The sequence below is a fragment of the Telopea speciosissima genome, chromosome 9 (assembly GCF_018873765.1).
Source record: "Telopea speciosissima isolate NSW1024214 ecotype Mountain lineage chromosome 9, Tspe_v1, whole genome shotgun sequence".
Lineage (NCBI taxonomy): Eukaryota > Viridiplantae > Streptophyta > Magnoliopsida > Proteales > Proteaceae > Telopea > Telopea speciosissima.
This window is the reverse complement of record NC_057924.1, coordinates 33,686,485-33,758,573: the sequence shown is the minus strand read 5'-3', so window position 1 is coordinate 33,758,573 and position 72,089 is coordinate 33,686,485. Positions and strand designations below refer to the sequence as shown.

At 40.1% G+C, this 72,089-nt stretch overlaps 1 protein-coding gene across 1 annotated transcript; it reads right to left on the bottom strand.

The window, feature by feature from the left end:
- Window positions 1-16,639: 16,639 nt before the first annotated feature.
- LOC122640178 (protein STICHEL-like 3) lies at window positions 16,640-71,349 on the bottom strand. Its single transcript, XM_043833333.1, has 7 exons — window positions 68,755-71,349; window positions 67,788-68,007; window positions 60,069-60,623; window positions 56,401-57,055; window positions 35,585-35,648; window positions 18,667-18,755; window positions 16,640-16,956 (listed from the first exon to the last, which is right to left on the bottom strand). The coding sequence occupies exons 1-7, from the start codon at window positions 70,819-70,821 to the stop codon at window positions 16,911-16,913; spliced, it is 3,696 nt and encodes a 1,231-aa protein (XP_043689268.1). The 5' UTR covers window positions 70,822-71,349; the 3' UTR covers window positions 16,640-16,910.
- Window positions 71,350-72,089: the final 740 nt, after the last annotated feature.

The window sequence follows — 72,089 nt, the reverse complement described above, 5'->3', positions numbered from 1 at the left end:
TGACATGTTTTAATGGTTCAGAAAACTTAGGTTTTGACCTCGAGCTCGAGGTGCATGTCAGATACCGGCCAGATTGTAGAGCAAGCGGGACTAGTGCAAAGTGAGTGGAATTACACCATGGGTGTAGGTGTAACATGACTAATGGGTCATGACAACAACAATAACAATATTTACTGTCTTTAATTACTTTAATTGCTTTATATTCTTGTTTAAATTCTGAATTCTATTTGATGGACATTGGGAATGGATGATAATGCTTATATGTGGAATTGCTAGATTAGATGCCGAAGCCGGCTTGGCATTGAGACTTGTGGTAGCCTGTAGAATGGGATACGGTTGACACCACCCAACTCATACTATGCCATATAGAATGCATTGGGCTAGAGTATCATCACCCCTACTATGAACCCTTGCCAATAGGGGTTAAGGTGTTAGATGTCTGGGGGAGAACCTATATGAAAGAGAAAAAGAAAAAGAATTATGTTACACCAAAAAGGTGATTACTTGGCTGAATGCCAGAGAAAGAAAATTGTTATACTAGAATGGTGAAGGATGATTTCACAGACTAATCCCAGAGGGCTGGTCGGGCTGACCTTGGTGATTGTTGCGGGAGCTGACTGGTCCTCTCTGACAACTCAATGGATGTATCGCAAGAAGGGATTAAAAGCCCGTACCAGGGATACATATATTGGGGACTGTAGTAACACAGAACCTGCCTTAGCTGTGATGTTAGGTGGCTAAATAATAAAATGAATCGCATTGCACGTAGGACTCATTTGGTTGTGCTTGCATGTGCATGCATGGTTATATTTCATTCATGGGCTCTGTGGAGCTCACACTCTTGTATATGTCTTTTTGTTAGATGATATTGCAGGTAGATGTTATGATAGCGAGTGGGGAGGCTCATTTCGAGTAGGAGAGCCATGTTGATTATGACAGTGTGGGTTTGGACCCGGTCAGAGGTCATTCCTCTGGTGCGGGTGTTTACGGTGATTGTTGAAGATGGCCCTTGATGGGCGGGCAGCTGACTTTCTTCTAACCTTGGGATTCTTTTGATGTAGATAGAAATCTACTAACTAATCCCCTTTTGTATAGCTTTATTCGGGGCCTATGTTGTCTTGCCCCTTTTGTTTATTCTGTAAAGCTTTTGGGTTGGAAGTGTTGGGACTGTCGATGTATGTTGTGAGAGAACAAGTACAAGAACAATGTTGTGAATATTTTATCTTGATGGTTATTGTACATATTAGTTTCGGTAGCACTCTGTGTTTCTATCTTTATCCATTGTTATGAGTGTGTGTGTTTGTGAATGGTATTAATAGCTTCTGGATCCTTTGGGTTTAGCGGATTACTACCATGCAATTCGGGTCACTTACTTAATCCTCTCAGGGGGTGGTTTGGGGTGTGACATTAATTATTGTGGGAGAATTTCTTGTTCTTTATTTAGGTTTGCGTTGAACGTATTGGCAGTCTTTATGGCCCTTGTTATTGATTTATTGATAGGAATTTATGTGCTTTGAAGTAGTTGAATTACACTGATTTCTTGAATGAGCATAATAGTTTTTATTTTCTTTCACTCAGGACGAAGCAAAAGTGCAAGTTGGGGAGTGTAATCGGGCCATAATTATTCATGAAAGTGTTACTTAATTTATGATTTTTACTGAATATTCATGATTAAATTGATTTCACTTTGCTATTTCTTATGATTGCAGGAGTCCAAAGGTAATTCGAATATTTGGAGCATAGATTTGGCATCAATGGCAACACAGAGGATGATATAAGTTGGGTTAAGAGGTTATGGAGGAAGAAAACATAAAAATAAATAAATAAAAGTTTGAGGGCTAAAAGGGGATTTAGAGAGGGGAATAAGGTTTTTAATAGAAGAGGGGTGAGCCAAGTGCTGCCCACGTATCTCTCCCATCTCTCCTAAAGTATCTCTCTCTTCCATCTCCCTATGGCTCTCGAGTGCAAGGAATGTTCACGTACTGAGCGTACGAGAACAACTCACAACCATTCAGTTGGAAGAAAAGAGGGGTGAGCCATATGCTGCCCACGTATCTCTCCCATCTCTCAAACCCCTCCACGTTTTCTCTCTCCCATCTCCCCTAAAATTCTCTTTTTCTCTTCCTAAAAATCACTACGTTTCTTCTCTCTTCCCTAAAAAATCCTCTTTCCAAAAATCTCCCCAAAAACTTCTCTCTCTCACGGTCCTCTCTCCCAAATCGGTCACGAATCCCATCTCTCCAAAAACTCTCTCCATGATTCCCCTTTAAAAATCCCTCTCCTCCGTATCTCATTCTCTCATTTTTTTTTATTTTTTTTTATTTTGGAATCGGCAAGGGAATGAGAGAGTCATCACGCAACAGTAGCCTCACTTTTTTATCCAGCGTTTCAGCAAGGAAAGCCCACCGTTTCAACAGCCATTACCGTTTCAGCTCTCCACCTGTGTTTCATCACCATGAAGAGTAGTTGCTGCCCCCTATCAATTAACCCCATGAGTGGCAAAGTATCTTCTGTCTTTAGGTGTAGATGAAGCATTGAACTTTGTTAATTAAATTCCAATATTTAGTACAATTGATTGCTTGATGTGTATGCAAAATTATGTGAATGATTTTAATTTATTAATTTAGTTTAGAGGATTTGTTTTTGTGATTCATATTTTCTATTCAAGCAATGGTTTTTATTGTGATTGTGGTTGTACCGATGATAGCCTATATGTAACTGAACTAAGCGTGCGAATCATATGCAAAAGATGATAGTGATCGGCAACATAGGCTATAACTAAGATGAATTGCAATTATTATCATGTAGTATCATTAGGCTTGTAGTTGTAATGAACAGAAGTGTGTACTTGTAATTAATTAATAAAGATCAATGTGGATTCGAAACCTGAAGATAGTTTTCTCTCATCATTGTCTTCTTTTTCATCAAATTTTATTTGGTCATTAGTTCATAGTTTATTTTTACTTGCATTCTAGATAATTGTTTTCAAAATCACTTTACATCATCTTAAGTAACTTAGTCTTCTAGTTTCTAGTGGATTCGATCCCTTCTTACCACTATTCTAGCAGTAATTTAAGATTTAATTTTGATACGATAACGACAGGATCAAACACACCCTTCCATCCTTTATGGATGGGTTTTCAGGGTACAACCAAATCAAAATGGCACCAGAGGACATGCAAAAGACATCCTTTATAACTCAATGGGAAACATACTGTTACAAATTAATGTCACCTGGGCTCAAGAATGCCAGGGAAGCTTATCAACAGGCGGCAACCAACATTTTACATGACTTAATGCACAAAGAGGTCAAGATTTATGTCGACGATATGATCGTCAAGTCAAAATAACGTAAGGGACATGTTGAAGCCTTAAGAAAATTCTTCGAAAGTATTAAGACATACAAACTAAGGCTAAATCCCTAGAAGTGTGTATTTAGAACCACAACTGAAAGACTCTTAGGGTTCATAGTCAACCACAGAGGCATTGAGGTTGACCCCACCAAGATTGAGGCAAGGCAATCATGGATATGCCACCACCAAAAACCAAAAAAGAAATCAGAGGTTTCCTGGGTAGAATCCAATACATCAATCGGGTTCATTTCTCGGTTAACCGTGGTGTGCAAACCAATTTTCAAGTTACTCAAGAAGAATGGAATGAGCAATGTGAGGATCTGTTCTGAACGCACGCAGGGGTACCAAGTTGTTCCCCCCTTCTCGAGGTTTGATCGCTCTGCGGAATGGTCATTGGGCCATATGCGCACCTCGATGGGAAGAGAGGGACTTATGTCAATTATTGGGGGATGGGGATCATACAATCATATGGAGTCGCCACCTAGGATTAGGGCTTAGGTCCTAATTGGTGTAGCCTTGTGAAGGGCTACATGATTCCATTTGGTCTGGTAAGAGATTCGGGGTAAATAGTCAGGTTACGAGAGTGAGAAGGTGTTAGGCACCCACCTTGCCCAGGTAAACCGGTCTTTCCACTAGATGTTTGTTTTCGAATATTCTCCCTTTATGAATGTCCTATACCAATGTGCATGGCTAAATGATGATGCACAAATTGTTTGAATAAATTCAAACTACATTATACAAACTACTATATACACTACGCGTGAATAATTAGGAGTTTACATTGCACTGAAATCAAAGATCAACAACAGAAATGTATATCTATATACTAAACCAATGAGTTATGAAAAATCCAAGGCGCAAGATGTTCCCCGGCTCAAGTGAAGACAAATCACTGACTTTTTCCTTTGTCAGACAGAGTAACGGCTTATAAAAATTAAATTGGAATTACTTCGACAAAGTACAAACATTGCGAGCATTTAGGAGTTGGACACTCGATCCTCGGACAAAAATGACTATGCCATAAGGAAATTTCAAGAATTGAACGAAAAAGGGTCAAAAAGTCAGATTCAGGTAACCCAAACTTCGAACAAGAAGCAAAGCTTGGAAACCCAAAGTTGGGAATGGGGAAAGCCCCGAAGCAAGGGAAACAAAACTTTTGGAGGGTAAAAAGTTGAAAAAAATGGGAATTGGGAGCACCCTTCCAAGAAACTTGGAATGCTTCAAATGAAGGGGAAAGACCCCTATTCATAGGGGTTTTTGTCTCTCCGCAGCGCTGCCAAATTTTTTATGATTAATGCGGCGTTGCGCTGGTCTACGGCATTGCAAGTGGTGCTGAGTTGGTCTACGGTGCTGCGCTGGTCTGCGGCGTTGTGCACGTGGTGCTTCAAGCTTGCGCAGTGCTGAGGCTTATGCGGCACTGTACGCGCTGTGTTGCGTTGACTTGCGATGCTGCACACTTAGTGCTGCACTAGCCTGCAGTGCGGCACCGGAGCATGATGTCACGGACTCCGTGGTGCCGTGGAGGTGCCCCACAGCGGCTTGGGTGTGAGTGCCGCTCAAGCTGAGCATACTTTTCTATTTTTTGTGAAGTTAGGGAAGTTTCCATAGGGACATCGCCAGTCACTTATGTCCAGTTATCGTCATTGCCAGGGCTGGTGACAAAATTCAGTGTCTATAGTTTGCCCCTCTTTAGCTGAGGCCTATGTCAATAGGCGAAGGACGAAGACAAAAGACTGCTTAATTTTGTCACCAGGAGCATATACTATCGTCACTTTGCTCATAGGTGGCGGAGTTGAACAATAAAATCACTCTTCGGTAAATCGTTCGGTAAATCTTCATTAAAAACTGATAATAGAGCTATGCTTGGTAAAAACCAAAAGTAAAACCATATTCGGTAAAAGCCTATCATTTAATCATTATCAGTTAGGTGAGGATGAGACGTCATCACTTGATCGGAATTTTAATAGGTCGACGGGTGATCGAGCTTTATGCGAGTATAGTAGAGATCAGATGACAACGGGTGATCGAGCTATATGCGGGTATAGCAGAGATCCGATGACAATGGGTGATCAAGCTATATGTGTATAGCAGAGATCAAATGACAACAGGGTGATCAGGCTATATGCAAACATAGCAGAGATCAGAAAGACAACAAATTTGATCATTTAAGGATGAGACGACATCACTCGACCAGATTTTTGAAAATGTAAGGATGAGACGGCATCGCTCGACCAAATTTCTAAAAATATGAGCATTAGACGGCCTCGCTCAACCAAATTTTTTAAAATGTGAGGATGAGATGGCATCGCTCGACCGAATTTCAAAGATGTGAGCATTGCCTGTCATCGTTGTCCTATCTGACTTTGGCCGATCGGGCTGGTCAATCCGGATCATCCAAAGAATCGGGGACAACATAAAGCCTTAGTCCGAAGCTCATTTCTTCATTTTCTATTTTTTGTTTGGGCAGAGTGGACCTTCCAAAAATGACCAGAGAGGCTTGTGAGGCACTCCCCCTACCATCCTAAGTTCTTTCCTCAAGATTCCTTACATCCACAACAAAACCTAGGTAAGCTATGGTGAAATTTCTCTGTTTTCTGTGATTTCCAGATTTGTCTCTATCCTTTTTGTAAAACCCTAACTTTTCTTCCATTTGTTTGGTTTTGTAGATATGTCTACAAGTTAGACCCTTGGCGGTTGGAAAAAGGCATTGGCTAGTAAACGCCAACGGCGTGAATCGTCACCATCCCAATCTCCACCACCATCACCATCATCCGAAGATGGTTCTTCGTCTCAGAGTTCTCCATCTGAAGAACAAGAATTTGACGAGATGTGGTTTTTCAATTACCAACATTCATAGACTGGAGGGAATTTTGTGAGAAAAAGATTGTGAATGGAAGGGTAGTGAAGGTGGAGGATTTTTGGAGATATAGAGTCTATGAGAGGTTCAATGCCCTTGGTTGGGCATCGATGTTGACCCCAAGACTTCCATGTTACCCGAATTTGGTTCAGCACTTTTACTGCAATCTTATGCAGGCGAGTGGCACTAATTGTCAAGGCTATGAACTCAGGAGTAGGGTGAAAGGGGTTGATATGGTGTTCACCCTGGCTGATTTGGCTTCCATTTTACATATAGCCAATAAATGGATAAAGGCTCTATTGCAAGCCGAGGGTAGACACTTCAGATTTTTTTCCCATGGAGACTAGTAAGTTGGTGTTCCAGGCTCTTACTGGCTCAAACAGTATTCCAGACTCTAAGGGGAGTTACAAACCCTCAACTAGGATGTTGAGTAGATGTGTTCAGTATAATATATACCCTAAGGGGGGTAATCCGGCATAGCGTTTCTATGTTGTGGGCCTACATTACTTACTGCTTGTATAAGGCAAGTGAGAGGGGACCAGAGATTTGCTTGCCCTACCTGCTTATGGAGGTTATGATGTACCATGCGCAACACCCAGCCGATGGCAATCTTCCCTATGGGAGGTGCCTTTCTCGAGTGTTTGAGCACTTTGGGATTGACTGTACTGGAGAGATTGAAGGAGGTGAAGGCAAGGTACCCATTAGTAAGACTTCAGTCAAGAAGATCGGGATGTCGGATCTTCCTGGGAGTGATGGGGAAGAAGCGAAAGAGATTCGGCAGAGTGACCCGACAGAGATTGGGGCACAGCTAGGAGGTCTTCCTACTGGAGGTCATGCAGAGGCCTCATCTTCACGGGTACCACCACCTCCATCTGGGGCTTTTGGTTGGGATGACATGATGAAACAATTTAGCAATATGCATACCCAGCTCACTGAGGTGTCATATGGTGCAGCAGGGCTTCACTTCTTTGGATGGGAGAGTTGGCGCCATTGAGCAGAGGTTGAACTTTTGGGATGCCCATTTTCAAGTTAACTCACATTGGCCTCAGTCTTCACAGGGAGGACCCAGCTCAGGAGTAGTCCTTAGTTTTCGATGTTCCCTAGGGTTTAAGAATCACTTTCTATTTTGTATAAGTTATGTTTTATTTCTCTTCTTTGTTAACAGTTGTAATTTTCTTTCTATGTTGTATTCGGAAGTAGTACTTCCAGTCTCTATCTAGATGTAATGGCTTATGCCTATTTGAATTATGAATATGTCAACTTTGGTACCCAACTAGTCTTCTATTGTGTTTATTTTAAAGCTTTGTCCTATGTTTGTTTAATTATTTATTTTCTTTGGCTCTATTCTATTATTGTCCTATTTTCGCTGTTTGTGAGTATACAAAGAGCTTCTCGCTCTGATACCAAGCTCTGTCACGCCCCGAAACCAATCCCTAGGAGGATTGGGCAAGTAACCTGGATGTCTGGCAACATCCACTAAATCTCCAGGATCTAAAAGCAGTTTATATAACTCACAAACATACACCCACTAGATAAGATGGATAAGAACATACAGAGTGCAGCGGAAGCTAAAAGGTTATCCATATGGATTCAAATATTTACATAATAGTTGTTTTGTTTCCACACCTCATCTTGTTGTGAACTGTATTTACATTCCAAACTAAAGCTTTACATATATATAAAATTGTCTGATTTAGCAAAAGAGTCCAAGAAAGCTTTACAAAAAGAAAGGGGGGGTTAGTAGAACCTATCTACTCAAAGAATTTCTACAAGTCAAAAAGATAAACTGTCCATCACTTAGGGCTCATCCTGAAGAGACACCCTGGTCACCCACGAAAGAGGGATAACCTCCCTTGGAGTCCACACCAAGATGGTCACGATCACCATCAGTCTCCGCCTCAAGATAACTCTCCCAGTCATAAATGCATCCATGCACTATCATCTAAAAAGAAAGATTTCCACGAGTGTGAGCTCCACTGAGCCCATGAATGAAAAATAAACCATGCATGCAGATGCAACACAAACATGATCCTATATGCATGAGGTTCAATTTTATTAATTAATCCACCTAACAATAAAACTAAGTCCAGGTAAGATGGTACTACTAAAATCCTCAATACATGTATCCCTGGTGCCGAATTCTAACCCCTTCTCGCGATACACCCTTTGAATTATCGAAAAAAACTAGTCGGTTCCAGCATGCCTTCCTTGGTCAACCTGATCGGCCCTCTATGATTAACCTGTGATACCATCCCCCTTCCGAAAGATGGGTCTTAGATCGAAAATTCCCCAGACATTAATTCTCTCACATGCATCCAACATCTTAACCCCTGTTGGCGAGGGTTCGTAGTACGGGTAGTGAGAATCCAAGCCACATTCATTTCTACATAACAACGTATGAGTCGGGTGTTGCCATCTGCATCCCATAACTATGGGCCACCACCAGCCTCATTTTTAAGCAGGCTACGACATCTGATCTAGCAATTCATATGCAAGCATGCCAACAACAATATCATATCTCAACAATCTCCATTTAAATCCCATAATAATAACAAAAATAAGAAATGTGAAATTATGTAATTAACCACCACATCATAGCACAGCAGCAGTGTTACACCTACATGTATGACATATTCCCACTCACCTTAACTAATCCTTGTTTGTTCTTTTAATTGTCGAGTCCCAGTTGGACTTTGATACGTTTCATCACAAACGGGGTTATAACCTATGTTAATTGGATCATTAGTATATGTTAAATAGGGTTTGGATAAGTTTAGAGTCCTAGGGTTCCCTTAGTGTTAGGTTTGAACTAAGTCCAGACCCAAAACAGGGCAGAGAGTAACACTCGTCGATTGCTCTGAACCATCCAGATCGACCAGAGAGGATTGGCCAGAGATGGTAATTATAATAAAAGTGGGGGATTTTTGGGGGTTTTCATGTGCTTCTACTCCAATGGTCTTAGAGAATAGGCATGGGGGTCTTTAATTAATAAATTCTTAATTTGGCTCTAAGGTCCAACTCTGGTCCTTAGGACTGGTTCTTCCGGATGGGCCAGAGTAGATCATCCAAACATAGGAATAATAGCAATGATGCAAGAATCAAGGGGATCCTATTTGGTTTACTCCCAATGGCCCATAGGGACATTGCTTAAGGTCATATGGTACTTGGATAAAATTCTGGTTTCAAAAATCAACACTGGATGATTGCACTGGACCTTCCAGAGTGGATCATCCAGTGCCTGTACAACACAAAAATTTGTATGATCTAAGGGGTTTCTGCAGGAATCTTCCCAACTGATTCTATGGATGGAATCAGAGATTCATCCTACCCTATTGGTTCCTCCAATTAAAGTCTAAATGGTGTAATTTCATAATTTAGAATTAGGAAGAAGGCATGCATGTTGGGTTCAATTCAAGCTTCATAAGAACAGCCATGCATGGCAGTAATTTAATTTCCAGCATGCATCAAATGTCAAACCAGATGAAGGATGGTATGGTTTAGGTTAAGAACAGTATGAGATTTAGTTCTTAGTGTTGGGATTAGCTTGCATGCAAAGGAAATTCATTCCCAACCACACAATTCATAGAACAGTTCACATGTAGAAATAATAGATGATTATCTTATGGCTGTAACTGGAGGTTTATAACAAATTCTAGGTCTAGGAAGATTAGAAGAAGAAATTAAAAGAGAATTTTGAGCATGCATGTGAGGGGATTAAGTTCCTAGTTAATCCCATTCATTGAAATTCGAATGGAGGCATGATGGATCATGAATTTATGGTTTGGTTTTTGTAAAGATCAAAATCAGAATACAAAGAAAGCCTAGGAAATGAGGGAAATCAATGTAGATAGGAAATTACCTAAGGACTTGGGGGCAGGCAATCCAAGCTCTTCTTCCTCTTCTTCTCTTCTTTTCTTTCTCCTCTCCTTCTAACGTTTTGAACAGTACCTATTTCTGAGTCTAAGTTAGTTCATATAGTATAGGTGTCCTAGGGTCTATTTGGCTAAGGACAGCCCATGGAAAAACTCATTCTTTCTTCAATTTTCGTGTACACTGGATGGTATGAGGGTCCTGCTTGGGTCTCATTGTCAGGGGACATTTCTACTAAGCATTGGGGACAAGGTGAGGAGATCCCTAATGCAAGACACTGGGCACCACACTCCCAGAGTAAAAAACACACAATACAACAACTTTGGACGATTGGACTGGCCCTTCTAGATCGTCTAGAGTGGATTGACCAGAGTGCCTTTTTTGCTGTTTTTGTATTATAACTTGCTAAAGGCCAAGGCCTTCGTATGGGCACTCACCCCACATGTTTATTAAGTCAACCCAAGTATGTATTTGAGTAGCCCCTCGAGAATATCAAGAGGGTTCTTACCTTGCGCTATACATCTGGCGATCTACGGAGTAGTTGCATGGTGGTGGTATACGCCTCCTCACTGGTATTTAGGATGTCATCAGTGGGGATACATCACTAAACTCAACCACTGGGTTGATGCTCCATAAGGTATTTGTGTTTCTGACCTTGGACACCAGACCTATAAGCAAGTATCCAATCGAAAACATGAGACGGCATTGCTCGGTCGATTTTTGAAGACATGAGGATGAGACGGCATCGCTCAATCAAATTTTTTAAAATGTGAGGATAAGACGGCATCGCTCGACCGAATTTCTGAAAATGTGAGCATGAGACGACATCGCTTGACCAATTTTTTGGAAAACGTGAGGATGAGACGACATCATTCGACTGAATTTCGAAGATGTGAGAATGGGACGGCATCACTCAACCGATATTTTGGAAAACGTGAGGATGAGACGACATCACTTGACTGAATTTTGAAGATGTGAGCATGGGATGGCATCGCTCGATCAAATTTTTTAAAATGTGAGGATGATGTTAATTTTTTTTTTCGACGTTACACGCTTGTGCGGGGCTGCCATGGCAACGCTGCAGGCTTGCGCGGGGCTACCACGTGACGCTGTGGTCCTGCGCAGCATTGCCACATGGTTTTGCGGTCTTGCGCAGCGCTGCCAAGCCTAGGTTGTCATTCTGCGATGCTGCAGGGAAGTGAATTTCTGTAAAAGAGGGGTCATCCCCCTCATTTCGTACTTCCCTCTCTCTGATTTTTTTCACTTTTCCTTTCGCTTGCTCTGTTCTCTCTCTTGCTCTTTTCCCACTCTCTCTCTTTTGCCATGTCGTTGAAGAAATGGGCTCATGACAGGGAGTCCACGATGGAAACCCGGGGCGACATGTGGGCAAAGTGGTACATAGGTGCCATCTTGAAGGATAGTGCTCGCTACAAGTGTTCAACCGTAAGGGGGCAAGGGCTCAAGGATGTAAGTGGTCTTTTGCCCTTTCAAATTCTGTTACCACGAGATGATCTCGGTTGATGCTGACTTTTGCCTTTTGTTACATAGGATCTTTATTGCTCTTATTATAAGAAGTATTATCGCACAGATGACGTGTGGACATGGTACCTGCAGCTTCATCCTACGATGAGGGAGAGAGTGGACCGAATAGGACTCGATCGTACGGCCCAGCTAGTCACTCTGAAGCTTGATATGCCGGTGGTGCAGGGTCTCGCAGATCGCTGGTGGCCAGGGACGCATACTTTTCACCTACCTGCAGGGGAGGTAACCATCACTCCCCTAGACTTCCATATGATTATTAGGATGCACTTTACCAAGAAGCCCGTTTTTCTGACTCCGACGGAGCGTATGAGGCCACTAGGGGAGATCAGCAAGCTTCTTGGCTTCTAGGTGAAAGAGCGTATCACACTTCTGTCTGCCTTGAGGAAGCAATGGGATGGTCGAGAGATAAATGATGACTCTTCTTATGAGTTGTTGGATTAGGCAGCCAGGAGCTTCCTCCTTTACTTGATCGCTTGTGTCGTCTTCGGCGATGCTCGAGGACGTACAGACACTTCTTTTGTTTGTTTCTTTACAGATTTTGTCGATTTAAGGACCTTTGACTGGGATGGATCGGCTTACACCCATTTCTTGGAGATGTTGGACTGGTTACCTCTGGGGACACCTGGTCTTACTAGCTGCGCCTACGCGCTCTGGGTATATCTTGACTCCTTCATTTTTTTTTCTTTTCTTTTGTATTACTTCCTCATACTACCTTTCCTGACAAGTGTGGTGTTACAAGGTGCTAGGGATTCACGCCCCCACTCTGCCGGATGTGGGGGTTCTCTACGTCCCAAGGGTGATATACTGGGGGTCAGGGAAGTTTGTTGCTATTGATGACGATCAAGTGCACCTTTAGCTCAACGAATTGACCATCCAGAAGGTAACACCATCCCCTTCTTGCTTTCATTGCTTATGTGTTATAATGACTGATATCTTTTAGTACCATTTTGGAGCCATTAACGTTTAAGCGAGGTATGGCTACGAGTACTTTGTAACCTTCACTGATGATTACTCTCGATATGGATACATATACCTAATGCACCACAAATCGGAAACCTATGAAAAGTTCAAAGAATTCCGAGCTGAGGTTGAAAAGAAATTGGGTAAGTATGTCAAGTGCCTCAGATCAGATCGAGGAGGGGAGTACTTATCAGATGAGTTCAAGGATTATCTGAAAGACGCTGGGATTATATCTCAGTTGACGGCCCCAGAAACACCTCAACAGAATTGTGTTTCAGAGAGACGAAATCGAATCCTATTGGATATGGTCCAGTCTATGTTGAGTTATTCAGAATTAACTTTATCGTTTTGGAGTTCCGCCTTGTAGACTGCAATCTATACATTGAACAGAGTGCCAACAAAATTTGTACCCAAAACACTCTTTGAGTTGTGATATGGGCACAAGCCCAGTCTACAACATATTAGGGTATAGGGCCGTATTACACATGTACATAAGCAGCAAATAAGTTGGAATCTCATACCGATAGATGATATTTTCTTGGATACCCCAAAACTATTATTGGATATTGTTTTTATGACCCTGTTGGACAGAATGTTATATAGTAAGTAAACACACGACATTCCTAGAGGATGATATGATTTCTTGAAATTTGATCCAGTAGTCATTAAAGAAGTAATTAATAACCAAAAATCTTCTGCACCTGTAGTACCTTTAGTCGACATACCCATTGAGCAATAACAACCTCATAAGCCTCGACGTAGTGGGAGGTCTATCAGGCCTCCAACTCGTTTGAATCTTCTTACTAAAGAAGATCAAAAAGTGGAAGAGTTTCACATGGTGTCTGATGCTTCAGACACAGATCCTTATACTTACTCTAAGGCTCTAAAGGATGTTGATTCTGTAAAATGGTTGGAAGCAATGCACTCTGAAATGGACTCCATGAACTCCAATCACGTCTGGACTCTTGAGGATCCACTTCAAGGTGTAATGCCCATTGGATGCAAATGGATCTTCAAGAGGAAGAGAGGTGTGGATGGGAAAGTGGAACATTTCAAAGCAAGACAGGTGGCGAAGGGATACACTTAGAAAGAAGGTATTGATTACGGTGAAACCTTCTCACCAGTGGCGATGATTAAATCCATCAGGATTATATTATCAATCGTTGCATACTATGATTATGAGATATGGCAGATGGATGTACAAACCACTTTCCTTAATGGACATTTAGATGAGGTCATATACATGGATCATCCAGAAGGTTTTTCTTCCCTAGGAAAAGAAAACAATGTATGCAGATTGTTGAGGTCCATTTATGGACTAAAACAGGCTTTCAGGAGCTGGAACATCCATTTTGATCACACTGTCAAAGAGTTTGGGTTTGAACAAAACATCGATGAGCCATGCATTTACAAGAAAATCAATGGGAATGGCGTGTGTTTCTTTGTTCTCTATGTGGATGATATATTACTCATTGAAAATGTTGTGGGACTACTTTCATCTGTAAAGAGGTGGCTATCCAAGACATTCTCAATGAAAGATCTAGGTGAAGCCAATTACATTCCAAGAGAGGAAATGTTCCTCTCAGGCATGGAATCAGTCTTTCTAAGTCACAGTGTCCTCAATCTATTGAGGATATTGAGCCTATGAAGAAAATCCCTTATGTTTCTGCTACAGGGAGTCTCATGTATGTCATGTTGTGCACCAGGCCTGACATTTGTCATACGGTAAGGATTGTGAGTCGTTATCAATTCAATCCAGGACAAGAGCATTGGACTATTGTCAAAGAGATCCTCAAGTATCTAAGGAGGACCAAGGATTTCTTCCTAGCTTATGGTTGTGATCAGCTATCAGTTGTGGGTTATACAGACTCAGATTTTCAGACCGACAAAGATGATAGAAAGTTTACATCAGGGACTTTATGATGGGTGGTGGAGCCATAATTTGGAGGAGTGCCAAACAGAAGTCAACAGCGGACTCCACAACTGAAGTTGAATACCTGGCAGCTAGTGAGGCAACCAAAGAAGGTGTTTGGCTCAAGAAATTCTTGACAAACCTAGGGGTGGTTCCTGAGCTAGTCGAGTGTCCCATTGCATTGTTATGTGATAATAGGGGAGCTATAGCACAAGCAAAGGAACTTAGAGCTAATCAGAGAAACAAACACGTGGAGCTGAAGTATCACTTGATTCATGAGATCATACAACATGGTGATATAGCCATTGCTAAGGTTAACTCTGCAGATAATATTTATGATCCCTTGACAAAGGGTTTGTCACCTATTGTATTTGAGAAACATGTTTAGAACATTGGCATTAGGTTTATGGGAGATTGGTTTTGATATACAAACTTGATTATTTAAATTTGGGTAAATTACATGTCACCCCCTAGTTTTCAAACAAAACTAAAATCACCCTCTGGTTTTTGAAAATACTCATCCGTCCCTCTACAGTAACAGTGTTAGTCTACTGTTAGTTATTGGTGTGAAAGGACTGTTTTACCCTTGTACTAAAACAGTAGAACTAAATTTACAATACTAGACTTCAAAATCTATGTTTGGATGTCAAAGGTAGCTTAGGGATTTAAATTAAAGTATTTAATTTATTTTGATTGACATGATCATATATTGAGCTCAGTTTGTCCATAGGTTTGCTTACCTAAAATTGTTCACCACTAGGGACGAGATTGGACACCCTGTCTTATATGGTGGTCGTACTGTGTGTTCTTAGGAATGTTGATTTCAAGGCGCAAGTGTGAGTATACATACATTGTGTAGATTGAATTGGATCACTCAAGAATTTCACATATGGTGACACTGTCAGTTTAAAGTGAAATATGAAATTCTCTTAAGTAGTTCACGATTAGCCCCTGGACCTGAGGGATCCTTATCGATGCAGTCATGCACTCTGTGTTTTGGTGTACCAAAGGTTGATGTCTCTATGACTATATATCGGTGCTTTAGATTCATGGTGTTTGGTTGTAGTTGAAAGAGATGCCCAACAAGCAATCCACTGCCCATTCTTTTGGGAGTATATCGAAGAGAGATAGTCTATGACTGATTGGATGCAAACCCGAAACCAGTGGCATTTTCTTGTGGTTTGAAAATATTTTAGTTATGTATGTACAACTGTTATCTATTTTCTCGAGCCTTTTGAAAATGTTTTTCTCTGTCCAATCAAGGTTATGGAATCGCTGACATAGTATTTAGGTTCTTTGGGGAATTGATAGTATTTTACACATGCCCTATATGTACAACGCTTGGATCATGAATTCTTTTTGTGATGGATCCTCATATGAGATTGATGATGGAGGATATTGTTGGAAAAGAAATTCAACTATAAATCAAATTATGGTTCGCACTAGGAAAACCCATGGGTAATTTGGTAATCATCCCATCATTTAGTATTAAGGTTATGCATTATATAAAGATATGGTGTGAAAACCTTGTCATACACTCTCATAATTTAGTTGAGGTTTTCCATCTTCTCCAGTTTTCTCCTCTACTAATTTGTGATTAGGGTTTTGGCAAAAACCCAATTGATTGTGGAGGAACTTACATTCAAGGGAACACAAAGTTATATGTGTGTGTGGGACTCATTGTGAAAGGGCTAAGATCGCGTGCAGGCTTTGCGCTTGTGAAGCGTAACATAACGATCAAAACCCTAAATTTTGGTTTAAGTTTTGAATGGTTTATCCCATCGATTGCAACGATTCCAATTCGCTTCCGCCGAATCGTACCCGCGATTCTAACATTAAGTGCAAGATCTAAACAAGGCATCCAAATGGAAATAATAATTTACAGGTTATGTGAGTTATTTTTAAGTCTTAAAACGCAATAAGTGCTAGTAATGTAATCACTTCCAAGAGGCACATATCTTTACCCCTGAAATTGGGTATTGACTAGACCTTCCATTGCAAAGAGAACACGATTCACATCTCTAAAAGCTCATAAACCATTTACGGGCGAGTATATATATAGTTCACACATGCACGAATCAAAAGCTTTAGTTTAGTTATCCTATTGTTAGTCGAGACCTTTCCTTTAATTCTTTTCTTTTGGATTGGTAAGATGATGTAACAATTTTATTAAGAAGGAATACAAATAAAATCACTACTGCCGATGCAGGCATAGGTGCATAGCAAAGCCTATAGTACAATCATCTTTGTAATAGAGTTACATAATCAATGATGTGGTAACAATGGAAACAGCCCAACATAAAACTCTGGCTTAAAGAATCCTGCCTTGGCCAACTCATCAGCAGTGATTGGCTGATCTTGGAAACCATTTTGATGAGTTGTTCATTGAAGATGATAATAGATCAGCCTTCCCTAATTAAATGAGAACCTCCAGGGGCCTCTGCTGCCCATAAAAAACAACCCTATCACAACAGCAGAGACTCCCTTAATCAATAATCCCTGCTATTCTCTTACTATCATAACAACATCATAGTGAAGTCTTGACTATCTAACAACTCATAATGATAGGAGAGAGCATCTAATAGTAAATATAACTGTTACTAAGTTTTCCATCTCTTCTAAATAAACAAGGAATCCCCTTTGATGGTATATATATTCAGTGAAAAAATCGAAGTCAATATATATTAAAAGAAAAAAGGGCGTACTCAGGGCATGAGGCTCCCGCCACTGCGGGGTCTGGCGAGGGTCATAATGTACGCAGCCTTACCCCTGCTTTCACAGAGAGACTGTTTCCAGACTCGAACTCATGACCACTTGGTCACAATGGAGCAACCTTACCATTGCACCAAGGCCTGCCCTCGATCTGATTTGTGATTCCGCCACATTTTTATGATTTTTATTCTAAGAGTAAGCATTAAGAAATTCTTCTCCAAAATTTTTTTGTGCTCACTAAAATAAACTGAAACAAATATCATTAATGTTTCACCTATCACAGCACGCAATTAGACAATCTGTAAGTCCAGAATAAATAGCCACAAGGGAAATTCCAATTGATCTTAAGGTGATAGATCAAGGGCCAATAGAATGAGTGGAAAATTCTTCATATTGGTTTCCCTGATCAAATATTTCTAAATTCAGTTGTAGTTTTTGCATTATAAAATTACTTAACCACTGCATTTTTCTTTCACAGAGATCAAATGCACACCACTTTATTTCTTTCTCTTTTTTCTGTTTTCTTCCTTCCCTCTGACTGATAAGCCTTCCAACTGTTAAGTCTTTGAAAGGTTTTATTTCAAAATTTGGCTGAAGAAACAATTATCATCATTCACAAGAAGGAGTCCTACTACACGTTAGTTAAAATGCCTTGCAGTAACCAAAGTGCCACAAAAGTGAAAATACCAACAAAGAGACCAGTTTGAATCACTTGCAGAAATTTATTAATGAAAATGGAGAACCTTGCGAAGCAACCAATAAAATAATGTCAGTTTTCTCTGAGAGGTAGATAATAAAAACATAGATACCATACTGATAATCACTTTATGCGGAATGTACTTGTGTGCCATAATATTCCCAGAAAATTAAAGGAATGAGAAAAATGTTATGCTTATGTTTATGCAAGTCTTGAGGAGTTTAGAATGCATTCAATGTATTTTTTTTCCTGTTTGATAAACAACCAGAATGAAATTTGCATGACAAACATTATAGTGATTCCAGACGGATGGAAATTTTCGATATTAGCTTTTATCACATAATAGCCTGTCAAAAGTTCTTAAACATATATATAGTTGAAGTAAGGGTTTTGTCCCCCAGCCACCCCCTCCCCCTCTCTTTCCTCCTTTTTCCTTCCCAGGAGAAGATCCAAGAGTTAGGGTTATTTTGTAATCCTGCCTTTTTGTTAGTGTATAGATATAATAATTCAAAGCAAGTCCAATGAAAAATCGAAGTACAAAAAGAATATACATAGCCATAATCAGAACTTATTTGCAAAGGCTACATCATGATTTCATCTTTCCTGCTACGTTTTCCAATCGTTATAAAAATTAACTTTATTAAAAATGACCGGACTGCTACAATTGACTCTCTAAGAGGAAGGAACATGAAAAAAATACAATACAATGCATGAAAGCCTTTACAGCTATCACAGAATTCTCCTGTAAATTTGAAAAAGTTACCTTGGAGATCTACTAGAGAGACATCTTCCACAAGAAACAAGCTTCAACAGAGAACGTGATTTCCTTGTCTTCAGTTTCAAACGTGAAAGCTGCAGAGAAACAATGCAGATCTGATCATAGTAGGAGACAACTATAACTTATTATGCTGCTTCTCAGAAACGCAATGCTAGGATTCATAGCACCCCAAAGAATAGAGCAAAACATTGCAGGGAAAGAACATAACAAATAGACAAGAATTATGTGGTTCATCAACAGAGGTATATCTGAAGGAGATGACAATTATCGAAAGCTTTCCATCATTCGAAGATTAAAAGCGCAAAAAGTGACTCAAGAAAGCTGCAGCCAAGGACTCATAGACGGCATGTACTGGAAATGATAGAAGGCTTGTCTCAAGGCAAGGCTCAAGGACAAGGGCATGAGGACTAATTGCAAAGACTTACGGAGTCATGAGCTCTCAAAGTTCAAAGCATTTTTCTAACAACTTACAAAGATTTTTTTGTTTCCCATTTTAATTGTTTTAACGGGCAAAGTATATCTTGTCGGCCCTATTAGATAAGATTATCTGGTCAGCCCAAAAATTTGGCACTTGCCATGTTGGATGGGGCCCAAATTTGTGGACCAATAGACCCCTAGATCCCCTTCTCACATGTCTAAGTATCAGCCGAAACATAATTTACGTATTGGGGAAATAGAACTTTAAGAATCCAGGACTATGGGAGAGTGCACAATAGTGGTTGGAGTACCTTTGACATGCATGCCGATACATGGGGGAGTATGTTGTTGAATTTGAGTCTGAACTATGACAAGTGGGCCTTACCAAATCATCCACTCTGTCCAACAGTCGGACTTGCCACATTGTTTTAGGTAATTGGAACACCTTACATTATTCTTTGACATTGGAAAACACTAATCCATAACAAAGCCCCAATTCTAGACAAGCAGGCATGCTTCCACCCTAGTAAACTCCGACTAGACAAGTTGAGTACCACCAAAAAAAAGAAAAAAAATCTCTGAATATGGAGTCACACAAAAGGTAGGACAACTATGGATTTCAAATGGCAAAATGTTGGTTTTCTCCTCCTCAGCTCTTAGGGCATGATATGATCAAGAATTAAAACATTTACATGAAAGATATCTAGTAGGGACAGAACTCAATGTTAAAAGTGTTATATATTTTTTTTCTTGTTGAGTAACAAGATTGTATTGTTTCAGAAGCAGCCCAAATTACATGAATAAAAGAACAAATCCCTCACTCTATCTGCAATACTAGTTCCCCCTTTTCCTGGTGCTGTGCAATGATTATTTCTTAAACAGACTTAAACATTGCTTGTTAAACATACAAGAGAAATCCTCTTCTAGGTAGATTTCTTAGATTTTAAGTATAAATGTTAATATAATCATGATGATAATGAAGATAAAAGAAAATATTTACTTTTCATTGTCATTATATTTTATTAAAGCAATGAACACAATAGCACCAATGATTTTTTTAATAATGTTGTCATTATATATTATTAAAGCAATGAAAACAACAACACCAATGATTTTTTTAATAATACCCACACCGGTTCCTACACAGCCCTGTTAAGAACCTTCTCTACATACAAATTTAAATTCCAGAACCTGTCATGTGGCAGATCAGATGGAACCCAAATTTTGTGACAGATAGATCCTGAAAGTCCAGAGCCATGGGAGAGTGCACTGTTGTTGTCAGAGTACCGTAGGCGTGCATGGACATACATAGGATGCATGCCAATATATGGGAGGGATTTGATTGAATTAGGCTCTGAAATTTGACACATGGCTAATCAATACCATGACCACTCTATCCAACAGTCAGAACTCAGTATAACCTCATCATCTGTCCATGTAATGCCCCACATTTCTGCTTCTACATTTTAATACTGAATTGGGTTATTTGTGAATATTATAATGCTTGATGTTTTGTTTTATTACAATTTTTATATATTATTTAAACGAATTATGGAAAATTAATGCTACTATAATGTATGGTATTTTACTATATTATTTTTAATATAAGTTATAAGAATTATAAGAGTTTTGCATTATATAATACACTATGGTATATGTAAATGTATATGTGTAATTGATGTAATATATGGTTTGTAGTTATTTATTCACTAAGTAAATAGTGAAGCATGAGGTGGCAAGGTAAGTAGTAAACAAGTTTAATTAGTATTAGCTATGATTAATTAGGCTAAGTGTTGTTGTTTAGAGTTAGTAGACTTTATAACATGACAGCATTAGATTGGAATACATGCTTCATGCGGTGAAGCCACCATATGCATCCCTTGGCTTGAGGTAGCATTGGAAGGAGGAGGTGGCTATGGAACTTCAGCCACCTAAGAGTTGAGGTGTCTTGGCTGGGAGCTGAGTTATAAGCATGGTTTGACCATGATAAATCATGGTTAGTTAGCTTAATTAGTACAAAGCAATTTGATTAGTGATTCGAGTAATGAGTTGATGTAGTTAATTAATGGTGTGTTAGTGATTTTGTTAAGCTATTAGCATATGACATATATTATGTTAACGGAAATACTAAGGAAAATTCAGCAACAGCAGAACCAATTCTGGTCTTGGAGGAAAAAAAAAAAAAAAAAAAAAAAAAAAAAAAAAAACAAGGAGGAGAAGAAGAGAAGAGAGAAGTGAAGATTTTTTTTTTTATTTAACCCGAACCTTATCTGGGACCCGGGCCAGCCCCTGAGCTTTTATTAAAAATCAAAATGAATAAAGAATACAAGGGGGGGACATGCCACCTTACCCCAACCCGAAAAGCCAATCTCTTAGCTCCTCTCAATCCAACTAAACTCATACACAGGAAAGTATACACATTTGCACTACTTTCTAAGGGTCGACAGACCTACCCTGTCGTCCTTAAGAATCCCTTTCAGAGACCCCAACGGCAAGTTAGCAGGCTGGAAAATGGATGAAGATCCAAAGTCACATGCCAAATTAGCTAACCAATCAGTAGCCCTATTACTCTCCTGGAACGCGAAAGACACCAAAGCCCTTGACGAGGCAATAAGAACCAGAACCTCCTGAAACCAATACCACCCCTTCCACAGGTTACACCTTCTTTTGTTAACCATCCTGACAATGGAGGCAAAGTCAGAGTTAATCACCACGTCAGCTAAGCCCAGCTCCTGGCACAAGGACAACCCATCCCTAAGAGCTCTCAGTTCAGCAATGGAGTTAGTGCAGGGCCCATAGCAGTTAGAAAATGCTGCCAACACCACTCCATTCGGGTCTCTGATGATCCCTCCTCCCCCCCCCCCAAGCCCAGGGTTACCTCGACAAGCCCCGTCCACATTAAGTTTAACAGAGGTAAAGGGGGGACACCAGTGGACACGGAGGGGACGTTTTAGCTTGGGTATCGGAGCCAAGAAACCAAAACACTGCAGAATCAAACAATCTCTGGCAGATCCCCGTTTACCAATCTTAGAAGGTAACGGAAGGTCCTTCACCCAGGTTTTAATGCCCTGGATGATGAAGCTAGCAGAACACCTTTTTTCCCTGTGTCTTCTCTTGTTTCTTTCCTTCCAAAGCTCCCAAACAATCAGAGCTGGAAGAAATCCTGTGATAAAAGCACTGTGACAGTGGCTGCCTGCCAAACCCTGCCACAGAGAGATACGATTCTTGACATCCAGATAGAGAGGAGCTTCAATGTCAAAAATACTGGAGAAGTAACCCCAGACTTTGGAAGCCGTCTGGCCTTAAACTAGACAGTGATCCATCGTTTCGCTTCTGGGGCTGCCACAACAAACACATTTAGACGCCAAGGGGATGCCCACCGCCATTAAAGAGTCATCAGTTGGGATCTTTCCATTCATGAGCTGCCATGAAAAAAAACCAACTTTCATTGGGAGAGTAGAGTTCCAGAGCCACTTGGCGTAGGGAACAATAGGTGATACACTCCTCACCTCGTTCCAGGCAGCTTTAGTAGTGAAGCAACCATCACTTGCAGGGGTCCAAACCAACACATCTTCCCTATCACTAAAGGCAAAGTTACTTGAAGTAATGCTGTTTCCGATCGTAGCAGAATCAATGAAAGAGCCATCCTCTTCAACCGCATCCTTAAGGCGAAACTCCAAGTTAATCAAGAGGCTATTGTCCACCGCATCCAATAAAGGGCCAGCCCCAGACCAGTTGTCCAGCCAGAAAAGAATATTACCAATGCCAGGCAACCAACGAGAGTTGTCCAGCAATAGGCTCTTAAACACCAAGGCATTCCGCCAAGACTTAGAGCCAACACCAGGCGAACCAGCTAAAACCACGTGAAGATTCTTGAAGAACTTAGCTCTAAAGAAGCTACTCCAAAGAGATTGTTCAGATAGAACCCTCCAAATCCCCTTAAGCATGAGTGCAAGGCCAACATCCTCCAGAAGCCTAACCCCCAGACCTCCTTCTTCCAGCAGCCTACAGACCTTTCGCCAACAAACCCAGTGCTTACGGTTGCCCCACTCAGAGCTTCCCCGAAGGAAATCAGCAAAAATACTATAAATTCTCCGAGTAACTTGCTTGGGCGGATCCAAGGAGGCAAGAACATGGATCGGGATGGATGAGAGGACATGTTTTAATAGAGTGGCCCGTCCCCCCACAAATAAGAGTCTTCCCTTCCAACCCGCAACCTTGTTTCTTATTTTCTCAATCAGATCATCAAAGAAACAGATTTTCAGTCTTCCAGAGTAAAGCAAAGCTCCCAAATAAGTGATTGGAAGGGCCTTCCTTGGGAACCCTGTGATTTCCCCAACCATCCTGGCTCTAGCAGGCGACACCTTTTCACCTAGCACAAAGCAACTCTTCTGTCTATTGACAAGCTGTCCAGAAAAGCCTTCATACCTGCGAAGAAAACCCATGATTTGCTTGAGCAAGCTTTTGAAGCCCCTTGAGAAAATAATAGTATCATCTGCAAAGAGACAGTAAGAGATCCTGGGACATCCTCTCGATAGCTTGAAATAAGAAGCATGCCCAGCAACAAACAACTCCTTAATACCCCTGTTAAGGACCTCCTCTGCCCGTATAAACGAAGCAGGCAATAAGGGATCCCCCTGCCTCACTCCCCTAGATGACTTGAAGAAGCCTGACTGGCTGCCCCCCAGAACAATAGAAAACCAGCAGTTCTCAACCGTCTTCCTAATCAGGCTAATCCAGGAGTTACTGAAGCCAAATTGAGAGAGGGCCATCCATAGGAACTTCCATTCCAATTGGTCATAGGCCTTAGCCATATCCAACTTAAGGATAACATTGCCACCCCTAGTCTTCCTGTTCAGGTCTTGAGTCACCTCTTGAACAATAGAAATATTATCATCGATGCACCGGCCCTGGACAAAAGCACCTTGTTCCTCTGCCACTAGGTGAGGAAGAACCCCTGCCAACCTTGTCGTTATGATCTTAGCAATGATCTTATACGAGAAATTACAAAGACTGATAGGCCTCAAGTCAGCCATAACCTCAGGGTTGTCCTTTTTAGGGATTAGCACTAAGTTGGCAGAGGTGAAGCTCCTCAGAAGGACACCACCTTCGAAGAAATCCTCAACCACTGCCAGAACATCATCGTAAACCACATCCTAGCAGGAAGTAAAAAAATATCCGAAGAAGCCATCTGGGCCCGGCGCACTGTCACAAGACAAAGAGAAGACAGCCCCTTTTACCTCCTCCATAGACGGTGTCAAGAGAAGAAAAGCATTATCCTCTTCCATTACCAACCATGGGAGCACGGAAAGGAGCTCCTCATCCACCAAGCAACCCTGAGAAGTAAAGATGCCTGAGAAATGGCGCACAGCCTCAGCTCGCACCCCATCCAGTTCATCAATCCAATCACCATTTTCCCCTATAATCTTCTGAACACCAGCCTGGCTTCTCCTGATCTTGACCATGGAATGAAAAAATTTAGTATTTCGATCCCCTTCTTTCAGCCAAGTGACCCCAGACTTTTGCTTCCAGAAGATTTCCTCTTGCAGTAACACCTCCTGTAGGGCTTTCTTAGACTCCTCAAGATTGTCTTTGGAGATGTCATCAGCCCGCTGGTCAAACTCCACTTCCGCTCTGCTAACCGTATCCTCTGCGTCCCTGACCTTCTGATGAATGTTGCCAAAGACTGTTTTATTCCAATTGCGAAGAGCACTGCGAAGCCCCTTAAGCTTCATGAACAAAACAAAGAGAGGCGTGCCAGCCACCTGCTTGTCCCAATGACCCTTCACAAAGTCTAGAAAATCAGGTTGTCGTAGCCACATTTGCTGGAATTTGAAAGCTGAAAAGGTGTGATGGGTAGCAACCAAAAAGGTGAAACCAATAGGCGCATGATCTGAGCATGTTCTGTTAAAATGGTTGACCAAGTACCTAGGAAAGGCACCCACCCAAGCAGTATTTACCAAGAACCGATCCAGCCTGGTCATCACTCTGCCCACACCTGACTGGTTGTTCGACTAAGTAAAAATGTTGGCAGCATATCCTGTATCAATAAGGCCAGCCCTGCTCAAAAAGCTCCCAAACTCCTCCAAGGACAGAGAACAGACTGGTCTACCACCCGTTTTTTCCAACGGGGAAACCACAGCGTTGAAATCTCCCCCCACCGACCAAGGCAAAGTGACAGAATGAGAGAACGCCTCGAGTCTCTCCCACATTTCTCTCCTCTCCACCACCGTGCAAAGGCCATGGACAAAGGTCATGAGGAAAGGCCCAGCAGCAGCACCCTGGCATTCTAGACTAACGAACTGACAGTGCCCCTCCACAACTCGAACTTGCCACGACACCTTCCAAAAAATCCATAACCTGTCCGAAATATGCATCATGTCCATGCCAATCCTGCGCATGATCAACCGCGCCTAGAAACCTACGCTTTAGGTTCAGCCACCGCAACAATATCTACTTTATGTAAGCTTACAAGTGTTCTCAGTCGCCTGCTGGTAGGCTTGTTCTCAATCCCCCTGGCATTCCAAAAGATACAGCTCATTAATTAAGGTTCAAGGAGCCAACCATCGATCGCATAGATCTTGTGACACCCCGCTGGGACCCCTCCATAGCCTGTTGACTATGCTTCGCCTTTAATATTTTCTTCCTCCTGTACACCTGGCTTGCGCTGAGGAAAGCAGTCCGAGGGGGCAACCTTTTCCTAAACCATCAACCAATTGTTGCTGCTGCCCTGTGCTCAGTTTCCAACCTCTCAAAGGTTCTACGGATCCTTCCACCGAGAGTGGCATTGAATGCTGTTGAACCTGTGAGTTGATTTGGATAGAGATTGTGATGATTTGTGGTTGTTCGGATTGTGGAATCATTGAAGAGTGAAGTGAAGTTTCTGGAGTTTTCTTTAATTGGAACAAAGAAGAGATCAAAACAGAGTTTAGAGTTGATTCAAGATTTGGAGTTTGTATTCACAAAGGGTGAGTCATTTCAATTGGTTTTATTCGAGTTTACATGAGGATTTGTTAAAAATCTGTAAGAGCAAGTCTTGGGGGTGATTTAATATGGATTTGAGAGGTTAGAAACCCACTTGAATGCTTGAAGGAGCAGGGTTCAAAACTCCATTAAAAACACCCATTCTAGCTGAGTTACTCTTGTCTGGCAGACTGACCTTAGCCCAGACGGTGTATTTCCCTCAATTCAACTCCAAATGGGTTGATTCTTATTGGGTTAGACAATAGACTCATAATTCTACACAGTAGAAATAGCAATCTTCTAATTTGGCTCAGAAAGTGGTCAAAATAGCAGTTCAAAATGGATGAGTGTCATGAACCCGAGAGCACAATTTGGTACTAATTCTGACCCGTCCATTAAAACTGACATAACTCGGTCATTTGGACTCCGGACTCCAAATGACCTGATTCTTTTTTCTATGGTTAAAAGACTCAAAAATGTACATTTTTCATTAAGACACCTTCAACCTAAGTCGTCTGGAAAATATTCGAAAATGTCCTTGAACGGGAAGGTTCTGCAGGTCAACCAAGAAATGACTAGCAGATTTCAGTAGGTTCTGGGACTCATCGACCGGAAATATGGAGATCGGATAGGTAGCATCGACCGGTGGACCCCTAAGTCTGTTTTGAGGTCCTTTGAAGTTTGGGACCAATTTGGCTTGGTTCATATATATATATATTTTATAGCATTGAATAAGTTTTGAATGATGTGTAGGAGTACTTAAATACACTAGGTGACTCATTGAACATAGTGAAGTACAAATCAAGAAAGAGAAAGCAAATGTGAGGAAATCATATATGTAATGTTTAATTTATATTTGTACTGTAGAATGAATATATGTTCAAGTACGTGAAAAATCATATACTGTAATGTAATATGATTTTATGATTGAATTGCTTACATGTTTATGTATGTAAGGGAATCATTAGATTCTATTATATATGTTTCAGTATTGTTAATTTGATTTACATACATGATTGTTGTGAGAACATGGTTATGTGCTTTGAAACGTATAAAAGAAGATGTTATTAAGAGATATGACTTTGACATGGATGAAATGATGCTAAGTACATGATAAGATGCTATAATAATGCAAGTTGTATGAACTTATGTACAATAAATGTGAATCTTGCAAGTATGAATTATATGTACGAGTTATGTGAAAGAGAATACGAGATATGTGTACGAGTGTACAAGACATGTGAAAAAGTATGTGTTATACCCATGCCCAAAATACACCCTAATTTTATGGGCTAATTTGAAATTTCTTTGTTAGGTGTTGCGGCACTGACAACTGTCGGCACTGGTGGCCTTGGGCTGTAGCAGTCAAGGTTAGCTTTATTGATCTAAAGGATGAGAAATACACTTTGACGAGCAATGAGACCACCCAAAGGTAAGCTTCTAACTTTAAATGTAGCGTACACATATTCCCTTTTAAGTCCTATGGGTGTTAGCCAAGGCCTGGAGATGTTAGGCTTTGCAGCAAGCCCTTTTCAGCAAGGGCGGTTGATAGGGCGGTTGCACTTGCTGAAGCAACCAGCTCTGCAACCACCTATGTTGTAAGGCTGATGTTGAGGTGGAACTTGTGGGGCCATGTGCCCCGAGGCTTGGACAGTATATCTGTGTCCCGAGCGATGTGGACCTCATCCATAACCTTTCATACCCCGTAGATGCCGGTTAGTGGGCCCGCTTTGCTCATTTCAGCCATTTAATGGATTTTGGAGCCTTAGAGCTGTCAGTCAAATGGGCCCTAAGGGCCATTTTAATTATAAATGGGGCATGAGCTCTTTAGCTCATTTCTCATACTCCTCAAGCCAAAACGTGGGAAGGAGGAAAGAAGAGAAAGAAGACGGAAGAGGAAAGAACTCAAAAGGGGCTCACCTAGCCCTGGTTCTTGCTCCCTCCATTGGTGGTGAGTGATCTTCTCATCTCTCCCTCTCCATTTATCTAATTTTAGTTTTAGGGTTTTGGATTTTGAGGTTGGGAAAAGCTTTGGGTTCCACTTGGGACCCAATGCTCTTGCGTTGGGACTTGATTGTAGTCCCTTGGGGTGCCATTGCACGGCCTTGCACCTCCCTTTGAAGTGCCATTCGACCAAACCATGAAAACCTAGGGTTTTACACCCAAAGCCCAAGTTTGAGGTGGATGAAAGAGATTAGACCATAGATTCCCTGATTCTTTGTGCCATTCGGGTTAATAGGACCCTAATGAACCTTAGAGACCTTCCCTACAAGCCCTTGGAGCCATTAATGGCCTTGAGAATCATTTTGGCTGAACTTTGGGAGGAAAACCTGTGATTTGGATGCAGACGGTTGCATGGCCAGTTGCAGCTGCTGTTACAACCGCCCTTGCAACCGCCCATTCCCAGAACTGCTAAGCAATCGACCCCTGCCCTCTGTTTTGACCATAACTTTGTCTATACATATCGTATTGACGCAATTCAAGTTGCGTTGTAAACTAGACTTAAAGGGGCTACATTTGATATAAAGAAACCTTTGATCCAATCAGAGAGGAAGGCCCTCGAAAGTGGAACCCAACCCTATTGATGTGTTTTTACAGCAATGTTAGAACTGATTTTTACCCCGGCGACCTCGCTTACTTCGTGGATGTTTATGTGGAATTTGAAAGGTTTTAATGGGGGGTTACCTACAACCTTAATGCCTTCTAAACATGCTACCCTCTTCCCTCTTCATTTTGGGTTTTGGGAATTCATGTTGGGTTGGGTTTGACCTAGGGTTCCACTTGGAACCCAAGGAGTGGATGTTGATGTTTAAGTGAACCCAATGTGAGATCAAGGTTCACCAATTGGTGCCCCAAAGACCTTCCCCGTGATCCTATTTGGAGACCTAGGGTTTCAACCACCCAAAACACTACTTTTGGTCTTAAGAGGGACTCACCCTTTAATCCCTCTTTCATCTTGGTTTAGTTATGTTGCAATGACCCTATGAGGTCCTAGCACACTCCCTTCAAGCAATTGGAACAATGAAATCCAAGTGGAATGAAGTTTGAAAGTTAAAATCTTGATTTCTCGGGTTTGAACTCGGACGGTCGCACAACCGGTTGCAACCGCCCGTGCAACCTTCAGACCCCTGAAACAAATGCCTTGGGCGGTCGCATGACCGTTGCAAGCCTGATGCAACCGCCCATGCAACCGTATGGATCCTTAAACCCTGAAGCCTGTGTTTTGGACGGTCGCACGACCGGTTACAACTGGTCGCGCCACCGTTAGACTCTGTAGGTGGAACGGTCGCAGAGCCGGTTGTAAGTAAATATGCAACCGCCCCATACCAAAGGGCATTATACCTGAGCGGTCGCAAGGGCAGTTGTAGTTGCTGATGCAACTGCTGTGCAACCGCTCCTGCTCTAAATTGCCCTAGCCTTAGGCAACCTAAGGGGATCCTTTTTGGGACCTCTGCTACCCTTCTTAACATCTACTCTCACGCATCCCTAGGTAACTAAACATCTACGGTAAGGCATGTTGGGCAGCGATCGGATGACGAATTATAGCATCAATTCACAAACTATTAGGTGAGTGGATTTGGGTATGAATTATTTTGGGTGTGTTTTTACACTATATTATGCTGTTTATGTCATTCTCCATGCATAACTTCATACTGCATTATACAACTATGGTTATGATTATGTGAATGTTGGTTGATGTTTATGCGTTGCGAATGTGGCTTACAAATGCCTTCATTATGTTTTATAATTGGTCTGTCATGCGTTGTGTCGTGCTGGTACCCGAGTGATAGATGGTATGAGACGTTGATGCACCCGGAATACCTCTCGATACGTTAGTATCATATAGCATCATGTGGTTAGTGCTATCATGTATTATAATTGGCATGTCATGTGTCGTGTCGTGCTGGTACCCAGGTGCTAAATGGTATGGGACGTTGATGCACCCGGAATACCTCTCGACACGATAGTTTCATATAATATTGCGGTTAGGGTTATGTTCCCCTTACTACGGCCTTTACCAACAGGGATTTAGGTGTTGGGTAACCAAGGCTCCCTGTGGGCCTGAGGAGGTGCATGAGGCCAGGTCATGGATGATCATTGGTTATCGGGGTCTGCCTTTGGGTGGCATGCAGCTTCGACCGGCGCGAGCCCCAAGGTAACAATTGAGGTTGCATCGTGGTGATAAGATAAGTGATCTACGCTGTTTCCCGAGTTGTTGCAGTAGAATTGACCTAGGGACTTAGACTTGTTTGCTAGGTAGCTAATATTAGTTAATTAATTCATGCATCATTAACTATGTGTTATTGCTTGTGTGCCCCCCATCTCCTCACTGGGCTCAGTGGAGCTTACCCCTCTTTGCGCAACTTTTTTAGATGTGTTTGTAGGTGATGTTTTGGTGGCAATCTCTGTGGTTCCCTCTTTTGGTTATGTTTTGTTCGGTGCCGCTGATTCATAGCCTATAATTTCGGGCTATGATGTTGAGTAGCCATTGATGGCTATGCCAATGGGGCATCTGGATCAAGAATCTCATCTTTTGTCTTCTTTTGGATTTTATCATTTACATTGTATAAACTCTAATCTTACTGTTGTTTTAGCTTTTAGATGATCTTTTGAGATAAAATGTAATATATATGGATTTACCTATCACTTAGATGACTGAACTTCCTTTTTTATCGATGGTGAACGCTTCCGCACTCTTAATTTCTACATTTGCTTATAAGGTAAATGTGTTTTCTTTCCGCACTCTGATGTACATGTCAGTTTGTATTGAATTGATTGTGATTTAAGCTACTGCATCGAGATCCTGGTGGTGGTTTAGGATGGTGGGAAGCATCCTAGTCATATCAAAACCCTATGGTGGGGTTGGGGTGTGACAATATGTTACTGTAGAAGAGTTAAGAGAACATGGCCCTATGATTACTGTCCCTTTCCAGTAGAGGGTTATGTACTGGATGAGGTTTCTTATGAGCTAAGGACTCACTAAAACCTTGTACGTGGACGAGCTAAGGACTCGATAAAATCTTATATGTGATATGAGAGTGAGCTAAAAACTTGGTAAAATCCTGTATATACATGAGCTAAGGACTTGATAAAATCCTATATGTGATACGAGAATGAGCTAAGGACTCTTTGAAATCCTGTATGTGGACGAGCTAAGGACACAATAAAATCCTATATGTGATATGAGATTATGAGTATGAACCGTGTCATTCCTCTCCTGGGTTACACTATTGGAGTAAATAGTTGTTTATTGACACGAGACCAATCTAACCTCTTCTATATAGTGCACTTCCAGTATTTCACAATAATGACTAAAAACTTAATTTAACAAAAAATGTTGTATGCATATCTATACACTGTTATTGTTGCACATGAACTCAGTATTGTGGTATATTATGTTTTCCTCACTGAACTGCCAGCTTACCCTTATTGTATATAACTTTTCAGATGAGGAGTTCAGAGGAGAGGTGTGTATAGCTCTAGACTCATTAGGTTGTGAGTGCACATGATGCACAAATCTTAGAGATAGAGAATGAGGACTTTTGTCGTCTGGAAGACAATGTGTTAATATAAGTTTTTTGTTGAAATATAACTTTTTGATAACTATGTTTAATCTACAGTTTTTGCCACCAGCATTTGTGTATACAATGTGTTAATCTTGAATCCAACTCCAGTGTTGTTAAGCCTTCCACTGTGTATGTATGTTATGTATGGGAGTTGTGTTATTATATGAATGTAAATGGTGATCTTTGATCAATGCCCGTGACGGCAGTACCTTATACCCTATCCGGGTTCGGGGTCATTACAGTCCACATGGTAAGGTAATGTAGTCCTAGATTGGTAGGAGACCAACTAGGAGCCAGTAAACCAGGGTCAACTATGAACAGGTGAATCGGCTAGATCAAAATTAGGGTTTTTGGTGAAATTAGGGTTAGGTTATGATGTATGGGTTATGTCAAGTTAAGGTAGGGGAATCTTTCAACGAAGGTCCTGAGATGTTTTGATGGATGGAAGTATGTAAACTTAAATAAGCAGCAAGTTAGGGTAAGGGTAAGGGTTTTTGAAAAGAGGAAAAAATGGATTTCTAAGGTTTGGCTAGACAGAAATTAACCAAACTTGAATGGTTTTCTTAGGAGGGTATGAGGGATAATCGGTCAGTTTTGTAGACTGTTCATACGATTGATTTGGGCTGGGTAGAAATTAGGGTTTTGGATTTTGATTTGAAAAGGTGGGATGTTATGGTTTGGTGGTTTAGAAAATTAGAAGAAGAAAAGTTAAGAGTTGGGATGAATCAAACTCACAGTTGTTGCAGAGTTCCCTTGGCAGTAGCTTGTTTGATTGAAAAACTCGAATAAAAATTGAATCTTTAACTAGAACTTGAAGGAGAGCTTCAAAAGAATTACCCGGGCTTCACACTGCAAGGTGTCAATTGGATCAAACACCAATCCCACCAACGAACCATCTGGGCTTCCCACTGTAAGGTATCAATCGGATAAAACACCGATCCCACCTACCTTGATCAAACATAAGACAAAAATATTCAAGGGAGAAAAAGAGCAGCAAAAGCTTTTCATTAATATCAAAATTCGTGTTCAATACTTGCCCCCCTTACAACCTTAAATAAAATACTCAAAAATAGCGTCATACACTAAAAACAAAAGGTCTGACTCAATCCTTAACCTATTAGGTAACCTAAACTGACTAGGAAAGTGAAATAACAAAAGGAACTAGACTCAAAAAATGGCTGGACTTATAGAGTCCTAATCCAGCCCAACTTAAATAGTCACCACTTAACCAAGTCGCATAATCACTTGAGTGATCACATGACCATTGAGTACATAAAAATAAAACTAATTAAGGAATCCCATATACAATCTAATTACCCATATTTTAGGCCCATAAAAGTGGCTTATTACATAGAAAACCCATGGGATCAAAGGCCCAACATGTATATAAACCAACCCTAGACTTATTCTTAAGCAAACAAGCCCCATTTGATGATGAATCTGCATCAACTCTCCCCAACTTGAAAAAATTCGTCCTCGAATTTTGCAAGGACGAGGGGGAAACAACATGTGAGTAGCAGCGTTGACCATGTTCATCCATGCTTTGATACCAAATTATGCAGCCCTAGATTTGTAGGAGACCAACTAGGGTAAACCAGGATCTGTTATGAACAGCTGAATCGGCTAGGTCAAAAATATGGTTTTTGGTGAAATTAGGGTTAGGGTTTGATGTATGGGTTATGTCAAGTTAAGGTAGGGGAGTATTCCAGTGAAGGTCCTGAGATGTTTTGATGGATGTAAGTATGTAAACTTAAATAAGCAGCAAGTTAGGGTTAGGGTTTCAGGTTTTTGAAAAGAGGAAAAAAAAGATTTCTAGGGTTTGGCTGGACATAAGTTAACAAAACTTGAATGCTTTTCTTAGGAGGGTATGAGGGATAATTGGTCAAATTTGTAAACTGTTTTGATGGTTGGTTTGGGTTGGGCAGAAATTAGGGTTTTGGGTTTTGATTTAAGAAGGTGGGATGTTATGGTTTGGTGGTTTAGAGGATTAGAAGAAGAAAGATTAAAGCTGGGATGAATCAAACTCACTGTTGTTGCAAAATTCACTAGGCAGCAGCTTGTTTGATTGAGAAACATGAATAAAAATAGAATCATTAACTAGAATTTGAAGAAGAGCTTCAAAAGAACCACTCGGGCTTCACACCGCAAGGTGTCAATTGGATCAAACACCAATCCTACCAACGAACCACCCAGGCTTCCCACCGCAAGGTGTCAATCGGATCGAACACCGATTCCACTAGCCTTGATCAAACACAAGACAAAAATCTTCAATGGAGAAGAAGAACAACAAAAGCTTTTCATTAATATCAAAATTCGTGCTCAATACTTGCCTCCCTTACAACCTTATATAAAATACTCAAAAATATACTCCTACACTAAAAAGGAAAAGCCTAACTCAATCCTCAACCTATTAGGCAACCTAAACTGACTAGGAAAGTGAAATAACAAAGGAAATAGACTCAAAACATGGCTGGACTAATAGAGTCCTAATCCAGCCCAACTTAAATAGCCACATGACCACCTAACCAAGTCACATGATCACTTAAGTGATCACATGACCACTAATTACATAAAAATAAAACTAAGTAAGGAATCCCGTATGCAACCTAATTACCCATATTTTAGGCCCATAAAAGTGGCCTATTATATAGAATACCCATGGGATCAAAAGCCCAACATGTTTATAATCCAAACCTAGACTTATTCTTAGGCAAACAAGCCCTATTTGGTGATGAATCTGCATCACAGGGCATTTAGGAAAGGTTCCTACATTGGGTGTGATGCAGTACAAGACCAGCTTCAATAGAGAATGGGCCAGCCCAACTAGCCCCAAGGCTTGGTTAAAATCAGGCCCACTATCAATTGTTTTAAACAGCCCCACGATAGGTCCTTAAGTTCTTTTATTTTCAGACTGTTTGGGCCCGTGTGTGTTAAGTCACTTAGGCCGATATCAGGTCCATCTATCAAGTTACAACTTAAGCTCTTATCCTAGCCATATAGCCATCGACCAGCAGCGCTATGGAAGATCTTTAAGCAGATTTGTGAGCCCCATATAGACATGTGGCGTGGGAAAGATCGAAGTTGCCAAGGTCTTAGAGTTTCTAATTATCTACTTGCTATTCCATTAGTTTTTATTTCCTTGTAATGCTACTAAGTTAATAGCTAGGCTAAGTAGGAGTTTCCATGTGTGTTCTATTTTCATTGTTTAGTTTCCCTTTTCTAAAACGTGCTTGGCAGCCAAGCCACTTCCCATGCCACTGGGAGTTCTTTTTTTGTAATATTTTATTCCTCATTATAAATAAAGTGGAGGGCTACAAGGCCCACAGTTAAGAGTATTGAAGAAAAAATTGTCTTCTTCAATGGAGAAGCAGCCCTTGTGGTGAAACAAGAGCAACCCTAGGTGGTGAAAGCCTTCCATAGGCCTTGGTGGTGAAGCCATGTCATATCCCCCTTTTCCCTCTTCCTTCTTCCATTTGCTCTCTTTTATTTATCCTTTCCTACTATTCTGTCAGTTCCTTTCCAGCAAAGTAAATTGTGGATATTCTCTTGGGTTTCTCACTCTTATCTTGGGTTTTGTGAACTGTGTTATCACTTCTATATTGCTGTAACAATTTCTGCAGGTTTCCCATTCTGTCCAGTTACCCACCGTTTTAACTGTTCGGTTTCTTTTACTGTTCTGATGGTCCTCTTGTCAGAGTTAAAGAGAGTAAGATGAGAGAAGAGAAGAGGGGACCTATGCCACTGGGAGTTTCTTCATTCATCACTAATTCCTCATAACGTGAAACTCCACTTCTGGGGACATGTGGCCACCTATATTATTACCAATTACGCCTCATTCATAATAACATATAACTCTACATGCAACAGAGATTCAGTCAAGTTCTCATGATTCTATGGTTCAACACAAGTAAATATAATTCAGAAAGATAAATGTATGACTGACATGGAAGCATTACCTTCCCCCTAGTTACACTAGATGCTTTCCAGCAAAGCAAGGTTCTCGATTTAGGTTCCATTCTCCTGTAGATTAAGAAAACACGACCCAATTCAGAGATAATGAAAATATTTTTCCATTTCAGGGAAAAGTCGAAGTTTTGTATAATGTAAACTATAGAGAAAGTATACTTGAAAGTATGAACCTGCAATAAACACAAATTATCTATCTACTTAGCTCCATTCCTTCAACTTAAGGGTGTACTAAGTGCCCAAGGCTCCCGCCACTGCGGGGTCTGCGGAGGGTCATAATGTATGCAGCCTTACCCCTGCTTTCACAGAGAGGCTGTTTTTAGACTCGAACCCGTGACCACTTGGTCACAATGGAGCAACCTTACCGTTGCACCAAGGCCCACCCTCTCTCCATTCATTCAGCTTGACAGTAAAATATATATACCAGAGTTTTCAGAACCAAATGATACCTCCATAGCATCGTCTGGGACCAAAAAAAAAACTCTGTAAAACAACTCCCTTTGGAAAATTTACGAATTAAAGGTATCGCAGCTTGGAAGAAAACAAAGATAACCAAACTTTTTAAAGCATGCCCAATAATATTCTTCCCAACATAATGAGATCTTGCAGCACTCATGCCGACCAGTGAATAAAATAAATTGCTACGAGAACTGTTCAAGTAGAAGAGCATATATAAAGAAAACAGTTGTACAGAAGGAAATCACAACTCCATAGCAAGCCAAAATAGGACAAGCAAAGAAACAAACAAAAAACTAGTGAACCTAAGAAACAGAGAAGTGCTTCTGAAGGGACTTGAAAGGATGTTAGAACTGAATTAGCACGAGATGACAAAAAGGAGAGGTGTTTCTGGGGTGCTGCTGAATCGGCATATGTAAATAAAATTGAAGAAGAAATCTTATAGGATAGCTACGAGACCAGCATGTTTTGTGGAGAAAAATGCTGGGCATAGTGAGAATAGATGGATGAGTAACAAAACTATGAAATATAAAATTGGATATGAACATTCTTAAAATCTACCACAAGATGAACACATTAATCATTTCAACATTTCTCTTGTATGATAAAATTGAGAAAAATGTGTACTCTGATTAATAATTGAAAACAAGCTCTTTCCAGCAAGAGATATAAATCTAATGATGAGTAGAGTGGTGTGATAGATTCAAGCTCTTTCTATTTGTCATTTTTGGCCATGTCCATGCATGTCAGACCACCAACATGCCTGGAAAGACTTCAAGATGTTTCCGTCATTTTTCCTTTAAAAAGTAAATCAAGAAAAAATTTGTTTGACTCTTTGTGTGGGAGAAAGAGGGGGAGGAAGCAACAGATTCCCCTATGCGAGAAGCTATATACAGGGTTTCAACTTTCATGTATTAGCATGAAGAGAAGATTGATTATGGTTCCATCTATAGGATTTCCTATAGAATAAATATGGTTCCACCTATAGGATTTCCTACAGAAATACATAATTGCTATGTACACACTAGGATGAGTAACCATGTAGAGAATTTCAGGTTATAATATCAGACACTCCATACCATGTTGGATGCTGACACATGCTTATATCCTTGCTACATAGTAATAAATTAACTATTGGATTATATGGGCCAGAATACCGTGGGGGTATTGTGGACTTTTTCTATTTTTATTTCATGTACAGCCATGTCGGCTATGTTAGGGACAATTCTGTCCATGTATTTTCTATTCCTTATTATAAATATATGGCTTGGGGTCTATCTTAGACTATCCAAGCATTATTCTCTAATTCTAATTTCTCAACATGGCATCAGAGCAGGTTGTGAATTAGGGACCTTCCCTTCCCTCCATTCTCGATTTTTTCTTCCCTTCTTCTTCTTCTTCTTCTTCTGTCTTGATCTCCTTTGTTTTCATTCTCCCACTAGAGCAGCACTGATGAGGTGATCTACAGATCCAGTTGCTACCTTCAATTACCTCTTTCAATGCTGCAGTTATTTTATTGATAGGGACAAGTTACCTGCCTGCAATATTTGGAGCTTCAACTTTTTTTGGGATTGCTCCCATCTCTGCTACAAGGAACCAATCTTCCTCTTTGAAGACCAAGAACTGCAGCAGGCTCTCTTCTCTGATTCAGTTCCTATCTCCAGTTGCATTGAAGACCTCCTAAGATCGATTTTTCACAAAAACAGGGTTTTTTCTGACAATTATCGATCTAGGAGTTGCTGACTTCTATTGGTTCTGATTTTTTAAAGGGTGGTTGCCTACTTATAAAGGCACACTTGACTTCAATTTGAGCTTCAACAATTCAGTTTTTGGGCCCATTCTTCCCTACATCGAAGTCAGCAAAACAAGGTTTTTTTCAAAACCCTGATAATATCGATCTAGGGGTTTCACTTGTTTGCTACTGCTGATTTTTAGAGACGTATATTCTCCCATTGAAAAGGGATTCTCCTCCAATTTCCAGCCCTTAACTTGAAGGGATTCTTGGGTTTCTCATCACCACAGCCCTTTTCTGCGATTTGGGTTTCTCTGCTGCATTATGGGTGACTCTGAAGTCTCTACTGGCACTTCTGCTGCTGATGGGCTTGGTAGGAATGACAACCGTGATCTCCTCCCTAATCCTATCAAACTGGATGGAAGCAATTATTTGATCTGGTCTCGCTCGGCATACTTTGCTATTGCTGGTAGTGGGCTTACTGGTCATATTGATGGTACTACTACTATGCCGACTACCCTGGCCCTCTCTTGACCAGATGGATCTTCAACAATGGTATACTCATGTCCTATTTGATTGGCTCAATGCAATCAGACCTTGCCGGTGGTTTCCTTCTCCTTGACACAGCCCATCAAATCTGGTCTGCTTGCAAGGAAACATATGGACAGCTCGGTAATGATACATAGTTGTATGAACTCCGAAAAAATGCCAATAATACTTCTCAGGGGGAGTTACCGGTCTCCAAGTACTATGCTACCTTGTGCAGTCTCTGGCAGCAATTGGACCATTTCTCTGATTACCACCCCACTACAGCTGCTGATATCACTGCATATAAGAAGCATCCGGACAAAACCAGGATGTATGATTTTTTGGCTAGTTTGAACATGGAGTATGACCAGATTCGTGTTCAAGTGTTGGGTCATTCCCCTTTTCCCACACTTGAACAATCCTATGCTTTGGTCTCCTCTGAAGAGAACCATCGGGCTGCAATGCTCCATCCTCCTGTTACTGATAGATCAGCCCTCCAGACTGCTGCCCAGGCTACTCGTACACCTGTCGGACATGTTTCTCTTGGTGATTCTACTATAGGGACTGTTACTTGTGAACATTGTCACAAGCCTTACCACACCAAAGAGGAATGCTAGAAGCTTCACGGGAAACCTGCTAACTTTGAGGCCAAACGTCTTGAGGAAAAGTCCTCATACATAAACTCCAATCATCTATCATGATGATAGAAATGTTTTGATGATAACAAATAAACCGAATTGTACTAACTCTTGTTTAAGATGCATAGATAAGAGCATGGCACCAAGTGAGGGGGAACACTCAATTCAAGAGATTGAATCTCAAAGCAATGGAGAACAAGTTTTGAAGACAAAGATCAAGACAAGTTAGAGGAACTCACATTGAAGACATTCATGTAAAGAAGTGAAGTTCAAGAGTTGAAGAAGATTGAAGACTTAGAATTGTACTAAGTTGTAAAATCATAATTAAAGCCACAAATGATGTAATGCACACACACACAAGCATGCATTCATTTAGATAGACTTTAGGAGGTTAAAATTAACCCCTATCCATGTAACCAAACCCATTTGGAATCATCCAAGTAAGTCCAACAAAGGACTTAACATATTTCAGCAAAATTGGCTGATCCAGCATACCGGATCAGATGCAATCTCAGGAAAATGAATTCAGTAGGCTTCCGACGTGCGCCAGATTGGGATCTAGTATACCGGATCACTTTTTGCCTGGTTTACCCTGAACTGGCATACCGAATCTTGATCCAGCATACCGAATCCATTTTATGACAGTTGGGACTTGACTGTAGAGTCAAAGGCTATTTTAAGAAATTTGGGGAACAGGCATACCGGATTGGGAAACGGTATACCGGATTAGCTCTGTCTTATGAATCCGATCTTAAGACAGATTCCTAATTAGTTTGAGCTGCCTAGCCTATAAATAAGCACTTGTTTAAGCTCTAATTAACACTAATCACCATCATTAAGAGACTTCACTACAAGCTCTAATTGCAATAGCCTCAAGTGAGCATTCATAGATTTCAAGCATCTAATCATCACAAGCTCACACACTCAAGCTCCTCTACCTCATCTAAGCTTCAAGCTCCAAGGGTGGAAGGTAGCATACACTACTAAGGTTAAGGTAACTCCTTCTTTAGTACTCTTTATTTAAATGTTAGTTTGAGTCCTCTTGCTCGGAATCAAGAGTAGTTGCATGAGTCTTCTTGCTCGAAATCAAGAGTAGTTTGAGTCCTCTTGCTCGGAATCAAGAGTAGTTGTAAGAGTCCTCTTGCTCCTAATCAAGATTATTTATTTAGTGGAATTCTCTCTTTGAGAGGAGTGGATGTAGGCAAGTTTTGGCCGAACCACTATAAATCTTGGTGTTATCTTTGCAATTTATTTGTCTTATATTGGTAACATTTTTATTTCCTCGAAAGTTTATATTTTCCACTACGTTCACCTATTCACCCCCTCTAGGTGAATTCACATTTGGTATCAGAGCGGGAGCTCAAGACCTTGATAATTCTTAATCTTATTAAGAGTTAAAAGACCTCTGGATCCTCTGCCAATCGAAAGATTGAAGGATATAACATTACTAGCATGGTTCAAAATCTTGCGATATTTCGCCGAAATATTGCTTAATTTCGTATATCTCGAGCTTACCGAGATGCGACATCAGGTCGAAATGAAAAAATACCATATTTCGTCGATATCTCTCGATATCTCACGAGATATCGACGAAATATGGTATTTTGGCTTAAAGTGTCACGTGAAGGGGGGCTTTAATACAATATTTCGCAGATTTCGGTTCATATTTCGACCGAGAGCTGCATTTGCTAAGGAATTTCAATCTTTTGCCTATTCTTCCACTCTTCCAAGCTCTCATCCAACACTTTAGCCATTGTTCAAGCACATTGTTGTCGGATTTTCGCCGGTAAACTCATCAGAGGGTCATCTAAGCTCATCATCCAAGCATTTTTCCACTATTTAAGGTAAATTCTATTTCTCTAAAACTATTTTTTTGAAAAGACTATGTACAAATTTTGTTGGATGGTGATGATATTAATATATGTTAGACACCGGAGGCCGATCTATAGCCTCACGGTGTCGAAATTTTTTTCCATATGTATTTTTTTTTTTTATATTTCTGGTTTTAAAAATTCATTTTCCTACAATTAAAATAGGAAATAATTAGGGGTAATATGACTTAGATGGTAATGAATTAAATATATGTTAGACACCAATGGCCGATCTACGGCTTCGCAGTGTCAGATTTATTTTTCGGCTCTTAAAAAATATATAAAAAATAATAAAAATAAACAAAAATAAATAAGGAAAAATATGAGTTTTAAGTTTAAAAAATAATGAAAAAATATGAAAGTTATTTCTATATGTTTTGAAATGCATTACATGTATATTATGTTTACTAATTTTTGGTTTTGTTGTGTTAGGTCAATACTTATATTAACATTATATATAAAAAATTGGTTTTAATTATGTGAAAAATATAAGGGTTAGGGAAAAAATATTAAATAACTATACAAGTGTATTAGTAATCTAAAAGTGTCAATTGAAGTGCATCTACATTAAATTTTTTAATTATTTGTGTTACTTACATTGCAATAAACAAGTATCATTATGGCGGATCGTGATAGACAACGTGCGAAGGGCAAGCAAAAGGTGGGGGAAAGTAGTCAACAAAGGGGGCGGAGGGAACAAAGAGAATAGAGGAAACAAGAGAGACCTGCCAGCCAGCATAGGGGTGACATTGCATGGTTACATGGCACTCCCATTGATGGGGATAAGAGAAAATCTATACGTAACTATTGTCACATGCAATTTATGGGAGGTGGGTCCAGTAGACTTAAACAACATCTGACTAGAGGATCTACAGATGTTGTAGGTTGTCATATGGTCCCTACTGAAGTAGCCAGGGAGATTGGTGATAGTTTGAGGGGAAAGAAGAAGAGGAAGGCGACAAGCAAAGGATAAGAGAACAACTTGAGGATACGGTGAGGAGTTCGATGGGAGGAGGAAGACAATACAATGATGATGATGATGATGATGATGATGATGATGATGATGATGATGACATCAATACCGATGACATACAAACAAAGCAGAGGAGGCTAGGGATTTTAGGCGGACTGTTTCAAGGAGTAGAGTAAGTTTTCAAGATGATCGTGAAAGAGAAAGAGTAGGGGGTAGTGGAGGAGCGCGGAGTTCTGGAGATCCTTTGAATCCTTTTAGAAGATCATAAAGTGTGAGGGCAGCCCCAACACCTCTACCAGTACCAGTACCACCATCAACATCTGATCCTAAATTGCATAAGAAGAAAAAAAACAGTCAACCCAGAATCAAAGGAGCATGGAAGGGGATGAAGGGATTGGTTAAAGAATCAATAACTAAGTGGATGCTATACCATACCATCCCAGCAAACATTGCACAAGGCCCCCATTATGATACCATGATAGATACCATTGCAGAGACTGGCCCAGGATTCAAGGGCCCCACCCCATATGAGGTAATGAATGTTTATCTACCTCAACAAAAGAGTGAGATTGATGAGTACATTAGTGAGATGAGGAATATGTGGGAGACATATGGGGTGACTATAATGGCAGATGGATGGACTGGGCCTACAAGAAAGTCCATCATCAATTTCATGGTGTATTGTGATGGGAGGACAGTATTCCTCAAATCTGTGGATGCATCCAAAGAGATATAGGATCCAAAATATATTTACATATTGTTAAAGAAAGTAGTGGAAAAAGATGTGGGCATTGAGAATGTTGTCCAGATTGTAACGGACAATGGAAGTAACTTCAAGCTGGCCGGTGAGAAGATGATGAACAATAGTAAGTACCGGCTCTTCTGGACTCCTTGTGCAGCCCATTGCATTGACTTAATGCTAAAAGATATGACAGTTAAAGTTGGTGAAGACTGTGGTTGAAAGTGCAAGACAAGTCACCAACTTTGTATACAACCACTCCTATGCACTCAATCTATTGAGGAAAAAATGTGGGGGTAACTTGGTTAGGCCTGGCATCACAAGATTTGCCACCAACTACATTGCCCTCAAAAGCATTGAGACAAAGAAGGCCGGGCTGAGAAGTATGTTTGCTTCTGAGGAGTGGTTTGAATGGAAGGGTTCCAAGACTGCAAATGGGAGGGAAGCACAAGCAACGATGTCATCTGAGGACTTCTGGACCAAACTAAGCAAAGTGGTGAAAGTTTTGGAGCCACTAGTTAAAGTTCTACATGTTGCTGCCTCCGCTCTGAAGGGCTCAATCATGCTAGTCCTATATGCTGCAATAGACTTGATGAAAGATAGTGTCTATAGTGTGGCTCCTCGCAGTAGCAAACACTTCTTAGATATCATAAATGCTCGTTGGGAGAATCAACTTATGCATCCACTGCATACGGCTGGTGAGTAAATTTGTTTTATGTTTACTAATTCATAGTATTATTATTTACTAATTACCTATGCATTTGACAATACCTCTATTCTATATGTCATATTTCAGCATACTACTTGAACCCTAAGTATCAATATAACAATAGGCTTGAGTTGGAAACTCAACTTATTGATGCTGTGAAACAAGTAGTGAAGAAGTTGGAGCCAGATGGTGCACTACAAGTAATTTGCAACATGTTTAGGGATGCATTGGGAAGTTTTGGAACTGAGGCTGCGATACAAGGCAGAGCACGTGGTGATGCTGGTAATTCTTTTAAGTTTTAAATTACATATGTATTGAAATTTGAAAGTTGAATCAACATTTGACACATCTTTTTTGTTGTAAACTTGTAATGCAGCTGAATGGTGGGTGTTGTATGAGGAATCGGCTGAAAACTTAAGAAGAATAGCAATTAAAGTCCTTGCCCAAACATGTTCTGCATCCGGTTATGAGAGGAACCGAGTACCTTTGCACTCATCCACTCCAAGAGGCGCAATGATTGGGGTCTCAACGTTTATCTCGACATGGTGTATGTGCACTACAACTTGAGGCTGAAACTGCAACACATACGCATGGGACATGAGGGACAGAGGGGCACCATTGATCTAGCTGACATCTTTCAAGTTGACTCAGACGATGAGGACCCTATTGTGGATTGGGTGAGGGATAGAGGTGAGCCAGTGTTGGATGAGGAGGGAGGTAGGCCCAACCCCATGATAGCTTCCGAGATTGGTCGCGATATGGACGAGTATACGGCCGACGAGGGTCGATACATGCAAGGGAAGCCTCACCCATACCATTCCAGCCACCGGGCAATGTTGCCGATGATGAAGACTGATCTAAGTCCTCAAATGATGATGATGGTGATGCTGGTGGTGGTGATTGTGATGCTGATGGTGGTAATGCTGGTGGTGGTGATGCTGGTGAAGAATTTGACGGCATGCGAGAGCGTTATGTGGTAGGCCAGGAGGCCCAGGATACGACACCTGTAGAGCCACTCCGATTCACTGGAGAGACACAGTTTGATCATGCCACACAAGATACGGACCACGGAGCACGTGCCCCCGCACCCCCACCCTCAAGATGCCCCATACATACATACAACAGGAAGCGTAGGGGCCGACAAACACAGTTGTAACCTGATCACATGGACATTGATAACCTATCTAGCTCTGTTGGTGGTTTGAGTACGGGTGATAGGGAGGGAGGACCGACTGGACATTAGCGTGCCCCATCTTTTGACGCACATACCACTCCATTGGCATCGGATTATGGTGCATCACAACCTTACGGTGGATATGGATATGGATCATCATCACATGGGCAGTTTAGTGGGGTAGGGGACTATGACTACTAGTCCCAGTCCCAGGGACATACTAGATCATCTTTTGTAGATAACATCTTTGCATACCCTAGCGGACCTAGCTACCAACCTCACCAGCCATACATGTAGCTAATGCCATCGCCTCTTGCGCCGGCGCCAACATCATATCACAGTGGATCATCTTCTTCATTGACTAGATCGATTGGTAACCCTAGCTTATATCCTAGGATAGGTTACCTACAGTATGTTGATGATTCCATTTACGTGACACTTGTGGATGACTACACTCGTTTCTTCTCCGATTCTATACCGTGATCCACATATGTCCTTCAAACAGAGAGCAATGGACGTCAACTCCAACGAGGCATGAGTGGGATTGATCCAGGGAGGCACAACAACTACTATTAGCAGTTTAGCACTTGTAATTTGTAACTTAAGTTGTGATTTCATTGATCTATGAACTTGTGAGTTGTGACTTGCGAGTTGCGAGTCTTGTGACTTACTAACTTTGACACTTAGTGTATTGCCTTTAAGGCTTTAAGCGAGTTATTGAATATTATGGAGTTTATAAGAATCATGGTACTCATCAATGTGTATTGGCTTTAACTTGATATGTGATGAAGTTAAATACTATTATTAAATATTAACTGCCTAATCTGTGTGTATTTAACTATTTATACATTAGGGTCGGCGACCGTATGTCAATCAAGGGTGCAAGCCCAAAACATCAATTTGAATTCACATTTTTACAATTTTATGGTTTAAATGTGTTTATTAAGCTTAAATAAAGCTGTCCATGAAGTTTTAGGCCTAGATATGGCCAAATACCCCCCGAGATGAACCCCCGAAATATTGCAGAAAAAATGCAATATTTCGGTCATATTTCTCGATATTTCAGGTATCTCGGATATCTCGGTAGGCCCGAGATACCGAGATATCTCGAAATATTAAACCTTGATTACTAGACCACCTTTCTTTGAAGGAGAAGGATTTCCTTTTGGAAAAATCGCTTCAAAAACTTTGTGTGTGCTAATAATATTGATGCATGGGAAGTCATTGAAAATGGACCGAAGGTCATACATAAACCCAAAGAAGAATGGACCATCGCTGAAAAAACAAAAGTCCAGCTTAACTATATAGCAATTAGTTATATTCAATGTGTTTTGGGAGAGAAAGAATATAATAGAACTTGCATGTGTGACTCTGCTAAGGAGATGTTTGACAAACTTGTTGTAACCTATGAAGGTACCTCGGAAGTCAAACAATCCAAAATAGATATACTAGTAAATGAATATGAATTATTCAAAATGAAAAATGACGAAGATATCTATGCTATGTTTACTCGTTTTACTAACATTGTAAACAAGTTGAAAGGTTTAGGTAAGACCTATACAAATGGAGAAAATATGAGAAAGATCTTGAGATCTCTTTCCAAGGAATGGAGACCCGAAACAACAGCTATCAAGGAGTCAAAAGATATCGACAAGTTGAGCCTAAATGAGCTATTGGGATCACTCCAAACTCACGAAATGGAACTCAAGCAAGACACCAAGGAAAATGAACCAAAAGAGTCTAAGAAAAAGGTCGTGGCTTTCAAATCATGCTACGAAATTAGTGACGATGAAGAAGAACTCTCTGATGATGAGATTGCATATTTCTCAAAGAAGTTTTCAAGGTTCTTGAAGAACAAGGGCAAAACCTCATTCAACAAGAGGAGATTCTCTAAGGACCAAAAAGGTAAGAACACTTCTAAAGAAAATGTTGATTCCTCTTCAAAGACATTGTTTGCTTTGAGTGTAGAAAACCAGGACACTATAAGGGAGATTGTCCAAAAATAAAGAAATACAAAAAGGCATACAAAGCCAAACACTCATTTGACTCAAACGATGAAGAAGAGGAAGACGAAGAATCTCAAGAATAAGAGCAAACTAACTTGGCTCTCATGGCTATTGAAGATGAGGAAAACCAAAGTAAGGTAACCCCTACATCTTCATCTCATAAGGATAAAGATTACATAAAATTAGAAGCATTTGAGGATCTTTATCAAAGTAGCATAGAATTGGCAACCACCAAAAAGAATCTCTTAAGAGATCAATTCCCTTAAAGACCAAAACATGACTTTAATTTCTCAAGTTAATGACTTGGAGGAAGAAAAAAAAAAGTTGTGTAAAGCCTTAGAATCCTTTACAAATAGTAAGAAGAACTTTGACATTTTACTTGAATCTTCATCCAAAGTACCTTTCAACAAGGAAGGGTTAGGCTATGATGTGAACAAGAGTTCAAATCAAACCAGGAAGCCAAGTTCAAGTAAAATAACAAGTAAAGGAGTAAAGAAGAACAAATATTGTAATCATTGCAGAAAGAAGGGACATTCTCTTGAGGAATGCTATTCCAAGAAGAAAAGTTCTCAAGTTAAGAACCCCAATCCCAAAGGGAAGACTCAAAGTCCAAAAAACCCTCAAAGTATTGTATGCAATAATTGCAACAAAAAGGGACATTCAATTTGGGAATGCTATCATATGAATCAAACATTTTATTACCCTAGAAGACCTTATAATGGTCCAAATAGGAGAAATCCTCCAAAGATGCAAAGGCCATTTAGAACTCCACCAAAGATGCAAAAATCATCTAAGAACCAAGGATCATATAGAGTACTCCAAAACCAAAGACCTTGGAACTCTCAATCATACAACAATTGGTATGGTAACCAAAAGGTAAATGGAAACCAAATGGCTTGGAGACCAAGAGAAATATATGATATTAACAATGACGGACCCGACACCCAATGGGGACCAAAATTTTATTAAGCATTGTTTTGTAAGTGCACAAGAGCAATATGGAATGATACATTGACAGTGGATGCTCCAAGCACATGACCTCCAACCCAAAGCTTTTCTCCGAGCTCAAGAAGCAAAAAGGAGGATGGGTATCCTTTAGAGACAACAGCAAAGGAAGAATCATTGGAAATGGCTCAATTAAATTTGGAGGTACAGTACTCTCTAATGTTAGCTTGGTTGACAACTTAAAGTATAATCTACTTAGTGTAAGTCAATTATGCAACATAGGCTATCTTGTGACCTTCAATGCTTCTAAATGCTTAGTTAAAGATAATGATAATAATATAATTCTTGAAGGTAGTAAGAAGAACAACGTATATACTTGGATATTTAATTTAGAGTCTCATGATGCTTGCCTTATATCTGAGTTTGTTGATTTTATCTTATGGCATAGAAAATTGGGGCACATTAATTCTAAATTAATTAAATCTCTTTCTTCAAAGAATTTGGTGCGAAATCTTCCTAAGTTGAAATTTGACAAGCAACACATATGTAGTGCATGTCAAAGAAGTAAGCTAACAAAGGTTTCTCACAAGGCCTCCAACCTTGTTGTCACCTCTAGACCTTTGGAACTACTCCACCTTGACAAATTTGGACCTATCTAAACCATAAGCCTAGGAGGAAAGAAATACACCTTTGTTATAGTAGATGACTACTCTAGATTCACTTGGACCCTCTTTCTCAAACATAAAAATGATGCATTTAAAGAATTTGTATCTCTTTGTAAGAGAATACAAAATCAGAAGGGTTACTTGATCACCTCTATCAAAAGTGACCATGTTGATGAATTTGGAGACTTCTGTAGAAAACAAGGTATAACTCATAACTTTTCGGCTCCTAGAACACCACAATCAAATGGTGTGGTTGAAAGAAAAAATAGAACAATCCAAGAAACCGTAAGGACAATGCTCAATGAGTACTTTTTGCCAAAGTATCTTTAGGCCGAAGCCGTTCACACGACATGCTATGTCTTGAACCGAGTTTTAATTAGACCTATTCTTTTGAAAACTCCCTATGAACTCTTTTAAAATAAACTTCCTAAAGTTGATTACTTTAAAAATTTTTGTTATGCTTGGTTTATCTTAAACACAGAAGATAATTGGGGTATATTTGAAGAAAAGGCCGATGATGATATATTCCTCGGCTACTCCACAAATAATAGAGCTTATAGAGTATTCAATAAGAGAACTCTAATTGTAGAAGAGTCTATGAATGTTAAATTTGATGAATCTATGGCCAAAGAAAAATATAAAGACTTAGAAGAAGAAGATGAAGACGAAGTTTTTTTTTTTTGGTAGAAAAGAGAACTTTTATTGAAAATATAAAAAGAGGCAAACAAGCCTATGACAGAATACTGGCAATGAAAGCTACAGCTTAAAAAAAGGGGAACTCAGTCCTAAACCATATTGGCGAAGGCTTCAAGCCACTCGCAGACCCGAAAAAATAAAACAAGGCTACGAGTGATCTGCGAGGCACACCGAGGGGGTCCTTGTCCTATTTTATCGTCGGGGGACCCCAGCAAATACACCAGGCCGATCAAAATCCACACGAGCCAAAAGCTTCTCCTCCTATTTGATGAAGACGAAGTACTTGAAATTAGGAAAAGAATTGAAAATGTCTCTTTAGAAGAACCTAATGATCATGTATATCAACTTCCAAAGGAAATAAGAACTGTCAAAGATCACCCTCTTGACCTTGTTATTGGAAATTTAGAAAAAGGCATACAAATTAGAAGTAAAATTCAAAATGTTTGTTCAAATATAGCCTTTATCTCTACCATTGAACCTAAAAATATAAAAGAAGCCCTATTGAATAGTAATTAGATAATTGCTATGCAAGAAAAGCTCAATCAATTTGAAAGAAATCAAGTTTGGGAACTAGTGCCAAAACCCATTAACACCAAAATAATTGGAACTAGATGGGTGTTTAGAAACAAACTTGATGAAGATGGAAATATAACTAGAAACAAGGCTAGATTGGTTGCTCAAGGCTATAACCAATAAGAAGGTATTGATTTTGATTAAACATATGCACTTGTAGCTAGACTTAAATCCATTAGAATGTTACTTGCATTTGCATGTCATAAGAATTTTAAAATGCATCAAATGGATGTGAAAAGTGCATTTTTGAATGGTTTCATTAATGAAGAAGTACATGTTATTCAACCCCCCGGGTTTGAAGATTCTAAGTACCAAAACTATGTCTACAAACTCAAGAAGGCTTTGTATGGTTTGAAACAAGCCCCAAGAGCTTGGTATGAAAGGTTGAGTAAGTTTCTTATTGATAATGGTTTTTCAATGGGTAAGATTGATACAACCTTATTTGTTAGGCATAAGAAAAATGATTTGATTATTGTTCAAATTTATGTAGATATTATTTTTTGTTCAACTAATGAATTACTTTATCACGAATTTAGTAAATCAATTAATAGTGAGTTTATGGGAGAACTAAACTTCTTTCTAGGACTCCAAATTAAACAAACTCCTAATGGGATCTTCATTAGTCAAACTAAATATCTTATGGAGCTTTTGAAGAAGTTTGACATCAATGGACAAAAACCCTCTAGTACTCCTATGAGTATATCAATTAAATTGTCCATAGATGAAGATGGTACTCAAATTGACTCTACAAAATATAGAGGAATGATAGGTAGTCTACTGTACTTAACGGCTAGTAGACCGGACATAATGTTTAGCGTCTGTGCTTGTGTTAGGTTTCAAGCCAAACCTATGCAATCCCACTTAAGTGCTGTCAAAAGAATATTTAAGTACTTGAAAGGGACCCCAAGCATTGGCCTTTGGTACCCAATGAACAATGACTTTGACCTTATAAGCTTCTCCAACGCTGATTTTGCCAGATGTCATGTTGATCGGAAGAGTACAAGTGGAACTTGTCACTTCCTTGGATCGTGTTTGGTTTCGTGGTTTAGCAAGAAACAAAATTCTGTGGCTTTGTCTACCACCGAGGCCAAATACATCGCAACTGGACGGTGTTGTGCACAAGTGTTATGGATGAGGCAAATTCTCCAAGACTTTGAAATAAAGTTTGACACTTCCTCCATCCGATGCGATAACACGAGTGTTATTAATCTCATTAAGAATCCGCTTTTACACTCTAGAGCAAAACACATTGATATCCGCCATCACTTCTTACGTGATACAGCTCAAAGAGGTGAAATCAAACTTGACTTTATAGAGACCGAGAAGCAACTCGCAGATATTTTTAAAACCCCTGAGTAAGGAGAGATTTTGTATGCTAAGAAAGAACTAGGGATATGTAATCCCTTTGAATGATTAATTGTATCTTTATTATTTTCTTTTATATCCCCGCTTTTTATAATGCCAAAGGAGGAGAGAAATGGGGAGAAAAAGTTGTTATGAGATAAAAATGGATATAGTTTTCTCTTTGAACTTATTATGTAATTAATGTTATACATTTCTTGAAGATTGCATTATTTTCGATTAATATTTGTCATCATAAAAACGGGGGAGATTGTTGAGGAACAGTCCTCATACATAAACTCCAACCATCTATCATGATGATATAAATGTTTTGATGATAACAAATAAACCGAATTGTACTAAATCTTGTTTAAGATGCATAGATAAGAGCAAGAGCATGACACCAAGTGAGGGGGAGAACTCAATTCAAGAGATTGAATCTCAAAGCAATGGAGAACAAGTTTTGAGGACAAAGATCAAGACAAGTTAGAGGAACTCACATTGAAGACATTCATGTAAAGAAGTGAAGTTCAAGACTTGAAGAAGATTGAAGACTTAGAATTGTACTAAGTTGTAAAATCATAATTAAAGTCACAAATGATGTAATGCACACAAACAAGCATGCATTCATTTAGATAGACTTTAGGAGGTTAAAATTAACCCCTATCCATATGACCAAACCCATTTGGAATCATCCAAGTAAGTCCAACAAAGGACTTAACATATTTCAGCAAAATTGGCTGATCCGGCATTGGATCAGATGCAATCTCAGGAAAATGAATTTAGTAGGCTTCCGGCGTGCGCCAGATTGGGATCTGGTATACCGGATCACTTTTTGCCTGGTTTACCCTGAACTGGCATACCGAATCTTGATCCAGCATACCGAATCCATTTTATAACCGCTGGGATTTGACCGTAGAGTCAAAGGTTATTTTAAGAAATTTGGTGAACCGGCATGCCGGATTAGCTCTGTCTTATGAATCCGATCTTAAGACAGATTCCTAATTAATTTGAGCTGCCTAGCCTATAAATAGGCACTTGTTTAAGCTCTAATTAATACTAATCACCATTATTAAGAGACTTCACTACAAGCTCTAATTGCAATAGCCTCAAGTGAACATTCATAGATTTCAAGCATTTAATCATCACAAGCTTACACACTCAAGCTCCTCTACCTCATCTAAGCTTCAAGCTCCAAGGGTGGAAGGTAGCATACACTACTAAGGTTGAGGTAACTCCTTCTTTAGTACTCTTTATTTAAATGTTAGTTTGAGACCTCTTGCTCGGAATCAAGAGTAGTTGCATGAGTCCTCTTGCTTGCAATCAAGAGTAGTTTGAGTCCTCTTGCTTGGAATCAAGAGTAGTTATAAGAGTCCTCTTGCTCCTAATCAAGATTATTTATTTAGTGGGATGTAGGCAAGTTTTGGCCGAACCACTATAAATCTTAGTGTTATCTATGCAACTTATTTGTCTTATATTGATAACATTTTTATTTCTGCGAAAATTCATATTTTTCACTGCGTTAACTTATTCACCCCCCCCCCTCTAGGTGAATTCAGAAAACGGGCTACCAAGAAGAAGGCAAAAAATAAGACAAACTACTCTGAATCTGTTTCTACAGCCCCGGCTACTGACATTGGTCTATCCCATGATGATCTACAGGCATTCCTACGTGTGCTAAGGTCTTCCGCTACTGCTGCCTCTACTACATCAGCTACTGCCAACTCTTCTGTTCCTTCAGGTTCACACTTTGCCCAGTCAGGTATTCCATTTGGTGGTCATTGTGCTTTTGTATTTTCCCATCCTTGGATCATAGAATCTGGGGCTACAGATCACATGACCGGTTCCTCTAGCCTATACCATCGATATTCTCCCACTTCTGGGAAAGAAAAGGTCAAAGTAGTTGATGGTTCCCTTTCCTCCATATCTGGAAAAGGAATCATCAACTATACTTCCTCCCTTCCTTTTTTCTTCTGTTTTGCACATTCCTAATTTTACTACTAACCTTTTTTAAGTTCTTTCCATTTGTAGTATTACTCGTGATCTTAACTGCAAAGTGACATTTTTCCTTCCCATCGTGTTTTTCAGGATCTGGCCTCTGGGAAGACGACTGGATTGGGCAAAGTGCACAGTGGACTGTACCTGCTTAATGATGGTCGTCTCTCTCCACCACCATTACCTTCTCCGCTACACCAGAACTCCTTGGTCTCTTCTAAACTTTACCAATGGCACTCTAGATTAGGTCCCCCTCCATTAGGCATTTTAGCACATTTATTTCCTACTTTGGTTACCAAATGTAATAAGGATGATTTTTTTTGTGAGGTTTGTGTTCTGGCCAAACAGACACGTTCCACTTATTCTCTATCAAATAAAAGGAGTTCTTCTTGTTTTCATTTGGTGCATTCTGATGTTTGGGGGGCTAGTCGTAAAACTTCTCTTTCTGGCCATCGCTGGTTTGTCTCCTTTATTAACTGTCATTCTAGAAACACATGGGTATATCTTATGCACACAAAAAATCAGGTTTTTACATGTTTTCAGCATTTTCATAAAATGATTCAAACTCAGTTCCAGGCTACTCTCAAAATTTTGAGAAGTGACAATGGGACTGAGTGTAAGGAATCTCAATTTCAAAAATATTTTGCTGATCATGGGATTATACACCAGACTAGTTGTGTCGATACCCCAGCCCAAAATGGTGTGGCCGAAAGAAAGAACCGCCACTTGTTGGAAGTGGCATGAGCATTGATGTTTGCTCGGCATGTCCCATCCCAATATTGGGGTGATGCTGTCCTAACTGCAACTTATCTCATTAATCGGTTACCTTCTCGAGTTCTTGATTCCCGAAGCCTAGCTAAAGTTTTACTTGGGAATTCCTCCTTTGTAGTTACTCCCAAAGTGTTTGGTTGTGTCTGTTATGCTAGGGATACCAAATCTCCTAGCAAATTTGAACCACGTGGGTTACGGTGCATATTTTTGGGTTATTTTCCTACCCAGAAAGTAAGTGTTAACATCCTCCTTCCCGTCGTACTATGGTCAGTATGGATGTCATTTTTCATGAAAACCTTTCCTATTATTCTTCCCCAACTCTTCAGGGGGAGAGTTCTGGTGAAGATGTGGTTCCTTCACTTGAGGTTCCCCTTCTTCTATCTCCTATGGTTGCTGAACCGCCTCCTCTAATTGATGACCAGCCTCCCATGGCTGCTGCCCAGCCTCCTATGGCTGCTACCTAGCCTGCTATGGATGTTGTCCAGCCTCCTTTGACTGCTGCCCCTTCATCCGAAGAGATTCCTTTACAGGGGGAGATCATGGAAACAAGTGGTGGTGATGTTCCTATTCAGGGGGAGCTGACTCCAGTACAGAGAACCATTAGTAAATTTCAGAAGGCCATTAACGACTCCAACATTCTCACTTATAAAAAGAGAAGTTCCAGCAAAGGGCAGCTTCAATCCACAGTAGAACCAATACCTATCCAATTGCCGACTCAGGACCCAAATCCTTCTTCTCCTGGTAAGCCTTCCTCTTCCGACCTACCTATTGCTCAAGGTACTAGGACTTGCACCCAGCATCACATTTCTCGTTTTGTTTCCTATAGTTCTCTTTCTCTTTCTTTTTGAGCATTTGTATCTTCTCTTTCTTCTGTTTCTATTCCTAAAAATTGGCAGGAAGCATGTACAGATTAAACAAAAATAATACGTGGGATCTTGTGGCTCTTCCTCCAGGGGAAAAACCAGTAGGATGTAAATGGATGTTTGTGGTCAAACAGAAGGCAGATGGAATAGTGGATCGATACAAAGCCTGCCTGGTTGCAAAGGGCTTGACTCAGACATATGGAGTTGACTAGTAGGAGACCTTCACACCAGTAGCAAAGCTTAATACTGTAAGAGTGTTGTTATCTTGTGCTGTGAATCTTGGATGGGATCTTCAGCAGTTAGATGTGAAGAATGCATTCCTCCATGGAGAACTAGAAGAAGAGGTATATATGAAAATTCCTCCAGGTTTTTCAGGTAATACTACTAAGGGTAAGGTGTGTAAATTGAAGCGTGCTCTCTATGGGTTGAAGCAGTCACTTAGAGCTTGGTTTTCACAAGGCTATGATTTCTGTGGGATACAAGCAAAGCAATGCTGATCATACCTTGTTCATCAAATGTGTTGGTGATAAGGTAACTATCCTCATAGTCTATGTTGATGATATTGTTGTGACCGGAAATGATGGTGATGAGATCAACAAATTGAAGCTCTTCCTTGGCAGTGAGTTTGATATAAAGGATCTGGGAACTCTAAAATATTTTCTAGGGATAGAGGTTGCCCGATCTTCAAAGGGCATCTTTCTTTCTCAAAGAAAATATATCCTAGATCTATTGTCTGAGACTGGGTTGCTAGGTTTTCACCTTCAGATACTCCTACGGAAGCTACTACAAGACTTAAGGAGAAAGAAAGTGACTTGTTGACAAAGGTCGTTATCAGCGATTGGTGGGCAAACTGATCTACCTCTCTCACACACGACCAGACATAGCCATTGCTGAAAGTTTGGTAAGCCAGTTTATGCATGATCCTTATTCCTCTCATATAGAGGTAGTCTTTCGCATCTTGCAATATTTAGAGTCTGCTCTAGGAAAAGGAATCATTTTATCTCCCAATGGTCATCTAAAGGTTAAAGCTTATACTGATGCCGATTGGGCTGGCTCTACTGACACAAAATCCATTTCTGGATATTGTTCTTTTGTGGGTGGAAACCTTATCACATGCCGTAGCAAGAAGCAGAATGTTGTGGCAAGGTCCAGTGCCGAAGCAGAATTCCATGCGATGGCGGAATCTGTGAACTTTTGTGGTTTAGAGGATTGTTGTAGGATATTGGTGTTGTTGTCCATCTTCCGACGATGCTTTATTGTGATAATAAAGCAGCCACTAGCATTGCTCATAACCCTGTCCAGCATGATCATACTAAGCATGTGGAGGTTGACCGACATTTCATCAAGGAGAAGCTCGAAGCCGGACTCATCTGTGTTCCCTTTGTGAAGTCTGTTGATCAGTTAGCCAATGTGTTCACTAAGGGGCTAAGTGGCAAAGTGTTTCTGCCTATCTTAGTCAAGCTGGGCATGCATGACATATATGCTCCAACTTGAGGGGGAGTGTTGGATTGTATGGGCCAGAATACCATGGGGGTATTCTGGACTTTTTTCTATTTTTATTTCATGTACAGCCATGTCGGCTATGTTAGGGAAAATTCTGTCCATGTATTTTCTATTCCTTATTATAAATATATGGCTTGGGGTCTACCTTAGACTATCCAAGCATTATTCTCTAATTCTAATCTCTCAACATTAACAAAATTCATCAAGGACTGAGAAGAAAAGAAAATAGAAGAAGCATATAATTTCTACTTAGCTCTAATCAATCAGAAAGCTTGCAAATTTCTCAACAAACGAACAAATTTTCCAACAGAACTAGGAATCAACTTTGGCAAGGAACTGTCAATATTTTAAGCCCTGATCTCGCAAGTATAGCCAATAACGTGTATATAGAGGATGCTGCCACAAAAGTTAAGGAATTTGCTTCTATGGGCATGATTCTCTTTCATATCAGAATGAAACTTCTCCACTAGAAGGATAGACCAAACTTTTGTATACAATCATAAAATACATCTACTAAGGTAGATTGGACTAAGCCCTATCTTCTAGTCCAATTTACACTCTGAGAATAGAAGAAACTCAAAATTTAAACATTAACCAAGGAAATGGATAATCAAATTGCACTACTTACAGATTCTCTTGCTCAAGCTTTTCAGCAATAGAAATTGCCTTGCGTCTTGACCATTCACTTTGTTGTGTACATCCTTCTGCCTGCTGAATTACATGTGCAAGGGACACTTTTCTTTTCACTAAGCTCTGACTCTGAGCTTGTGCACCAATTTTTCTGTTTCTTCTTTCCTGTAAGGAACCCAAGGATTGCTGACGAGAAAATGCTTCTTCTCCCATCCAAAAACTTTCCAAACCTACTTCATCCAATTGTGCATTGTTGTTCATATGCTCAATACATTCATTCTCTCTAGGAGAAGCAGCTATTTCAACAATTTCGCTTTTTGCCATTTCACATAAGTCAGATTGCAATGGTTTGGCTTGACTAGGACCAACTGCTTTGACAGCTCTATCCTTCAAAACCATTTTAACACTACTATCATTTCCTGCTTTTGGCATCTCCATGATGTCTGTTGCCATTTGAGATGAACCTTCCCCGGCAGCTGGCAATAGAAGAGGAACTTGAGCCCCTGCTCTCAAACCTGTACTAGCTTCACATCTGATTTCAATTGTCACAGGGGATCCTAGAACAGATTCAAAAGCTTGTAAAATCTTTCCCCTAAGTCTTTCTTTTTTAGATTTGGTCAGCTTTGAGCTGAACATCAACTGTATGGTTGGAGCTGCAAGAAAGAACAACTAAATTAGTCAGTCAATGCAAAGTCCTTCTGTAGGAGTAAAATAGCAGTTAAAATTTTGAATAATAGAAATCTTTAACAGGATCAGATAATGTAGGGACAGAAAAGAGACATTTAGATGTTCAAAAAGTGATACAACTGGAGGTCCTGGTCAAGTTAAGAGACTCAGTGAAGGAAATTTATAAAAACGGGGGGATTCTAGTCAACCAAAAATAGAGTGCTATTATTTGTAACCAAAAATAAAATTTCCACTAAACCTATATCCCAAATAGCATACAACTTCATGCATGGGAGGAGAAGCCCAAGGGCGATATGTCTTCTTTCTCCTCCTAAGTATCAGGTATATAAGTTCAACTAATGGATCAGGTACCAGTTACTACGAATATCAGTGATGTACATGTCCCCAAAGTCTATGAACAGGGGGAACCCAATAAATGACTAACCTCATGGCATTATAGGCCACTCTGTATGCTGGAAGAGAATACCTTCAAAATCCCAACAGCTTCCATCAAACGCAACATAAGACTCCAGCTGGATTAATAAACACAATTTTCCTACCTTGGATGCTAACTGCAGGTATATTCCAGAAAGGAGCACATCAAACCCACTGCGGTTAACTAAAATAGCTCCAGTGGGAGCACAATGCCTTTCCACTCCTAATTATAAGGTCAATCCAAAGTAACACAAGGGGAAGATTCAGCTGCTCTGATGCAAAGGAAACAAGCGTTTCAGGATGGGCAGTTCTTTCAACATCAGATGGTTTTTAAACAAATATCTAGATATGCAAGCCATACAAAAAAACGTCTTGGATGGTGTTACGGGTAAAATATCTCCACCACTCACAACAAGGCACATGGATATACAGAATTGGAAACATGATCCAGTAAAATCTCCAGCTCAACTTTCCCAATATAGAAACCTTGTAAGAACCTTAGAACCAAACACCAAAGATAGGAAGTGTACTCCAAATAGGAAATCAAGGAATCCTGCACTTCCAGCTCCCAACTAAGGGAAGGAATCCCAGTACATCTACGGGATTTAGAAGTTTTCCTCAATCAGACCCTTCAAGAATTATCCCCACTCCTAGGAGGAAACTACTAATTCAGGAAGACGATGTATTAGAGGACTCTTTCCCACAACTCAGGGTACCAGACATTCAATATAAATAGAGTTTCCCTTACAGGGCGAGGTATGAGACAATTTCGACTATTTTACACTCTTGTGATATTGCTCTGCTATTCCCTTTAGTTGCCAGAAAACTGATTTAGGCATCGGAGAGTCTTTGCCGGACCCTACTCCTGACCTCTCATGGTGTCTCATTCTTTGTTCCACAGGTGACTCATATCTGTGGAGAGACAGTTTTTTGCCGCAACAGATGGTACTGTCTGTCACCGAGAATTTCTGACAAGAGCAAGAGGTAAGCTGGATTTTAAAGGAAGCCTCATACTAGAACTTAATAGGAAATATACCAGAACCAAGTAACATGTGGGATTCTTCATTGTCTAACCTCACCCCTGATTAAAAGCAAGGTATAAAATTTCGCGATATATTGGTATCTTGGGCCTACCGAGATATCCGAAATATGTCGAAATTTAGCCGAAATATTGCATTTTTTCTGCAATATTTCGGGAGTCTATCTCGGTGGGTTTTTGGCCATATCTAGGCCTGATACTTCATGGACACCCATATTTAAGCTAAATAAACACATTTAAACCTTCATATTGCAAAAAAATGAACTCAAAGTGGTGTTTTGAGCTTGCACCCTTGATTGACAGTATACAATCTAATGTATAAATAGTTAAATACACATTGATTAGGCAGTCAAAGACATAAAAGAAATTTAAACAAACTAATTCAAACTCATAAGACATCATTCATAAATCATATTCTCATAAACTCCATAATAGTCAATGACTCAATACTCAATAGCTCAAAGAGTGAAAATCCTTCACAATCTTGCTAGAAAGTGTTTCTGGCGTGTTTTTGGCAATAATCCGTCGAAAAAGATGAAGAACAAGTTGGAGGATGCTTAGAATCCAAGTTGGACGAGTAGAAAACAAAGAAAAAACCCCAAAAACAGCCTCTGCCCAGCTCTCGGTCGATATTTCGACCGTTAGCTGGCGAAATATGGTATTTATAAGGCCTCTTTAATGAGTCACGTGAGGTGTTTTGTAACATTTCGGCGATATTTTGGTATATCGCCGAAATGTGCCGAAATGTGACGAAATATCGTCGAAATTTTGTCCTTTTTGGTTTCGCCTTCACATCTCGTCTCGGCCCACTCAAGATTACCGAAATTTCACGATATATCGCGAAATTTTGTACCATGATTAAAAGCTGTAACAAACATTCCAAAGAATCAAATTCAGAATTTGAATCTGAAATACCATCAAGTTATGTGATTTTAGCTTCATTTTATGGAGCAAACAGTGTGAAACACTATCTTGCCGCATACACATTTTTTTTCTTAATGAAGAATGAACATGGTATCAGTTTGAGCTTCTAGGTGAAACGGTAGCAAACATGGTATCAGAGCAGGGACACCGAGTTTTGACTCCTGGGAAGTGCAAAAATCAGGTAAGGGCCGACACTTTTTCTCCCTCGGTGTCGTGCAAAGAAATGCCGTGTGAGCTCCACGTGCAAAGACCATGGGATCTTGGCCTACACATGTGAGGGAGTGTTGATGTATACATTGACACTGCTCTTCTCTAACAGTTGCTTATGAAACGTTCAATGGAGTGTTCTACCTAAGAATTGTTACACCATTCAAGACAAGTTTTTTACAAATTTCTATTGTACAGTAAAATTAATAAGATTGAAGGGCTGAGCTTATTAAAGGATCAGTTTGAACTTCTGAGGCTTCCATTTGCTTGAAGATACTAATGGCGTAATTGAAATGAAAACCTGACCAAAAACTGGAGACATCTCCAAAAAATGTTATATTATGCTATATATCATTGTAGGAGCAAATAATTATACCAAAGAAGTGAGAGGATACCTGCACCAAAACTGACTGAAATCAGTTTCCCTTCTTGTTGCATAAACTGGCATAGGGCGTATGGTTCAATCTTCTCAAGAACTGCCAACCATATTTCTTCTTTATGACCTTTCCCCGAAGTTTGCTCACCACTTCCTCTAGTTATATCAGTAGACAATGAGAATGTTCGCTGAGGAGGCCTCTCAGCCTGTTTTTTCCCTCCTACACTGTTACTGTTGATCTTGTTCTCATCACAAACAACATCATCAGCACTTCCATTTTGGAGTTGCATCCTAATATTTGTCAACAAGCCCGTCTCATTGTTAGACGTATTAGCATGATGAATGTTACTTTTCCTGGCTATATCTCCCCGACTGTTGTTATTTAGGACTGAAGGACTATGATTAAAACTAGTGTCTCCAGAAGAACTAGGCAAGACATACTGCTGATCAGGAGCAAGTTGAAGCAATGCAGCTGTTAGCCATGTTAGTTTGTCATTAGACATTCTCAGTTGTTTCTCAGCTTCAGATAGAGTTTTCAGAGCTTGACGCAGTTTCTCCATGTCTTCTTTGGATACTGAAATCAATGTAATCATGTGTTAGTTGAACATTGGAGAAACAAGAAATATAGATCATAACCGGCAATTGGAAACCCACAGGTTTTTAGAAGAACTACGATAAAATCAAATTAGTAGTATTGAACTATATTTTTTGAGAGGTCAAGAGTGTTTTTGCTCCTTGGGTTGGGGTTAGGTGGAATGTCCCCCCCCCCCCTTGTATTCGCTTATTATTTTTGGATCTTAATAAAATCTAGGGGCTGGCCCGGGTCCCAGGTAATATTCAGGATAAAAAAATAAAAAAAAACTATAATTTTCAGGCTATAGAAAGAGATAGGACAGAAAGACAGTTAAAAATAAGGGATACTGATACATAATCTTAGAAACGTTGCACATACATGAGCAAGTGCTATCCGACATTTAGCATATACCAGGACGATGCATGCCCTGCATGTTTGAAATGTGTCTCCACAAGCATAATTGATTTTAGAAAATTCAACAAACACATAAGGATTGTTTATGTACATTGACGCTGACCTTCCCTAACAGTTCAAGCTTTTAGGTGAAACGGTAATGAACAGGAATAGCATAGACAAAGATGCATAATCAATCATGAGAGATAATTACTCAGTTGCTGATAAATAAAAGTTCCTCTTATGGTTCTGTAAACTAAAAGACTGCTCTACAAATGATCCTCAATTATTCATTCCCATGTTCCACCAGTCTACTATGCAGGACCATACCATTTCCTACAGCATACATACTCAAATATTTTCTGACTTTATTAATCATTTCTTCGCATCTTCCCAGTCCCTTACGAGCCTTATAATTGCACATTACATGAATGCTGGAAACCCATCGGATTGCTAAAATAAAATTTCCTTTGTACATAAAGTGAACAGAAGGGATATGGACATGTGATGTAGATCAATGGGGTAGATCTAGCCACACCAGCAGCCTGTCCAGATTCTTCTCATCAAACCAGTATTTGTGGGCCCATATATTCTGATATTAGTAAAGCCCAGATATCAGGCCCTATTCTGTAATCAACCATCTGGAATATTGGAACAGATTTGTGGGTCTCATCCTTTACTTGCATGGAGATATTTTCTGGAATGAAAGTTGACTTGCATGGAGAAGAATTTCCAGCAGATTCAGAAGATAATCTGTGGGTCCCATGCCAGATTGCGTGGGAAGAGAGATGCTGCAAGATCTTTTAAAGTGTGTATTTTAATTAGTTTCTATTTTCAGATTTAGCAAGTACACTTTCCATTTTATATAATAGCAATATTGGAGTCTTAATTTCTGATTTGTAATGTTTCTAGAAGAGAGCTTAGAATAGCAGTAGTTTCTGTTGAGAACCGTGGGATGGGAATATTATCTCTTTACTTAGGTTACTTTAGGGTTTTATTATTTTCCCTCTTTTACTATTTTGCCCTTGGGTTGTAATTCTCATTATAAATAAAGTGGACCTCTGTCATTAATGACAAGTCACATCATTTCTCAAACTCTGACTCTGAACTGTTTCTAATCTTGTAATAGTTGCTCTGTTATTTAATAAAGAGAAGGGGCTGGACAAAGGCATGATTTGCACAACACATGAAGCTTTTTCTTTGAAACCTGTGTGATGCAGTGGATTCCCTAGTGAGATGCTCGGCTGACTGGTGGGAAGCTGGTCAAGGGTTGAGTGAGAGATTCAAGTCAATCTTTCTCTTTCTTCTACCCTAACCCTTTTCTGTTCCTGAGATTTCAAGTATGTATATCAGTTTTGTTTAGACTTATTCACTGCTGTTCCTGTGGTTCATTTTGAGGCATTTTATCACTGATTAGGTGAGCTTTAACGGATCCCAGGTACAGATTGCTCTGCTGTAGTAAACAGCCCTGCAATGCTCCTGTTTTCCTCTATAACTACTCTGTTTGGCCTCACTGATCTGCAGCATCTGTCCATCCTATTTGGCTTAGATTTTGGCATTCTGTCCCCTGTTCTAAGAGGGTATTTCGGCCAGGTTTGGTTCTGATCTGATTTACAGATCTGGAGTTTGGGAGAGTTATTATTAGTATCCTAAGTTTCTCTTTTATCCTAAGTCATTATCCTAAGTCATTATTTCGAAGCAGTACCTGTAGAACCTTATCCAACCATTGGATTTCTCCCAAATTTTAGGTATTAATACTATTGTTTCAGATTTACACTCAACCAGGGTTTTACCAAATTCTGATAACCAGATTTTGAGATCTACTCTTTCTCTCAAATCTGGTACAATTGGTGTCCTGCGATCCTGGTCATGTCTTGGCTTCCTGGTCATTATTAGTTTGGTGATTAGGATCCCATCAACATGGCAGTGTGAACATATTAGATAACAGCCAAACAGAAATATTACCCTGACACAGTAGAAATGCCAAAAAGGAATTATGTTAACAAAACTCAATTAGGTGGAATAAGGCTCAAGTCCTGTTGATTACCCACATGCACAAGCACACACACGCACAACACAAACTCATGGAACAACAATGGGAAACATGAAATTATAAGAAGATAAACGAAGGAAGATATAACAAAAATTTCAGAAACCAATCTCATTTTTCATAGCTGACTATCAATTTGTAAAGTTGTCTTTTTGCTTTTGGTTCTTCTGTGAATATCAACTTGCAAATCCGGTCCTAGCTGATCTTAGATGGGATCATATGACGTGTTCATATTTCTTCATGTCAAACTTCCAGTAGTCAGTATTCTTTGGAGCATCATATCTACAGCCTTATCTTCTATTATTTTCCAGAAAAAAAAATATAAAAAATATTTCTTCAGAATTCCAAAAAATGTCTTCCGTGGACATGGGGTATGAAGTGTGCATAAGGGTATGATAAGAAACAATCCTAGTTTGGGATTTGGAACAGTACCTATGCAAATTTCCCATTCTACGTGCTACTTCAAAATGTAAGGATGTAGAGAAACACATGTTTCCCCAGATAGGAGTTATAAATAGAATTTTGGATGGTTCTAGGTCTTCTAGCTATATATAGAGCCTTAGAAAAATAGAATACCAAATCTAAGTAATAAGATGGAAATTATTTATGAACATAGTTCAGGGTGCCTTCTGCAAGCAAGCCAGAGCTCTCATTTGCCAACCTAAGCCTAGGGAGAACAAGATTCACATCAACGGGGCCCACTCCAACACATGCTTAATAGTGTGTCCTTTTTGACTTCTCATTTGTCCCTATTGACTGCTCCTGCATCGATATGACCAACCAATCACTTAACAAGAATCCACATTAATGATTAGAGTTTTTCTTGAGTGGGGGGGGATATCAAATTTGTAAACACTTCCTGCCCAACCTTCAATTAACTCGTCAGCTGCTACTTCTCATATGACTACAATGAAATTGTCTGATTTATTTGCCAATTAGCATAGTTCTTGGAGCAACAAAAAAACAATCTCCTCCTTGTCCACACAATTTTGATCCATACAGTTTCACACTGTATTTACTGTTTCTATGTTGTAATATGGATGGGGCTTTTCGGACATATTTGGACACTCATAGTATTATTCACCAAACTTCTTGCGCGGATAGTCCAGCCCAAAATGAGTGGCTGGACGCAAGAACAGACATTTGCTGGAGGTGGGCCCGCTCCCTTATGTTTGTCATGAATGTCCCTCCCCGGTTTTGGGGAGATGCCATTCTTGTAGCCACTTACCTGATTAATCCTTCACTGGTCCTCACTGGTCGCCGCCCATTGGATGTTCTATTGGGATCTTCTACATTTATTGTTCCACCCAAGATATTTGGTTGTGTGGTCTTTGCTAAAAATCATCTCCTCATGGGAAGTTTGATTTGAAGGGACTTCGATGCATATTTCTTGGATATTCCGCCACACAAAAAGGGTATAAATGTTGTCATCCTCCTACCAGGAAGCTTTTTGTCACCATGGATGTGGTCTTTGGGGAGTCTGAACCGTATTTTGCACCATCGTACCTCTTCAGGGGGAGAATTCAAGTAATGAAGATGTACCTCTGATAGCTCCATTAGATGTACATGTACCTACCATTGAAGATGAGTCTATTGAATTGGAAGACGGAATTACTAGTCAAGAACAACAACTAGAACGGAATGGACAGCCTACAATTCAGGGGGAGTTTAGAGACCAAGGGGAAGAACTAAATCAGGTGAAGACCTTTGTTCGTGGAACATACTTTCCTCCTCATGGAGTATACCTCCCTCCTCGTGAAACTGGGCACAAAGAGACCACCGTCACTGCACCCGCACAATCAACACCTGCTCCAAGTCCTAGTTATCCATCTGGTAAGCATGTTTCTGATCCAAGGCTTGATCTTCCTGTTGCAATCAGAAAACCCAAGCGAAGTTATACTCAACATCCAATTTCGAATTTTGTTTCTTATAATTCTTTAACTCCTTCATTCCATGCCCTTGTTTCCTCTTTATCTTCCATCTCTATTCCTAACAACTGGTACGAAGCAATAATAAAACAGAAATGGAAGGTGGCAATGGATGAAGAAATGCATGCCCTAGAGAAAATAGAACCTGGGATTTGGAGACTCTTCCACAAGGAAAGAACTCATTGGTTGTAAATTGGTCTTTGTAGTAAAGCACAAGTCGGATGGGACAGTAGATAGATAAAAAGCGAGATTGGTTGCCAAAGGATTTACCTTAACCCATGGGATTGACTACCAAGAAACCTTTACTCCTATAGCAAAGATGCATACTGTTCGGGTAATTATTTCTTGTGCTGTAAACCACGGCTGGAGTCTCCAACAACTACAAGAACGCATTCTTACATGGAGAGTTGGAAGAGGATGTCTATATGGAGATACCTCCAGGATTTGCTTCACCAGAAACTGAGGGAAGGGTGTGCAAGTTGAAGAAGGCCTTATATGGCTTAAAGCAATCACCCCGAGCCTGGTTTGGTCGTTTTCATAAACCTATGGTTGCCAATGGCTATAAGCAAAGCAATGCTGACCACACGGTCCACACATTGTTTGTTAAAAGAGTGGGACAGCATATCACTATTCTGATTGTCTATGTAGATGATATAGTAATCACTGGAGGTAATGCACAAGAAATTCAGAAGTTGAAGACCTACTTGAACACAAAGTTTGAGGTCAAAGACTTGGGCAGATTGCGGTATTTCTTGGGAACAGAGGTTGCCTATTCAGCTAAAGGTATATCTCTTTCCCAAAGAAAGTACACTCTTGATTTGTTGAATGATGCTGGCATGCTTGGGTGTAAACCTGCCGATACACCTTTGGAGCCTAACACATACTTGAAGAGTAAGGAAGGTGACCCTGTGGATAAGGAAAGTTATCAGAGACTGGTTGGGAGATTAATAAATTTATCCCATTCCAGACCAGATATTGCATTTGCAATAAGTGTAGTTAGCCAGTTTATGCATGATCCTCACTCTTCTCACTTGGAGGCAGTATACCGGATCCTAAGGTACCTGAAGTCTTCTCCTGGTAAAGAAATCCTATATTCTTCACACAGTCATCTCCAGGTAGAAGCTTATACTGATGCAGATTGGGCAGACAGCCTGATGATCGAAGATCAACATCTGGATATTGCACCTATATTGGAGGAAACTTAACTACTTGGAGAAGCAAGAAGCAGGCAGTGGTTGCTCGGTTAAGTGCTAAAGCTGAGTTTAGAGCCATGGCGCAAGGTATCTGTGAACTTCTCTGGCTAAAGGGACTTCTTCAAAATCTTGGGATGTCAGTTGATCTTCCTATGCGACTGTCAATCTGCAATCAGCATTGCCCATAACCCAATCCAACATGATCGCACCAAACATGTTGAGATTGATCAACATTTTATCAAGGAGAAGCTGGAGCAAGGAGTCATTTGTATTCCATTTGTTCAGTCTAGTGATCAACTGGCTGATATTCTTACTAAGGGAATTAGTAGTAAATTGTTTTGTTCTATTGTTAGCAAGTTGGGCACGTTTGACATGTATGCACCAACTTAAGGGGGAGTGTTGTAATATGGGTTCAAGGGTAAAATTGTGATAGGGGTAATATTGTCCTTGTACCCATTCCAGAACATTCTTTCTCTTGTTATAAATAAAGGACGGCTGTAGTTACTCTGACTCAAGCCATTATTCAAGGATTTCAACACTACCACTTCAGACTTCTCTAATAAAATTGAAGATCTGAATTAATTCCTTCGAACTCTGCACAAGCTTATGGAAGCATAAGACAATTGATAGATTCAAAGAAAGCAATAAAATTGTAAGTCCAATCATCATTGGTTAAAATGTAATGAAGATCCTAACAGATTTTAGTCTGATCCATGAAGTTAATTATGCGTAGAAATTAACCAATTCTGAGTTAATAAAAATTAAGAGCTCGAAGAGAGAACCATACAGCTGTAACAGGAAGTGTAATCCAACTTCCTCAGAGACATTAGAAGAATAGTATATTCCACTATATCCATAGATTTCATTTTTTGTAAAAAAAATTTGAAATTAATCATGGTGCTGATACTGGAAAAAACAAGCCGAGATTATAAAGGGAGGAATATATGGTTTAAGATGAGATTTTGGATGATCCAGAAAACAATATCAAACCGACGCTGGTACCTCCAGTACTGGTAGAGCTCATAAGGCATGTTTCTAGAGTAATAACCTACGCTTTCAGTGTTCCTTCAGACATCAGAGATTACTAGAGAATAGAAATATCCCTCCACCAGGGTCTGAAATTGGTTATCTGACTTGAATTGAAGTGGAATAATGGACATGTTGTAATATGGGTATAAGGTTATTTATCAAGGGAGATTCCCCGGGCAGCTGGGTAACCTAAACAGTAGCAATGTTCAAGGTGTCTATTCCATTCTATAGGAGAGATATAGGTCTTGGCTTCTCTAGGAACATATCGTGGGAATAAAGATCAGCCAACTCCTCACCCCACAAAGTTACCCAATTAACGGGTGACTAGGCTTGGTTTGATCTGCAACATGTGCATCCCATGGTAATCGTTCACACTTTCGCTGCTTTTACTTTGCTGGTTCTAGCCATTTCAGGGCTTCAGTCATAACTTGCTTGATGCTTCTATACATCTCTCATTGATAAATTATTTCTTATTTCTCAAAGAAAAGAAGACAGAAAATCCAAATACAACAGTGCGCATTCATATCAAACATTACTGAAACATAAGGATGACCAAATAATTTTGACTGACATGTTGATCGGCGGAAGAACTTTCTCCTTAGCCTTTCCTTGGTGAACAAATAACTTCCAGCAAGAATGTCAGTTATTATTGTAGCAAGCTGTGACATCAATGCTAACGGCTCCACACCAGCTTCCATAATCTCTCTCAAGTTTTTTACAGTGTTCACTGTGTCTGCTGATAATGCTAAATCAAGTAGATCTACCAATTTCTCATCAGAGACCAATCCAACCTGGAAGAAAGTAGTAATATTAAGTCCAATGAGTTCTAAGCAGTTTCTCGTAATAAAAATTCATTTCACCCTACAGGGGCAGGGGAGCAGATTCTCATGTAAGAATCAACATAACCACAAGGAGTTTTTAGCTTCAAGTATCATAAAATTGCAATTAATCAATGAGCTATTCTTTGGGAATAAAGGTTCACAGAACCTAAAAGGCTAAAAACTTAACATTAAATAAATAAACAGGAAAATGAAAGTTCATTAAGACAACTTTCTAATGAAAGTTTCTATTATCAAAGAAAAAAAAAAGTTTCATAGAGCCCAAACCTTCTTATATAATTTGAGAATGCAAGTGACGTCGTTTATGCAAAATTAAACAAATCAAATTAACAACACGCTACATGAATGAGAGTCAGCAAGAAACAGGAATAAAAGGAATACCAACACCACGAATGCCTTTGGTGATAGCTGAATTCTTCCGACGATAAATAGAATGACTAAGAGCACACACAAAAACAGAGAAATAAAAAATCTAAGGGAAAGAAAACATTAGAAATCCATTGGCATCATGTTCCACTTAGAAACCTCATCAAAAAATTGGCAATCTTTTTTCTGAAGTACATCTAAGTAAATCATATTTGATGAACCCAGGACTACACTTGTTTCCTCCATAACTATGCTCATGGGATATAGACAAAAAAGACACCAGGAAAGAGAAATAATGAAGAACGTTTGGAAATTAAATGATAAAGAACTTACAAGCTCCTGAACTAAGGGGACAGTGATCCTCTGCCCAAGCAAACTCAGTTGCTCTAGAGTCATCTCAGCATCCCTCAAAGATCCATCTGACCGTGATGCAATAAGTTTTAGTGCATCCTTATCAATTTCTAAATCTTCTTGGGTTGCGATCCACTGCAAAGTATATATGATATCTGCATCCTTCAGCTTTGGGAAAAAGAACTTCTGACACCTGGATATAATTATATGAGGTAAATGGTCGAGACATGTACTAACAAGGATAAAAACCACACGTCTGGGTGCTCGATCAATGACCTTCGAGATAGCATTCCAGGAATCAGGGGGCAAATTATCGCAATCGTCAAAAATGAAAACTCTATACTGAGACTGCAGCTGGGACATAATCATGTTATCAATTAGATCCATGATGCTCTCAAAATCAAAATTACCAACTGGACCAAGTTCCTTCACATTTCGGCTCTTACCCAAATCATGTGCAATACATGAATTGCAGAAACCACAAGGTTTGGGATGTTCTGAAGATTGGCAATTTAAAGCTCTAGCAAATACACGAGCACATGAAGTTTTCCCAGTGCCATGAGGACCATAAAACACATATACCAAGCCAACTTTCCTTTTTACAACAGCATTTGAAAGAGCTTGTGCTACCAAGTTCTGTCCCACAAGATCCTTAAAGGTTCTTGGCATGTATTTCTGCGTCAAACTTTGGTGTCTAACATGGCGGTGCCCTCTAAAGTCAGGACGACCACCAGATCTTGCTTGAGAAGCAAGGTCAGACTCTACTTCATGCTTCAAACCATGATCCCCAAAAATTCCTAACTCCCCTGAATACTCCCGCAGCCAAACGGAATTGTCAGTGCTGTCCTGAGATCCTGATGGCTCAACTAGTAAAGGTACTGCCTCTGCATCAGATTTGGTAGATGAACTTGAGTGATCAGATGCTGCAGGCATATCTGAAATATCTCTTCTTTGGGGAATGGAGCCCCCTTTCTTTAACCTTGAGTCAGACAACCCACAAGATAAACTCCTTCCAGCAATGTCCAGAAATGTTTTACCCCTGTGGTGAATTCTAGACCAATTCCAAGGAATGCCACACCCATGTCCAGGAACCCGTGTGCCATCCAGGTTTGAAACTTCATCCTCTTCTTCCTCCATGTAGTACTTAGGTTGTGAACCCTGGGCTAATGAATTTGAAGCCACAGACAATTCATTATGAGCTCCAATATCTCTTGGGTCAGTAGCAGGCCAAGCTTTCCTCGCACCTCGAGACCGACGCCTTCTTACCTGGTGCAATCCACTGCAGTAGCCATGATTGCTTGCTTCTAGATCCTCACTGGTTCTCTCCTGTTGTCTATGTCTTCCATGTTGATGAAGGAGAGAAGAATCCACACCATCACTGTCTATTGGAAGCTCGTTCAGCTGTTCTGAAAGGGTCTTAAGCTGCACATCTTGACGAGCCTTCCCCTTCTGCAAATTCTTTTTAGCATTTGGTTCTGCCTTCCCTGAAACTAAGTCATTGACTGAGTTGTGAGCATCTTGTAAAGTATCCTCAGTGCCACCCACATGATCACTCCTATTTTTCTGACTTGATTTCTCATCTTTAATTCTTCTGGAATCTCTAACTCTACCTATGCTCCTCCGATCACTACTAACTGTCCCTCCTGTGTTGCCCCTTCTCACTTCAGCAGCAGCAGCCTTTGGTACCACTTCACTTGCAAAAGGTGGGGAGCTTCCTGATAACCTTCTTCCTTCCCTTCTACGCTTTTCAATCCTTACAGACCTTCTTCCCTCATGTATTGCACCATCCTTTTCAAGTCTCTTAGACAATGAATCAGCAATAGAAGGAGACTGCCATGAGGGAGTACTGGTTGAAGGATCTCTGAGAGACCTTGACCTCTGAAGGACAATCAGGTCCCTGATAAGAGACCTTTCAGTCAATATGGGGCTCTGCTTGTGCATATGGTTCCTCAGATGAATGCAATTTGTCAAATGGACATGATTGCGGAGATGATCACTTATAGCACCATTCTCATCTTTGAAATATCTACCACGAACAGGTCGGGTCATGATCAGAATACGAACAGGTCCCACAGCAGATATGGAGATAGGAGCAGAACAGCATATGAAAGAAAATCAAGCATTTTCCGTTTCGCGATTACCAGGCTACTACTCAAACAGAGCATATCAAAAAATATATGGCGAAATTAGAAAATCGTCCCATTCCACTCGTGAAGTTTCCACGTAAGGGTTGTGATGAACGCCTAACTCCTATAGTTACAGTGAAGAAATCAGAGTTACTGTAGAGGAGACTCAAAGAAAGAAGAATGCAATTTCAGATACCCTAGTTCCATGAACAATAACTCCACAAAGCTGATCACTGTAGAACTCAATCCTTTAAGCTGCGCGCTCTACTCGTATTCTCCTGAGGCACCAATAGCATCCAAAAACTGCACTCCTCAACAAAATATGGTTAATTCATCCGAACTTTGAAAAAATTGGAATCAAGTACAAGAAACTTGATTATGCTTTGAAGCAGAAACCAAAAGATTAGGAGCCTGTTCTTCCACCACCCAGCCGCAGTGCTATATGGATTATCTATTCGAGCTAAGTTCAAACTCACTCTGCTACTCCCGTCTAGGACAGCCTAAGAAGTTTCACCATTTCTGCAGATTCAGAAGGGGAAGAAATGCTGAAACACCTGGATTCTTCCACCCTCCGGCCTCAGTGCTGTATATGGATTATCTCTTCGAGCTGAGCTCAAACAACACAGATCTCTGCAACAGTCTTTCCCTTCTCCCTTTGCACTAATTAATCCGAAACAACCTCTTCATTTGTGCAAACTCACAGAGCGAAGAAAAGGTTATGAAGGTCCCTCAAACAATCTAGAACTCGTTTGCTGTCACTCACTCTGCTGCTCCCGTCTCCTACAACCTAAGAAGTTTCACCATTTCTGCAGATTCAAAAGGGGAAGAAACGCTGAAACACCTGGATTCTAGATAGAAATCTCATGATCAATTTAAAAGCAATAGTAACAACAATAATAATCCAACAAGAAAAAAGTGAAGAATAGTCACTGAACTCACCTGACTGAAGAGCAAGAGACCCGTTGGTGATCCACAGCTCGGTTCTTTTTTTGACCGATCTCTCTCTCTCTCTCTCTCTCTCTCTCTCTCTCTCTCTGCAACTTTCCCATGAACTTCACGAGGATTTCTTCCTCGAAAGCGTTAGAGACGGACGAGAAAGTGACGGAGATCTACTCAGGAGTCTCCTCACAGCGAGCTTGAACCGGGCCAAACCCCATTGTGTTCCTGACTTTCAGCTCGCGAAATAAGGCT

What these genes read in the sequence shown, in the direction of transcription:
- LOC122640178 (XM_043833333.1), bottom strand. Translation starts at nt 70,821, where the DNA reads ATGACCCGACCTGTTCGTGGTAGATATTTCAAAGATGAGAATGGTGCT. An exon ending in TTCAGTCAGTTTTGGTGCAG is followed by an intron (nt 57,056 to 60,068) that starts GTATCCTCTCAC and finishes TCTTTCTTGCAG; the next exon opens with CTCCAACCATACAGTTGATG. An exon ending in CTCTCTAGTAGATCTCCAAG is followed by an intron (nt 16,957 to 18,666) that starts GTAACTTTTTCA and finishes CTGTTGTGATAG; the next exon opens with GGTTGTTTTTTATGGGCAGC.